The sequence below is a fragment of the Homarus americanus genome, unplaced genomic scaffold (genome assembly GCF_018991925.1).
Source record: "Homarus americanus isolate GMGI-L3 unplaced genomic scaffold, GMGI_Hamer_2.0 scaffold7626, whole genome shotgun sequence".
NCBI classification, from domain to species: Eukaryota; Metazoa; Arthropoda; class Malacostraca; order Decapoda; family Nephropidae; genus Homarus; species Homarus americanus.
This window is the reverse complement of record NW_024718273.1, coordinates 16,531,954-16,601,583: the sequence shown is the minus strand read 5'-3', so window position 1 is coordinate 16,601,583 and position 69,630 is coordinate 16,531,954. Positions and strand designations below refer to the sequence as shown.

Genomic DNA, 69,630 nt, shown 5'->3' with positions numbered 1-69,630 from the left:
TCGTCAATACTTAGATAATTCGGCTCCAGATTCATGATAATATTCCTTATTCTGTGATTTGGGATATTTATTCTTGTATCAGGGTTTGTTTATGAATAAATCTTGAAATGAGTTTAAATATGTATGCTTAGTGTTGGGAATAATCAGTATTATGTGAACAGATTCTGAAATATTTTTGTATTAATGTGATGTTATATTTAGAGGTTAGCCACAGGTGGCATTGCATACTTATGTGTCCTGCTGTACTGTGCCAAATCTTACCTTGCAGTAATTCATGTGAATGGTTACATATGCAATTATTTTATAATCACACCATCACATTTATTTAACATTGATGTTGAGTTTAGAATTCATAGGGATGGTTTAGTAATGCTCTTAAAAAGACACAAACCCTTCTTGCATGTAATATGAAGGTGCAATTTCATAGTGGAAATAATGTGAAATAGTTTTTCATTCTTTCCATTATGTAGCTGGAAGGAAAAATCTCTTGTATTCATTCTTATATAGATTGTTAGGTACAAGATAAGGAAGTAAAACCAAAACACTGCCATTGTGTGTTTGTATATTGTTGGGCACTTGTGACATTTGCTTCAGTATTGGCAGCTACTGGTGGTGACTGACGTATGCACTTGTGCTGAATAGGTTAATCCTCTACTTGGAGCACTTACAATATGTATGACAGAAGGTTTGAGTCGTACCTCAGAGCTGAATAGTACTGTACAGTATTTATCCTGTCACTTTGGATGGTTTCTTAGGTCAGTATGATTGCCAAAAATAAATAAATGAAATAAGTAGAAAGAACCCAGCGTGAAAATATCCATCACGCCTACCTTCATATGAGGTATAGTTATGAGATAATGTAAAATGGCTGGTAAATGTCTTGAGCTCTTGAGTCTTTATGTTCTTCCATTGAGGAGATGAGGAAGTACAAAATATATAGTTAAAGTCTTAATAATTATTTTTTCATATTTACTATTTGGGCTCTGCCAAATTATCATTTAACTGAAAGAATCCCACATCTTACCTCATGCACTCAGCCAAGCTTCACTAGAGAACACCACCACCTTCTCTTCTTCTAAACTATAGAATGAGACAATTATTACCTTTCATGTTATGAAAAAAAAATAAAAGCTATTTTGTTATTTCCTCTCCTTGTAAACTTTATATAAGATACTTATTTTATAAATATGGCAGAGATTTACAATTGAAAATTAATGATCATCCCATATGATAAAGTGCAAACACTTGTAACATTCAAATATGAAAATTTTTAAGGCCTGACGCCTTCGTCCAATATACTCGATTGAATCAATTAGTCACCAGTTTCTTGAATTTCAATGTTTAAGTTCAGCTTATATATAGGAAATTCAAGAAAAGGACATATCGACCACTGGATTTGTGGCCAGATATACCTGTCTCAGGCAAACTTTAGTTGTTAACCTCACTATAATTGTAAGTTTATCATGATCAAAGTCTGTGGTCAACCTCACATGAAGGTAACCCCTTTTGTGATGCTCTTCTTCCTTCAATGAAGTCACATGGAAAAATATTGTTTGTAAACTAACATCCTCCTCCCTCCCCTCCTCTCTTGAAAAAAAAAAGAAAAAAATGCAACCCGGGTTTGTGTGTATGTTACAAAAATTACTTCATAAGGTTAAAATTATTGGTCATTACTAATAGTAATTTATCCCCCATGTACCAGATTACTTCTGATAAGGGATTCGGAACTTTAAAAGGCATTTTATTATGGTTTGTTTTCATCTCTGCACATAAGAATAATAAGCCTTACTAAAAGCCAATTCTGAAGGTCATATTATTTGGTGGTGATTCTTAAGAGTGCAGTTTGTTGGCAGATATTTCCTAGCATTTAAGAATGATGGAGTTACGTGATTGTTTCCACTTCACAATATTCAGTCAAGTAGTAAGTAGTTGGTTGTTTAATGGAAATAATTATTTGACCTAGGATTTTTGTTGTAAAAAATCTGTTCACATTTTGGCACTTTGCAAAAATGATGTTGTAAGTTGAGAAACAAAAGGCATTGATTTGTGTTATTCAGGTGAATCTACATTGGCCAAGATCATAACCTAGGATGAGGTTTTGGGTGTAGAGTAAATGTATGCTTTGAAGTTTAGCATTACATATGAAACACCGACTGCTACAAAGCTAACATCTTCTGCAATTTCCGTCATAACTTTCCATTGGGTGGCATCCCCAGCGTTTAATCCAGGGCATTAACATTACACAAGACTGAGTGTGTTCATACCTAGAATGTAATGCCCTGTCAACCTTGCCTGCCCTGGTATTGAAACACTCTCATAGGTTGTAAATGCATACCCCATCCCATACCTTGGTACTCTTATAGTAAAATACAAAGCATAATAACAAAAATAAAATTTTTATTTATTGAATTACAGTACAGTATTTGCAATAGTTCTTTGTGTAAAAAAAAAGAAAGAAAAAAAGAAATGTATTGTGCATAGGAATGTTAAGTGCAAGAATTATGGTTTATTTTCCTCACATCACATGACAACACAGTTTGGTTTTGATGAGTACAATGTTCTCTCTATGTGACACTTGTTGGTGTTTCTCAAGCAAAGTCCAAGTCCAAGGTCAAACATGATACTGTATTCTTATTGTATCATAAAATTGACTTGTGTAGAAAATTGTTTATCAGATGTCTGTATAACCCATCATTTGACATTTGCATGGATAATCTTCCAGTTGACTGCAGATGCCAGAGATCCCTGCTAGCTAGGCAGTTGGAGCAACTCTGATGGTTAACAAGAATTCTGGCAAAACTTAAGTCATGATCAAAATTTGGCATTCTGAGCTTGTCCTGTGTTTATTGACTAAAAATGTAGGATAAATTTAGAAATGATCGAATGTGGCAACATGGCTGGTTTAGAGAAACTATCTTTAGAGTGAAAGAATGTACAGTTAATTGCTGGAATAACTGGGCCTTCCATTGCTAAGATGGTTCCTTGAGTAAGGCTGCATGTGCATTAAGTTCACTGTCCTGTGCCGCAGGAGTCTCAATACAGGTGCCTCCCAGCCTGGGGACCCTCGGCAACTCCACAAACATTACTGCCTCAAGCCCTCGAGTAAATGTTCAAAACTCTTAAAGTAGTTTGACGAGCAAATAAGAGACAATGTTAGATGTAAATCTTTTAAGTAAATTTTGTACAAGAATGGGAAGTCCAATTACTTGTAAAGAATTCATATCTTCCTATGAGGAATATTGTTCTGTTTCTGAGTAGTCCTGTTATTGTAGAGTAGCAGAAACTGTGAAGAGGTTGGCCATTACAAGCCTGAAATGGTACTTCAATAAGGGTAATTTTCAAGTTTTGCAACAAGTAGTTAACATGCCTTAATAAGACCGTTATCTTGGCTTATAATGGCTGATTCTGTCACATAAAGTATCATAAGTGAGTCATGTGTGTGATACAAGTACTACTGCAGTTACTCATCTTTCTCAGAAGTAGACGTCATCATTTTACACTCCTTCGGTTTCAGATATGCAACTACTGTTCATAATTTCCTTCATTTGAGCAAAAAGACTGCAATATTTATGCCAATGATATTGTTATTATTTTAATAAAGGAAAATTATCATGTTTTATTAGTAATTTGGGATGGTCAGTACTTGTGTTTATACAGGATGCAAGTGAGAGTTTTGTTCAGTTGTTGTATGTCTGGTATGATTGTGCATTATTTTTAAGTGAATGTTGTATGGAGTAAAAACTTTTGCATTTTATATAGAACATATAGTATACATTTCACAGGTAGAAACAGTTACTGTAATTCACTTATAGAATCTCCATTGAAAATGAAATAAACCCCTTTTTCACTATGTGTTGTACTTATTTCAAATTATTCCATTCGATGACCAGTCATTCTACGGCTTTTTTACATGTGGTAAAGAGAAACCTTGTCTGTTCTTCCATTAGCCTCTGTGTTGTGGCTGGGTGAGCACAATGCAAAACTACAGTAACGCTGGGTCTCCATGTGTATGTGTAACATTGATGTTTCACATGTTTTACATGGTATCTTTCTTCACAGTTGCTGTGGTGAGTGTAGGGTTGTACCTTCAATATGACATAATGATGCAGCACCTCCAGATTAAATGTAACTGTGCTTATCAACTTTATATACTAAAGTAGTGCAGTATCAATTTGTTGATACTTGAAGTTCACTTTCATGTGATCCTGATTCATTTGCAGCAAGTCAAGAGATCAGTCAATGAATATTAATGCAATACTGTAGAGTAATTCCAAATAAAATTGTGGCATTGCTGTCATCATTGTCACTTGTTAATGGCAACCAAATTAGTATTATCATTGTAGGACCAATTCATCCATTCAGATTATGACAACTGAAAAATAAAGAAGATAAGTAGTACTAGCTAGCTGTCATTATATAATGCACTGGTCCAGCTTCTGATGTATATTATTGTTTAGGGAGGCCTCTTGGGGCATATTTCCTCTCTGAAGATTAATTTATTTTATAATACTGTATCTCATCAGTTATGCTCTCTGACTTTTCTGAAGGATGACAACTTTTGACCAGCTCCAGTGAGAGATTATCTTAATCTAAGACATTGAAAAAGTAACTGTGTACTGTATATCACAACCAAACATACTCATGCGGTGAATATCCTCCGTTTACATGTTAAATTTCTGTATTGTTAAATTTCTGTACCGTATTTCTTTCACTCTGCATATTGTTCAACTCAAGATATTGCTTTCAAGCGCTGCAATTTCATAACTTCTGATTTTGGATCATAAGGAAGTTTAGGCCCCCAGCTTATTTTGCCTGATGATTAAATAATTAGCTGTACTCAAATACAGTACAAACTTCACTTAACCTTATCTAATCTAACCCCTGCCTAAATAGCAATAGGGTGTTTTAATCATCAGGTGAAGTAAGCTGGGGCTACTCAAATTTTCACTTCCTTATATGTCCTTACTCTCCTTTAAAGTAGTGATATCGACTCGACAATTCATGTATACATCCTCAACTTCCATTGGCACCTCCATACACTTTTCATGTACCTGTTTCTTCTCTCCTGCACTATTTTATGATTTACTTAATCTGTTGTTTCATTGGTCAACATATCTACTCCCATATGTCTTGAACATACTTTCCTCCAATTTGTCTCCAGTCAAGCACATATTCATTTTACTTTGCATTATCTTCTAAACCCTTGCACCTTAGCCCAAATTTAGCCATTTGGGCAGTTTTCTATTATACACTGTTGGTGAGTACAGGGCATGTACAGGCTCTTTGTTACACACTGTTGGCAAGTACTGACATGTACAGGCTAATACTGTATAGGAAATACAATTCGTTTCATGGCCAACAGGTCATTTGACAAGTGCCCTCAGAAGACTCCACCACCAGAACACTTGTGAGACAACCATATCTGAGGTATTTTAAAGCTGCAACGCCATCTTATTTATTTATTTTATTTTTTCACTACTTAACAGCTTACTAGCCATTCAGGCAGTCAGGTTTTTCTTTAATGTTTTGTTATGACCTTCTATTGTTTAGTGTTAGTACAGGAGGAAACTGTAGTACTGTACCTGAAAACCTGCCATGTTTGGTAGGTTACACTGTCTTGTTGGGTCAGTGTAACTGCCATTTAACTTATACTCCCTCAAATCAGGTCATGTAAAACAAAGCTCTGGCCTCTAATCTAGATACTTCAAGACCCATTAAGTTAGAGGTCACTGGTGCTGGTTCACTTGATCTGAAGCTGTCGGTTCTGAACTTGTTATAAATATAATTCTTTACAGTTTTACCCATACAGTACCTGCCTCTGGCTTATTGGCAAGTGGCTGTCCATGGTGTCCTGCATTACATCTTTGGTTTCTATGGGAAAAAGATGACTTCATTCTGCCCTTAATTGGCATTTGAGATTCACCACACAATCCCTTATAAGTGTTTCTGTTTGAGGTTCATACTATTTGGTGGGTGATTTGCCATCTTGTTATTTAGAAAGTAAATGTTAATTTTCATTTAACTGTAGTAGATAAATAATGGTGTGTCAGTTGTGATGTTGACACTTTACAAGTGTTTGCATAAAGCCATGTATTGCTTGACCATTCAGGTTCATTGAAAAAATTTTTTGTACAATAGTTTTATCATTCTCAGTAAGACAAAAAAACATTTTTGGTACAGTGGTAGCAATCTTGCCTTTCACAAATGTAGTCACAGATTCAAATCCTAGAAGTCACAAGTGTAAAGGGTTGTTATCCAGATGTGATCATACCAAACATGGCAGGTTTTCTCCAGGTACAGGTATCCTTCACTATACAAATGTTTGAGTTACAAAAATTGCTTATATGATTTTCCTAAATTAATACCTCTTTTTCATGTTACAAAACCTTCGGCCCTGCTTATACGATTTGGGTCCGGCAAAAATTTAAAGCACATGCCCCGAAGTCAACTGAGGCGACCGTCTTGGAGAGATGTGCAGAAACATATTCTTGTCCACACACCCTCTCCCCCACATCTCCCACAAGCCTGCCTTTCCTTGTCATTTTTGTGTGAAGTGCCTTTGTATCCATGCGTACTATATTTGTATCATCCTTTTGTCATGGCATCCAAGCATTCTCCAAATCTTTGGTGACCCGCATTACACCAAAGAAAATATGAAAGGCTGTGACCCTTGAAACAGCAGTGATGAGGTGGACAGCCTCTTCATGGTGCTGACCCATCCTCACCCCCTTGTGGTGAGCCCAGACAGTCCTCCCATAAGGTAATGTACCAGAGTTATACATTATTTTATTTATGTTTTTAATGTGTTAGGTAGTAAATAACAGGTGTTGTGTACTATTTATCATTAGTTAGGTAGGTATATTTTTGGGGACCGATTTCATGTTTTGGGGTATCATATTGGAGATGAGTGATTCATGGATTAAGAATGTGGAGGTATGAGGTAGGTAGGGGATCAAGATTTGTCTCCACAAATTTTGTCTCATAAATGTTAGAATCCTAAATGGTGTTTGTTCACTGTGAAGAACAGTTATTGCAAATTTCTAAGGTAAAATTATACAGAATTTAGATGAGGAGATGGACCTGGGACCCTGGTATCTCCTCCTGCAGTATCTTGGTTTAGATATGGAAGGAGGACTTTTTAGCTAAGAATCATTTATTCAGAAGTTTAGGTTTATACAGTATGTCCTCTGTGACACAACTGTGGTATCTTCTTTACTTGGACAGTTTGAGTGTATTGGAATCTGCCATAACAGTCCAATATTAATGGGAAGGTCCCACAGAGTGGACTTGCAGCTGGTACTGTTACCATGGTTACTTTTTCTTTGACTTGGCCAGACCAGGTCTCTGTTTTGTACTGTTCTCCTATCCCTAATATATAGGAAACTTTACTGGTTTCCTTGTTTGGTCCAAAGTATATGGATAAACTGGATACTACATTATTGGTCAGGTAAAAGGAGTAATAGCCACAGAAAGTAACACAATACTAACATCTGTCCTCCTTTAGGTCAAGCACTAAGTCTCAGGGCCATCCCTTCACATTTAATCTGGGATAAAGTTGCAACCCACTTCTCCTCCCCAGAATTCTCATTATTTTATGAAGGAAGTCAAAAGGTTGAAAGCCCTCACTGGAGAGAATTCTCTGACAGCTAAACGGTGAAGGTGAAAGCCTCAAAGTGAGTGATTTTCTTCCTTGTCCGACATTCACCCAACCTGTTTTTCTCCAGTGATTGAAGTTAAGACTAAAGAGACAATCCTTTTGTGGTAGGGGACAGGTGTCTTCCTCCTAGGATTAGATGCTTCAGCCACCTTCTCATTTTCCAGTGTCATCAAAATCTAAGGGAAGAGGAAAGAGTTTTTCTGCCAGAGTCTAAAATTCTGCAGAACTTTAGAATGAGGAATGTGTTCTTAGTTATACACCACAAGTCTAACTTACTTTATCCTTTTTGTCACTGCTCAGCTCCCGAGTTGGTCATATCTCTGTTATACACCATTGGTACCTTAGGCATGTACTGGTTCCAGAATGTATCTGAACTGTATAGGATCTTGCGTATAGAAAGCAAGATCCCCTATACCTGCCCCAGTGTTGATCAAGTCTGGTCTTGAATGAGCTCACACTTGGTGCCGTTACAATACTCTCTGGCAGATGGTTCCAAGAGTTCACAACTCTCACTTCAAAAAGTTTGCCCCTACAATTTTTCTGAGCTTGTGGCTTCTTCAACCTGAAATTGTGATTCCAAGTGGGGTGGGCATCTGCTAGCTCCAGATAGGAATACTTGACTGAATAATGCCCTCTAGGTACTTATAAGCTTCTATTAAATCACCCCTTGCCCTTCTATAAGCTATGCAACTGCAGGCATTCTATTCTCTCTCGATATCTGAAGTGCCATAGTGCAGACATTGCGTGGCCTTCCTTGGACTTTTCAATCAGCTGACAGTCTCTAGTATGTCTCAGGGACCAGATGGGATGACAATATAAACCAAGCGAGATGCCCCTACACTTTTGAAAAGTGTTATGAGGGCTGGCCCATCTAGGTACAGGTATGTACAATCTTTGTAAATTGTAAGTTCTATTAGTTTATTAATTGATTTACCATCTCACAATGGTCCAGAAATTCAGTTCCTTGTTAACGTAATCTGAATTCTAAATAAAATTGTCTATCAAACTGAGGTATAATGGTAACATTCATCTTTTTCTTCTAGTTAAATTATTTTAATTTCCATCCCTTATAAGCTTACTAGCCATTTGGGCAGTCAGTCTGCTCAGTGTTATTTTGTTATGACCTTCATTTCAGTGTTAGTACAGGAGGAAACCAGAGTACCATACCTTGAGAAAACCTGTGATGTTTGAGAATGAGGCCATCCTCGGCAGATCAGTGTTAGTACAGTACAGGAAGAAACCAGAGTACTGTAATCGCACCCTGAGAAAACCTGTAATTTTTGGGTAGGAGCACAATGGATAACACCCTTCTCACATCTGACCTAGCCCATGGATTGAGCCCTGGACCCAATGGTGAGAAGTGCAGTACATGTATTTTCAGTTATTATTCTGTATAGTTTTATGCAATTTATTCATCCATGCTGGGGAGGAATATTAAAATGGGATAACATGAAAATCATAATTTTTGGGATATGAAAACATTAAAATTCCAAACCTTAAATAGTTTCCTATTAATCTAAGTGTTAACAAATAAAGCACAGTAACATCACCATCACTTTCTAGGTGTCAAAGATCATTTCTGGAAAGTATCACATCAAAACCTAAATAGGAACATGGAGAGAATGTGAGATCATAAATAATAAGAAAATATAATAACCTTACGACCACTGTAATGTACTCAGGTTTGTGTGGCTCCTTAAGATGTACAATGCTGAAGTACAGTGAGTGCACATGTAGTTACTGGAAGGAGAACTTGAGCATGTATCTGATGCAGCTTGACTCTCCTTGTAGACTAGATATTCACTCTGGTGAAATCCACTAGTGGCCCACTTTTTCTGAGGAACTGGTTTGCCAACAGGTACTATGACCTCTTTGTTCTCGATGGTCAGTTTCTTATCTTTCTTAGGGTCTGCAGCAAAGAGTATAAATTAATGATACAATATTAGAACTTTGTAAATACAGGTACTTGATAAAAGTACCATACCTAAAATTCTAAGTAATAAATACAGACATTAATGTCTTGTTAAACACAAATTTCCAATTTAAAGAGAAAACATGTCTTTTAGCCAAAAGAATACCAAAGGGTTATCCTTGCAGTTTGTGCTGTAAAATTTAATACAGGGTATTGTTAAAAATCTCATTACAGTGTAGTACCTGTACATTGTTTGAATACCTACACTGTCTATACACAGTTTGTATACTTTACACTGACTATACCCACTGTTTGTATACCTACACTGACCATACCCATTGTTTGTATACTTACACTGACTATACCCATTGTTTGTATACCTACACTGTCTATACCCATTGTTTGTATACCTGCACTGTTAAAACACATTGTTTGTATACAGGCATTGTTTGTATATCTGCACTGTCTATGTACATTGTATATCAATACTGGCTATGTAAATTGTATACCTGCATTCTCTATAAACAAGTTGAATCCATATACGGTAAACTTGTTATGCCAATTTTACAGAATATTGTAGATGTCTACCGTATCTATCGCCGTACAGTATCGGGGTAAATACAGTTTGTGTCAGTACTGTACTTCCCCAGCTTAAAATCCTACTGTATAAACAAACAGTACAATATAACAATAACAAGAAATATGATTAATATATTATACAGTAATTCCTGTGTCAACAAAATGGGCATCTGAATACCAGTAACTTGACAGTCGTTTGACAGTTATAGCATAGTCATTGAATCTCATGAAGATTAGGATCCCCACTTATCTAATCCAGTCCAATCTAGCTCCCCTAGTGTTAAGGTACTCTGTATGTAATCATCAAGTGTTTATAAGCAGGATACCTACCTAATCTTCATGACATCCCATTCATTTAATGCAGGATACCTAATCTTCATGAGAATCCCAATCCTTTAATAAAGTCACACAAGAAATCACCTGGTTCGTTCCTCCCTCTGGCTACAATACTGTCGCACTCGCCAGGTGCTTTGGTGAGGCTGCCGTCACACTGAGTTATGCTGCTCTCTCGTCCCAGGGCCACCTCCACCAGGAACATGAAGCCCACCATATCCTCACCTCAAATTTACCAAAGTAAGGACCAACTGTTGAAGAGATCATGAATAACATTATCAGACATGATAACAATGTCTTCACTTTCCATCACTTCATTTGAGGCCACCGTAGTAAGGGGAACCACCGCGAGTTACCACCACAGCAAGTTTCAACAAGGTTTCCCTATCACAAAGTGTATTGTATGTGGATGACTCATCACCTGTTGTGAGTGAAAGTGAGGCGAGTGAACCCGAGGTTGGCCGTAAACGAACGTGCAGGCCTCACACGTGGAAGAGTAATGTTGCAAAAAGGCCAGAATGAAGGCAAGGCATACACCAGTCATATGACCAAATAATTACTACCAGCAAGGCAGGTAGGCACCCCCATGTGCCAATGGGTGTTTCACAAAGTCGCTTTTTCTCGATTTTAAAAATGTTACTTGTGCCCTTACTACTGAGGTGGCCTCATTTGATGTCTTAATGTTCACTGTGTTAAATGAAAATATAAAGTTATCAATGTGTTCTGAAGCTGCTTCTATAAAAGCTTACAATTAATTCTGAAGACATCAAATTTAGTTAAAGTCTTTAACCTAAGACTGAATAACCAATTATTTCTTAAGCCCATCTAATTACAGTGCCCCAGAGTGTTATAGACAACATGCTGGGGCAGACTTTATGACACATTCATTATCTTGAGAGGATGGAAGAAGTTTTTGATTAAGTCATTCACCACCAACACAAGAGGATGCAACTTCAAGCTCAGCAAAGTGTCATGCCACATAAATACAGCACAGTATAAGGGATAATATTGTTATGTAGAGGGTGGTAGACCTATGAAACAGTCTGCCAACTGAAGCTGTGCTAACAAAAACAACACTGGGCTTCAAAATAGCCCTGATAAGACAATCATGAACAATGGGGAACCTACACAGACCATTTGATTTCCTTCCCTGCCTTAGTCACCTCTTGATGAGAACCAGATGAAGATGTGGATAAATATGAGGCTTTATCTAGAACACAGGTAAGCAAGTAAGATCAACTATACTCTGGTTAATGATAAATTGATTTATTAAAGCTTTAATTTCTTTAACCTAAAATGTCATAATTCTGTTACTATATACAAGATTTTTGTTTATCGATGAGAATATTGCCTTCATAGAGTATGCTAGTACACCTTTTCACATATCCGTTGAGACATTGTAACATAACTATTTGACAAATTTCATACCGAATGACAGACAGAACACATTTCGAATGACAATAAAAATAACTGTTCGTTCATGCTAACGGAAATGATTGACATAAGTTATGAAGCTGACAGACATAAACTGACGGTCTACATATAGTTTGAGAATGTAACAATTGGAGAATGACATAGCACCAACAGTTATTTTTGATTGTCATTCAATATGTGTTCTGTCTGTCATTCGTAATGAAATTTGTCAAGTAGTTATGTAACAATGTCTCAACGGATATGTGAAAAGGTGTATTTCTTAACATTCTGCTTTATATGACGAGAATTTGTTTAAAAATTACAATTGACATTTCAATAAGATAACCCATAAGGCTGGGAAGCAATTACATTTTCAGATTGAGGTTGATAGAAATTTTTTAAGTTATCATTTCTACCACTTATCAGATTACTAGCCATTTGGGAGTTGGTCTGTTCTTGTTACAACTTTCATTGTCTAGTGTTAGTACAGGAGGAAAAAACAGTACCCAGAGAAAACTTGTGATATTTGATAGTGTCACACTGGATAATATACTCTTCCCACACCTGACCTGGGGGAGAGATCAAACCTAGGACACAATAGTGAGAGGCATACCAAGACCCTGATTTCAGATGTTTTGTTGAACTAGAACATGTGTGGCTGCATACTGTACATCCTAACACTTGAGTGAATTATACTAACTGCATACATCCTAACACCTCTCTGAGTGAATTATACTAACTGCATACATCCTAACACTTCTGAGTGAATTATACTAACTCTGCATACATCCTAACACTTCTGAGTGACTGTGATCCTAACTCTGCTTACATCATAAGTGACTGTGATCCTTATTTATCCTGTCAGATTCTAATATAGTACTGTACTGTACTTTAAATCCTGAAGCTTTCAACTTGGTTATGGATCTGTGTGATAAGTTGAGTAAAGGTCCTTCCTCATATCCTTCCCTTCCACCCAACTTTAATTCCTTATCCCATGTGTATGGGGTCCTCTCTGCTGAATAAAATCGTCTGGCATTAGCCAAACAAAAACATTGAAAGTGGCATCCCCATAATGAAGGGGTTAAATAAAGTAACTGTTTTCATTTATTGATCTTGGACTAAGTCATTCATTAAATTTGTTTTTGTGGTTTTGGCCTTTCACTCGCCATCCTCATCATTAAACTGTATACCAAGCTTTCTGAGGAAGACAAAGAAATACCATTAGCTGTAGATCCTCAGTTCACTTTGCTCTGTCTTCTGGCCATATGTTTTCTAATGCTGATGAAGATGTTGACCTGCTTGCTAACAGAGAATCTTGGGAGTTCATCCCAGAGCCAGTACTGTACTTCCAACAGTGTGTAACAGATAACAGACTGATTGCCCAACTGGCTAGTGACCTGACCAGGGGTAGTAAAAGTTATGTTAAATCCAAGATATTATTTGGATCTCTTCTTCAGGAGGATACAATAGGTAGAGTATTAGCAGAGATGGTCTCTGGAGGTACAAGGAGAATGTAGATTATCCATAATCACCGAGTCACTTTGAATGTGGTTATTCTAGTTGTGAATTCAGCATCTATTGTCAGACTTGGTCCAGGTATTAAGTTACTAATAAAGGGTCATGACCTTTATCCTCAATAGACCACAACATTTGCTGAACCATAGAGATGTATCACTCATTGCTTCTAATTGTTGATTACTAGTGTACTTACCGGTACTAACCTTGAATACATGCTCAAGGACTTAAATTGTTGGTGTTGTAATACATTATTATGTCAACAACAATTGCTTTAAAAATTGACTGCCTGTTCCATAATAATAGTCAATAAATCACCTAATACTTACCAGACCAACAACCTCTGGCATGTTCAGAGGCAAAGTAAATGCCACGGCCCACTAGTCCACCTGAGTGAGGCATGATTCTCAGTCCAGCCTTCAATATGGCTGCCACTACTGCCACCTCGGTCCTGCATCACAGCAACTTACGATGTTTGATGTCATCATGAGAGGCAAATCTGTAACATACAAGGATAGATTTAAGTTCTCAAAATTACAGTGGAAATATGCATCGAATGGCTTTATTGGTTATCCTTAGTCGAATTGACTAACTGTTTACCGTAGATTATATACCTGTACTGTCTAGGTACATTGTTTTTATACTGCAGTGTGTGTTATTGTATCCCTGCATTGTCTATGCACATGCTAAATTGTATACAGTACCTGCATTTACCAACCTTATTTACCTAATGGCCACCATTAGAGGTGGCCATACTGAAGGAAGAAGGCCAGTGGCCTGTAGGAACCCTCCATTGTTTCTTTATAGAGTTGTCAAGGGCTATTTTGATGCCCAATACTGTTTTTGTTAGCATGGCTTCAGGTGATAGACTGTTCCATTGGTCTACCACCCCTCTGTGAAGATTTCCTTATATTTGTCCTGAATGACATCTTGTTGTGCTGCCATCAGTGAATGATCTACCACAATATCTAAATTTTTCCATTTCAACAGCGTCCAGAAAAGTGGTATTAACAGAATAGTTGTGACTACGGTTGTTGTATCCTAAGTACAGAGTCCTACATTTTATTTACAAGCTGTTTTGGCGGTTGGTCTATCCAATGTTAGTCCTGGAGGAAACTGGAGTGCCCAGGAGAAATCTGTGATGTTTGGTAGGGTCATACTGATAACACCTTTCTAATGTGCATCCGGGCCAAGCAGGACTCAAACCCATATTGGTGAGAGATAACCCGCATTATCGCCTACAGTACCACCAACACTCGGGAATGTTTAAAAGCATTTGCCAGTCTTGTGACCATTTGAACACCTAGTGCAGCTCTTTTTGCATGGTTGCAACATTGTCTCGATGTACTACCTTCCCAAATATCTTCATGTTGTCCACAAATTTTCATTTATATCATAAATGTAGATCACAAACAGGTGCGTCCAAGGACAGAGCTTTGTAGTACATCACTAAGAACCTTTTTTCAATCATAATATACTCCATTTACTACCACTCTGTGTTGCTTGTCTTTAAGCCAGTTGTTAATCCACTTCAAAATCTTGCCTGTGATGTCATGTGCCTCATCTGAGGCTAGTCGGCAAGTAGGACTTCGCCAAATGCCTTGGAGAATCTATGTACAATACAACACATCCACTGTTAAGCCTTGGTCCATGTAGTGTGTCATCATTTCAAGGAGTGTGAGTAAGTTTGTCAGACTGGATTTTCTTCCCATGAAACTGTGTTGTGATGCTTTGATAAGACTGTGCTAGGTCAGGTGTTGGATGATGGCATCCCTCCTCAGAATTTTCTCAAGAGATTGATCGGCTTGTAATTTTCTGCAGCACTTTTTCTACACTTCTTGTTTACTGTGGTAATATTGACTGTTTCCAATCCCTAAGCACTTTAGTACTTTGATCCAGAGATGCTAATTCCAATAATATCTGGTTGTTCTGTGTCTGCATGTGTGTGCCAACACTTGATTGGTACCCGTTTCTAATACATGTGTTATCCTCTTGAAGGCTGTGAGTCTTGAGGGTTAGTAGAATCACTGCTTCCCTTGGGTTTTGTTCTCTCTGGGTTAGTAATACAGTATTACTTAAAGCTACATCATGCACTATGTTAACACTATTTACAGGTAGGTCACCTCTTGGCCCTACAGGAGGGAGGGCTGGAACAATACAGTATGTTGACCTCCCATCTTCCTGTACCCTGACTGCTTAGCCTCTTCTGATCTTTAGTTAACCATTCCATTGTCTACATACAGTACTGTACATGGTGAATCAACTAATGTCAACCTATATGATGATGTTAGTGAATAAACTGAATCTGAATTATTTAAATATTTTAAAACCATAATGTAATGTGAAAACTATAATTTGTCACTTCTTTTAGGCATCTGACACTTTCCCACGTCAACTCGCCACAAATCCAACAACGGTCCTTGTCTGGAGTCGGGGCAGCTTATGTATTCTTGAATGATCTGCAAAATTATACACATTTCTGAGGTACTGTTGAAGTAACAGACAATCTCCCACTAACACAGTAATGTAAAATAATTTGTAATGTAAATTATGCATGCTGCTGGTCAGACCTACAATCACAATAAATAGACCATTAGTGCAGTATTGTTCACTCACTGCTAGCCCCAAAAAACACTAATACTGTGCTGTATACAGTATCCAGTATTTATGATATACAGGGTATGTACAACTGCATTAGTGTTTGGAATTTTCTGTAAAAAAATATATATATATTTTATATTCTCAATTGTTTTGTCTCTCAATCTCTTGTATTGTCTCATAAATAACGGTTATACTGTATTTGTAAAAGTCTGGGGTACCTGCAAGTGTCTCACCCTGTATAAGAACAAAACTTATTCTTCAAAGTAATTCAACAAGACGAACACCGAAAATCTAGACAGTGTGGGTGAGAGCAGTAAACGTCTCTAACATAGATATGATGGGTGATGTGGCCTTATGAGTGTACAGCACTGTAATATTAAAAGATAATGTTACCTTGAATTCTGGTTCCTTCTTGTTAACTAATTCAAGAACACAGTCCAGCATCTCATATTTCTCCATTAAGGGATGAATGCCCTTGTTGGCCTGTAAAACAGTGTATTATTTCAAGAGTATGACCAGGTTAATTACATGTTAGGTCATGAATGAAAATAGTCTTAATTTCTTCTGATTCTTCTCAAAGATTAACTTAACTCACATTCATAAATATAAAACAGATAAAAATCTTTTGTAGAATATTTTAACATTTTTAAAGAGATTAAGATGATGTTGTTACAATGGAACATTACCATATCCTTCTGAAGGCTCTGTGTCAGCTCAATGTCACTGAGAGTAAACATGTCTTCCTTCTTGCTCTGCACCATACTGTCTTTGTACATGACTGGTGGGACGGAGCGGCCAAGGCATGAGGGACGAGGGTGTAGAACTTGGATGACAATTCTGACAGCACTCGAGGCTGTAAGGAATATTGACACTCAGTACCCTAGGGCAGTTACAACCTTGATAAAAATATATGATAAATTTCTACTTGTTAAGCTGCCATATTATGATACTATACACATATTCCTTACCTTATTGGTCTTGATGGCCTCTTCTATGTCTAAGAGAGTCTCAAGACCTTTTGTTATCTGTAGTTTACTCAGCTTTCCCAGAGGCATCTTTTCGGACATCTGTGATACACTAGCAAATTGCATTTCACACTAATTCATATCATGTCATTTCTAAAAAGTCAATACAGTACAGTACTTCAAGTTACATTGGATGATGGGTTTATAATATACCCTGAGTGAGGGAAAGTAAGAACAAAAATAAACAAGCCAACACTTTACACTGTCCACTATGCAAAACAAAAACTTATGTATTTTCAATTATGTAATAATAAATACAGGGCAGCATACATAGAATATATCGAACAATAAATTTACCCACTATCAATTTCCACTACCTTTTACAGCTATAATATACTTTCTCCAAAAGCTTTTTACATTAATTTTATTATAAAAAAGTGTGTTTACCTAGTGTCTGCAGTGTACGGTTCCATGACAAAACCCAACGGACAAAATCCCAGCGGGTTGTCATTTGTCAACACTAACCTAACCTAAACATAAAAGTTATATTTTATATACCGGTACTGTATGAGACTGGGGTTTTGTCTGTGCACGTGCTGTACTGTGGTCCCCTGAGTGACTGTGGTTCTTACAGTGATGGTTCACACTATCCTCAGATATAATCAAGATCATAATTTTGCTCCACAACTTCAAGAGAGTGAGTAAAACTGCCAGTGACCAGCCTCTCATCAAAATTGGAGCATTGATGACATATTAAAATCTGTTTGCAGGAATCTATAATAGAGTATTTCAATTAAGAATAAAGATACATTACTGTACCTGTGCTATGAAAACTCTGTACAGTACTGTAGTGTTAAAATACTTGAACATAAATATCATAGTATGATTTCTCTAATGTTTATTTATACAAATACAATCACAATCTAAACTTAGATAATGTACTTTCTTACCAAGCTTCATAGTTGACATTTGGTCTACGAACATTTCATCAGAGAAGATGAGTTTAATCATGACCTGAGTCTGTGTGGTAGTGAACAAGATCCAGAGAAGGGCACCAACTCTTTCTTCAGCTGCCCAGAGTCAACAGTGTCTACCCTCATCCTCATCTTCATCTTCATCTGTTAAAATAAAAACGAATCAGAAGCAATGGTCAATACTATCAAACCTCTTTCAACGATAAAGTTCGCCGCCATCTTTGTTGTTTACATTACCTAAGTCAATCAGCAATCATCTCAAAATGTATACAGTAGCCCCCCCCAAGTAGGTCTCTTCATATTTCCGTTATCTATGTGTGTTTGTTGAACATTTTATGGCCATTATGTCTTTGAAACAGCCTGCAAGTGCATGTGTTGGTAAACCATCCAAGATGCCCAGGAAAGTCATAGGACATGAAAATGATTTGAAAGGTTGAGGCAGGCCAACATCAGGAGGAGTATATGTGCAGTAGGGTGAGGCAGCGGCAGTAAACCACAGCAAGCTCCAAAATAATTTAACTGGTGAGTGTCATTAAATTTAGTTTCATGTATTATTAATATAAACAAAGTCTTCATTTGAAAGTAAAAGTTAAGCATTGCATTATCATCTGGCAGCCAGACTTACTGTGTTATGTTATTCTCGATTATAACTCACCGATCTCAATTAAGTGTATTTTCCTGGACGTGGTGAATTTTCTCTGTCATCCCAATTATTTTTTGACTTGTCTTTAAACTTCTTCTTGAAGGCATTTATTGCTCCATCAACATCTGCATGCACATCAGAGTTGGACTGGCCTTCTTCTCCACAGCAAATTAACATTACTACAGTATAGATAAGGTGAACACTTAGGAGATGTAGAACTATCACATGACAATTAAATCAAATCAAACTGAGTTATGTGCATGAAGAAGTATCATTACTGAAATGCTAGAAGGGGTCCTCCAGTGACTAGCCATAAATTATTGTAGGACGTCATATATTTTATTTCAATTCTTCTAGAAACCCCCCACAAAAAAAAAAAAAAACTACTGCATTACTAGAAAACCCAATAAAAAACTACTGTATTAGGTATAAGGTACAGTACAGTAGGCTGATTATCAATCTATACTGGAGGTCCAGTGAAGGCCATCTCCTATGGGTCCAGTGTTAGTATAAGAAACTGCAGCACCCAGAAAAAGCCTGCAGAGTTTGGTAATATCACTCTGAACAAAATACTTCTCTTGTCAGATCTAAATAGGTATTGACCAAGTCACACTTCAGAAATATGGCAGATTTGAAGTCTATACAAGAATAAACACTGGCAGTCACATGGAGAAGTACAAGAGTGCTAAACAAATGTACAAACATCTCAGAGGCACTACTCAGTTGAGTGTCCATACTTGAACTGGCAGATGCCTGCCCCACAGGGGTCACAGCTCAAGGTTGAAGAAGCCACAACTCCAGAAAACTGTGAGGGTAAACTTTTTGGAGTGAGAATTGTGAACTCATGGAACAACCTGCCAGAGAGTGTTGTGACAGCACAGTGTGAGCTCTTTCAAGACCAGACTTGACCAACACTGGAGCAGGTTCAGATACATTCAGGGGCCATTCCATGCCCAGTACTTGCCAACAGTGCATAACAGAGACGTGACCAACTGCCCAAGCAGCTAATGAGCTGATCAGTAGTGAAGAGGATAAGAGTAAAAAGTAAAAAGTACAGTAATGAAGGACATCAGATATACAGAAAAATATTATGAGGGAAATAAGTTACCCAAAGAAGTTATAGAATATGCCAAGATGTTTTGAAGGTTTCAAACATAAGTGTAACAACAAATAAAATATATTTACAGTATACATAAAGTCTTGCAATGTACTGTATTCTTGTTGTTTTGTGAATTAAGAGAGAAAGCAATTACAGAAGATAAGAAGATATCATCAAAAAAAAATAGCAAGCTTGAAAGAATTCAAAACTCCCGGAGTAGATGGAGCACAGACTAAGGTGACTGAGGAGGTGGAACGAGATTTGCACTCCACTAAGAATTAATCAAGAAATCTTTTGGATCAAAGTAAAGTGCCTAGGGACTGGAAAACTCCAATGTCACCCGGTAAGCAAGAAGGGTAAAAAAGAGCAGCAGAAAACTACAGGCCAATAAGCCTGAAGTTCCATATACAGCATACAAGCTCTTTGAAAAAATTCTGAGGATGCCATCATCCAACACCTGACCGACACAGTCTTATCAAAGCATCACAACACAATTTCATGGAAAGAAAATCCTGCTTGACAAATTTACTCCTCTCCATGAAACAGTTACAGACTCAACAAACTAAGGATTTCTCAAAGGCATTGACTAGTGCCCCATATATGCACAACACTCCAAGACAGGCACATGGCATTGGCAAGATTTTGACGTGGATTAACAAATGGCTCAAAGACAGGCAACAAAGAGAGTATTAAATAGAGTACATTGTGAATTGGAAAAGGTTCTCTTAAGAGCACCACAAAACTATCTGGACCCACCCTGTTTGTGATCAACATAAACAAAATAGATGAAAACATATCGAGCCACAGTGTCAAGTTTGCAGACGACACAAAGATATTTGGGAAGGTTGCAAGTCAGGTATATACCAGCCATTTTTGTGATGTTACACCACCAACATGAAGGACATAACTATAAGCTCACCAAGTTATCATGCAAAACAAACACAAAATATTTCTTCACACAGAGGGTGGTAGACCCTACGGAACAGTGCACCAGCCCAAGCTGTGGAATCAAGAACAGTACTGTGCTTCAAAATACACCTGTAGCCCTTGACAAATTTTCAAGAACAATGGAGGACACCTCGCAGGCCACTGGCCTCCTTCACTCGGCATTACCACTTCTAGTGGTGACCATTAGGTAAACAAGATAAATGTTGAATAGCAGTAGCATGCACCTCTCACACCAGTGTCCAGGGCTTAATTGCAGGCCTGCGGCAGATGTGAAAGGTGTCATCCAGTGTGATCCTTCCAAACATGGCAGTGTTTCCCTGGTACTGTAATCCAATTTTACTCCTCTACTAACACTGGGCAATGAAAGTTATAAAAGGCCAACTGCTCAAATAGCTATTAAGCTGATAAATGATGGAAATGATAAATTGAAAAACAACAAACTTACCGTCCCCAGCGAGTGAAACATATGAAACTTTTCTTGTCTTTATTCACTTGAATGATGTAGAACTTGTTGTTGTTTGGCCAATGTTGGTTTGGTTCAGCATACATGAATAATCTTCATGTATAGTTGCCTGATTTATGAACAACAATAAGAATCTACTACTGTTATTATATAACACAGACAGTGCTGTATTAATTTCACAATCTATTTATATAATTTTGAACTTTTCTACCCTAATATATGAGAGAGATAGAGATGTTAAAGATGTATGAAAAAAAACACAAATAACTGGCAGACAACACAACCAATACATGGTCACCTTTACCTTAGGATATGTTCTAAGAAGAATTTCATCAGGTTTATATTTCTTCTTTTGTCATTCTGTGGCTCAGATTCCTTGGCCTCATATGGCTCGTCTCAACTGAGTATTTTCACTCTCTCTTCCTCTTGAGCTTCAGCTGGCACTTCACTGGGTATAACAAACGATATATAATTATTCTTTACAGGTTGAAATACAATATAGAAGATAAAATAACTCAACTTTTGGATTTTCAAAAGTATTCAATTAAGAGATAGGAAAAAGTGGTGGTATAAGTACAGTACTGTATAATATAACTCGTCTACAGTGCATCAATAGGACTTCTCACAACTTCTGAATGCTAACACGATTTGGGGTTTACTCATCCTTATCATCATTGCCGTTTTACAGACATATTCCATGGTTGTGCAGGCTAGCCATGGCTATTTGATGGCAGTTCTCCATGTTCTCTTGTTAGGGTTCTTGTTTTGATATTGTTTCTTAAACTTCTCCCCATGACATTGTTGGTCTCCTAGCTCTCCTCCCCTCCACATTGTTGGTCTACTCTAGCTCTCCTCCCTCCACATTGTTGGTCTACTCCCTAGCTCTCCTCTCCTCCACATTGTTGGCCTCTCCTAGCTCTCCTCTCCTCACATTGTTGGTCTACTCCCTCTCCTCTCCTCATTGTTGGCCCTCCTAGCTCTCTCCTCCCACATTTGCTTCTCCAGCTCTCCCCTCACATTGTTGCTTCTCCTAGCTCTCTCCCTCCACATTCTTGTCCTCCCTAGCTCTCCTCCCCTCCACATTGTTGGCCTACTCCTAGCTCTCCTCTCCTCCATTTTTCTCCTAGCTCTCTCCCATTGTTGCTCTCCTACTTGTCCCCTCCCATTGTTGGTCTACTCTAGCTCTCCTCCCCTCCCACATTGTTGGCCTACTCCTAGCTCTCCTCCCTCACATTGTTGGTCTACTCCCTAGCTCTCCTCCCCTCCCACATTGTTGGTCTACTCCTAGCTCTCCTCCCCTCCCACATTGTTGGCCTACTCCTAGCTCTCCTCCCCTCCACATTGTTGGTTTACTCCTAGCTCTCCCCTCTCCTCCCATTGTTGCCTACTCCTAGCTCTCCCCTCTCCTCCACATTGTTGGCCTCTAGCTCCTCTCCTCCCACATTGTTGGCCTACTCTAGCTCTCCTCCCCCTCCCTTCTTTAGCCTCCTAGCTCTCTCTCCTCCCATTGTTGGCCTCTAGCTCTCCTCCTCCCATTGTTGGTCTCTCTGTCTCCTCCCCTCCCATTGTTGGCCTACTCTGCGCTCTCCCCTCCCCATTCTTGGCCTCCCTAGCTCTCCTCCCCTCATTGTTGGCCTCCTAGCTCTCCTCCCCTCCCATTGTTGGTCTCCCCTAGCTCTCCTCCCCTCCACATTGTTGGCCCACTCTAGCTCTCCTCCCCCTCACATTCTTGCCCTCTAGCTCTCCTCCCCTCCCATTGTTGGTCTCTCCCAGCTCTCCTCCCCTCCCATTGTTGGTCTACTCCTGCTCTCCCTCCCCTCCACATTGTTGGCCTCTAGCTCTCCTCCCCTCCCACATTGTTGGTCTACTCCTGCTCTCCTCCTCCCACATTGTTGGCCCACTCTAGCTCTCCTCCCCCACATTGTTGCTTCTCCTAGCTCTCCTCCCCTCCACATTGTTGGTCTCTCCTAGCTCTCCCCCTCCACATTGTTGGTCTACTCTAGCTCTCCTCCCTCCACATTGTTGGCCTCTCGCCTCCTCCCCTCATTGTTGGTCTCTCCTAGCTCTCCTCCCTCCCACATTGTTGGTCTACTCCTAGCTCTCCCTCCCCTCCCACATTGTTGGTCTACTCTAGCTCTCCTCCCCTCATTGTTGGTCTCTCCTAGCTCTCCTCCTCCCACATTGTTGGTCTCTCCCTAGCTCTCCTCCCCTCACATTGTTGGCCTCTCCTAGCTCTCCTCCCCTCCACATTGTTGGCCTCTCCTAGCTCTCTCCCCTCCACATTGTTGGCCCCTCTGCTCTCCTCCCCTCCACATTGTTGGTCTACTCCTCTCCTCCCTCCCACATTGTTTGGTCTACTCTAGCTCTCCTCCCCTCCACATTGTTGGTCTACTCTACCTCTCTCCCCCCTCCCATTGTTGGCCTCTAGCTCTCCTCCCCTCCCACATTGTTGGCCCCTCTAGCTCTCTCCCCTCCACATTGGTCTCTAGCTCTCCTCCCCTCCCACATTGTTGCTTCTCTAGCTCTCCTCCCCTCCCACATTGTTGGTCTACTCCTAGCTCTCCTCCCCTCCCATTGTTGGTCTCTCCTAGCTCTCCTCCCCTCCCATTGTTGCTCCCTCCTAGCTCTCCTCCCTCCCATTGTTGGTCTCTCTCCTAGCTCTCCTCCCCTCCCATTGTTGGCTTCTCCTACTCTCCTCCCCTCCCACATTGTTGCCCTCCTAGCTCTCCTCCTCCACATTCTTGGCCCCTCCTAGCTCTCCTCACTTCCACATTGTTGGCCCCTCTAGCTCTCCTCCCCTCCCACATTCTTGGCCTACTCCTAGCTCTCCTCCCCTCCCATTGTTGCCTCCTAGCTCTCCTCCCCTCCCACATTGTTGGCCCCTCCTAGCTCTCTCCCCTCATTCTTGGCCTACACCTAGCTCTCCTCTCTCCCCTCCCACATTCTTGGCCCTCCCTAGCTCTCCTCCCCTCCCACATTGTGCCCTCCCTAGCTCTCCTCCCCTCCACATTCTTGGCCTACACCTGCTTCTCCTCCTCCCCTCCACATTCTTGGCCCCTCCTAGCTCTCCTCCCTCCCACATTCTTGCCCCTCCTAGCTCTCCTCCCCTCCACATTGTTGGCCTCTGCTCTCCTCCCCTCCCACATTCTTGGCCTACACCTAGCTCTCCTCTCCTCCCCTCCACATTCTTGGCCTCCTAGCTCTCCTCCCCTCCACATTCTTGGCTCCCCACCTAGCTCCTCTCCTCCCTCCACATTGGCCCTCCTAGCTCTCCTCCCCTCCACATTGTTGGTCTACTCCCTAGCTCTCCTCCCCTCCCACATTGTTGGTCTACTCCTAGCTCTCCTCCCTCCCACATTGTTGGTCTCTCCTAGCTCTCCTCCCCTCCCATTGTTGGTCTCCCTAGCTCTCCTCCCCTCACATTGTTGCTTCTCCCTAGCTCTCCTCCCCTCCACATTGTTGCTACTCTCTCTCTCCTCCCCTCCCACATTGTGCCTACTCCTAGCTCTCCTCCCCTCCCACATTGTGTCTCTCCTAGCTCTCCTCCCCTCCCACATTGTTGGCCTACTCCCTGCTCTCCTCCCCTCCCACATTGTTGGTCTCCCTAGCTCTCTCCTCCCCTCCCACATTGTTATTTCTCCCTAGCTCTCCCTCCCACATTGTTGCTTCTCCTAGCTCTCCTCCCCTCCCATTGTTGGTCTACTCCCTGCTCTCCTCCCCTCCCATTGTTGGTCTACTCCTAGCTCCTCCCCTCCCATTGTTGGTCTACTCTAGCTCTCCTCCCTCCACATTGTTGGTCTACTCCTAGCTCTCCTCCTCCACATTGTTGGTCTACTCTGCGCTCTCCTCCCCTCCCATTCTTGGTCTACTAGCTCCCTCCCCTCCACATTCTTGTCCCTACTAGCTCTCCTCCCCCATTCTTGGTCTACTGTCTCTTCCCCCCACATTCTTGTCCTACTAGCTCTCCCCCCACATTCTTGGTCTACTAGCTCTCCTTCCCTCCACATTCTTGTCCTACTAACTCTCCTCCCCACATTCTTGGTCTACTAGCCTCCTCCCCCCCCACATTCTTGGTCTACTAGCTCTCCTCCCCCACATTCTTGGTCCACTAGCTCTCCTCCCCCTCCACATTGTTGTACTACAGCTCTCCTCCCCTCCACATTCTGGTCTACTAGCTCTCCTCCCTCCACATTGTTGTACTACTAGCTCTCCTCCCCTCCACATTCTTGGTCTACTAGCTCTCCTCCCCTCCACATTGTTGTACTACTAGCTCTCCTCCCCCCACATTCTTGGTCTACTAGCTCTCCTCCCCTCCACATTGTTGTACTACTAGCTCTCCTCCCTCCACATTCTTGGTCTACTAGCTCTCCTCCCCTCCACATTGTTGTACTACTAGCTCTCCTCCCTCCACATTCTTGGTCTACTAGCTCTCCTCCCCTTCCCATTGAAACTCATGCAACTCTTCACCCAGTTGGTTTCCCCCATTCTCTCCATATGACCAAACCATCTCAGCCTTCCTTCTCTACCAATACTCTAAGCTCTGAATATTTTTTCCAATCTTTCAATTTAACATTTCACATCCACCTCTCCATTTCAGCTCACTCAAGCCTCAATTACTGCCCTTGTTTCACTATCGTATAACATCACACTTTTGACGCTTGACAAGTTATTAAGTCAATAATTTACCCACCGAGTACAAACAATAATGATAACTTACTCGTCCTCGGTAGTCTTGCGCTTGGTGGCTCCTCTCCGCCCTCTTCCTCGCCCACGAGCCATCTGAAATACCGTATACTGTACATATAGTGGACCCGAGTCACTAGTTATGGTATATAGTACAGTAACAGATTAACTAGATACAGTATAACTTTAATAAATACAGTACAACAATTTAACTAGATACAAACAATTTAATCAAGTACCTTAGCAAACTTAATCTGACCTGACCTAACCTAACCCACAGGTAGCATTAAGGTGTTTAATCATCCTGTGGTAGGGGATAATCTGCAGGTGATCCATAACCACTAGAGTTACTGCACCCAAGTTTATTAATATTATGTTTATGAACTATTTCCCCCCCATTTATTGAGTACCGCTTACCTACTGATGATTGACTCTCCACATATCAATATTCAGAATCCAATGAAACACGCAGACACACAACTCGTAGATAACTCGTGTTCATTTCCTTGCCTATCTCCTTTTTGTACTATAGTTACCCCGAAATTCCTTGTTAAAGAACCCCCCCCCCCCTCCCTCATGTAATTAAATGTTATGATTATTTATACTTTATACACTATCTAAGGGCGGATCCACGAATATAAAAGGGGGGGGGCACTGTAAACCATTCCAGAATTATTTTTTGGGGTTGTTAAATCTGACCAATATTATGGACATTTTGAGGCCATTTTGAAGCCATGTGCACTTGATATTAGGAAATATTATGAGGCCAGTAGTAATTACATTTTACTATACAAAAATACCCGAGTACAATACTTGTACTTTTTTACTTTTATCCTCTTCACCACTGATCGACTCGTTAGCCGCTTGGGTGATCGGTCACGTCTCTGTTACGCACTGTTGGCAAGTGCTGGGCATGCACCGGCTCCTGAATGTACCTGAACCCGCTCCAGTGTTGGTCAAGTCTGGTCTTGAAAGAGTTCACACTTGGTGCCGTCACAACACTCTCTGGCAGATTGTTCCAAGAGTTCACAACTCTCACTCCGAAAAAGTTACCCTCACAGGTTTATTTATTTAATTTTTTTTTTTATTGGGCACTCCCCTACATCCTTGTGTAAGGTGAAGCGCAGAAGCGTTTACAGCGCCCAACAGGGAAGCATGCTAAGTTCATGAGTTAAGGGCGTAGAAGCCTGTAGAGTCAAGGCTTGCCTGGCAAGCGAGATGTCACGGGTTCGATTCCCGGCCCGGTGGAAGTTGTTGGGACTTACTTCCTAGCCCCCATTAGTCCCTGTTCACCTAGCAGTACAGTAGGTACCTGTTGTAAGTCGAAAGTTGCGAATTCGTATTCAGGGAGTTGTTGGAGCTTCCAAAAACTTGATGACATAAACCACTGACCCCCTCACAGTTTTCTGGACTTGTGGCTTCTTCAACCTTGAGCTGTGACCCCTTGTGGGGTGAGCGTCCGCCAGCTCAAGGTAAGGACACTCGACTGAGTAGTGCCCGTCCAGATGTTTATACACCTCAATTAGGTTCCCCCTTGGGCCCCTTGCCCGTCTGTAGTATAAGCGAGGCAATTGCATTAAAGAAAAAGTATTGCAATTTTCTGGCGAAAAGGGGGTCCGCACCCCCAGGACCCCCTAGATCTACCTCTGCTATCATCTACATTCTACGCCATGATGCACTGTACTGTGCCACTTGTGGACAACACACACGCCTCAGGTTCGGACCGAAGCTGATATACAACCTGATTTAATAAGTCAAGTGGTGAGAGGCAAACACGATACTGCTTTGTGTGAACTTCATACAACCTAACTGACTCAGACTTACAGGATGTAACCCAAGGATGGCTGTTGTGGAGGGAGACGGGACACACACACACACACACACCGCTCAGCGCATTCCATCGTCAAGCAAGAGTGGCGTAAAATCATGCAATGGATCAACACCGCTCTCTCTTCTCTCACACGACTGAACAATTCCATCTTGGAAATACCCTGGGATATCAAGTCATCCTGTATTGCGTACCCTGGGAAATAAAACCTCTCTGTATTGTGTACCCTGGGAAATAAAATCAAACTATATTGTGTACCCTGGGAAATAAAGCGACCCTGTATTGCGTACCCTGGGAAATAATGCCACCCTGTATTGCGTACCCTGGGAAATAAAACCTCTCTGTATTGTGTACCCTGGGAAATAAAATCAAACTATATTGTGTACCCTGGGAAACAAAGTCAAACTATATTGTGTACCCTGGGAAATAAAGCCACCCTGTATTGCGTACCCTGGGAAATAAAACCTCTCTGTATTGTGTACCCTGGGAAATAAAATCAAACTATATTGTGTACCCTGGGAAACAAAGTCAAACTATATTGTGTACCCTGGGAAATAAAGCCACCTGAAATGTGTACATTTTCAGGGTGCCTTTTCATATATATATATATATATATATATATATATATATATATATATATATATATATATATATATATATATATATATATATATATTATATATATATATATATGCAAATAAATCACTGTAGGTGCGCGTGATCCAGGTATATGCTGATAACCACAAGGAAAAAGAAAACACGAAGTTCCCAAGCGCTTTCGTGTACATAACATAAGAACATAAGAAAATAAGGAGTCTGCAATAGGCCGGTTGGCCTGTGCATGGCAGCTCCTGTCGAGAGTTACTACCACACTCTATCATCCATGAATCTATCCAGCCTCCCTTTGAAACTTTCCAGCGTTCCAGCACTTACTACAAGGTTGCTAAGCTTGTTCCACTCGTCTACCACCCTATTTGTAACCCAGTTTCTTCCTATCTCCCTCCTAAACCTAAACTTATCCAACTTGAATCCGTTGTTCCGAGTCCTATCCTGCTCGGATATTAAAAGAACTTTATCTATATCACCTTTATTGATTCCTTTCACCCACTTGAATACTTCTATCATATCTACCCGCACTCTTCGTCTTTCTAGGGCAGTGGTTCTCAACCTTGTTTGCCCCATGCACCCCTTTCACCATATGTCAGAATGTCATTCCCCCCTTCTTTCCAAGATTGTCTGCCTCAAAAAGTGCATTCCAAATAATATGCATATAATACTGAAAATCCTTTATTTTTTCCATATTAGTATCAGTTCCCCTGAAAACCTGAGGGGGGAAAATTCCCCCCTGGTTGAGAACCCCTGTTCTAGGGAATGCAAGTTTAGTTTCTTTAACCTATCCTGATATGGAAGGTTTCTAAGTCCCGGAATCATTTTCGTCATTCTTCGCTGCACCGACTCTAGTGAATTGATATCCATTCTATAATAGGGGCACCAGAACTTAACCGCATAATCGAGGTGCGGCCTGACTAGCGCAAGATATAGTTGCAATAAGACTTCTGCACTCTCATTACTTACACTTCTAGATATAAAACCCAATACTCTGTTTGCCTTATTTCGAACATTAACGCACTGTTTTCTAGGCTGTAGGTCCGGGCTTACAAGTACCCCTAGGTCTTTTTCAGAAGTCGACTTCTCTAGGTTGATGTTGTTAAGGCTGTATACATTGACAGTATTTGTTCTTCCAATATTAAGTACACTGCTCTTGCTGGTGTTGAATTTCATTTGCCATTTTTCAGACCACCCCTGCAGTTTATTTAGATCCTCCTGTAATGCATTTGCATCCTGCCCTGAATTAATCTGCCGCCCTATTTTGGTGTCATTCGCAAACTTGCTTATGTCACTGCTGATCCCAGTATCTAGATCGTTTATGTAGATTATGAATAAGAGTGGGCCTAGTACTGACCCCTGGGGAACCCCACTGGTTACACGACCCCACTCAGATTTAACACCATCTACGCTGACCCTCTGCGTTCTATCGGCGAGCCATGATTTTATCCAATTTAAAACTTTCCCCTCGATACCATGAGCCTTAATTTTTCTCAGAAGCCTCTGATGCGGTACTCTGTCAAATGCTTTGCTAAAGTCTAAGTAAATAACATCGTAATTTTCGTCATTATCTACTACCTCGAAGACTTTCCTAAAAAATGTCAGCAGATTTGTTAGACAAGATTTTCCCTTTGTAAACCCATGTTGAGAGTCGTAAATTAATTTGCTTTTCTCTAAATGCGATCGGATGTTATCTGCTATAATTGATTCAAGAAATTTCCCCACTACTGACGTCAAACTGATTGGCCGGTAATTTGACGCTGATGCTCTGTCTCCCTTTTTGAATATGGGTACTACATTTGCCTGTTAACACAAGTCTGGCACAACTCTGGTGTCTAATGATTTTGTAAATAAGTTTACGAGGGGTCCGCTAATCTGTTCCCTACACTCTTTCAAGACTCGAGGGAAAATTTCATCCGGCCCTGGGGATTTTGTCTTCTTTAGTTTATTTATCTTCTTAAGAACATCCTCTTTTCTGATAGTGATATTCTTTAATTTCTCTTCCTTTCCCTTAAATATGAGTTCCACCTCTGGAATTTCATCGCGAATTTCCTCTGTGAAAACTGATAAGAAGTAGCTGTTCAATGCTTTGCTCATGTCATCACTGCCATTTATCACTTCTCCCCTCCCTGACTTTAAAGGCCCAACTTTGTCCTTGACCTTTGTTCTATATACCTGGAAAAATCCCTTGGGATTCGCCTTGGATTCTCTTGCTATTTTGATTTCATAGTCTCTCTTTGCTTTCTTTACATTTTTCTTAACATTCCTAGATAGTTCACTATACCTATTTCTGAGCTGCTCCTCCCCTTCCTTTAATTTCTTATATATTCCTTTCTTTATTCCTATGTCATGTTTAAGTTTTCTGGTCATCCACTTTGGCTCATTCTTATTTGACCTAATTTTTCTGTATGGTATATTTTGTTCTTGTGCTTTATGTAGTATACTAGTGAATATATTATAGTCATGATCAATTGTTGTGTCACCTATGACCTCACCCCTTCCTACTGGTGACTGACGTGACTGTTCCCAGGTGACCTCACCTAGGTACCTTCTTAACCCCTGATAATCCGCCAACCGAAAGTTTGGAACTCTGACCATATTGTCATTGTTTTTCGTGTCCCAATTTAGGGTGAACCTGATTTCTCTGTGATCACTGTTACCTAGTTCTTCCCCTACTGTGATATCTCTGATAATATTTTCTTTATTTGTTAATACTAGGTCTAATATATTGTCACCTCTAGTAGGTTCTGTAATTAGTTGTTTCAAAAAATTATCCTGTACTGCGTCTAGGAAGTCTTCAGATTCATAGTCACCTACAATGTTGTCCCAGTCAATATTTCTGAAGTTGAAATCCCCCATAATGCACAGGTTGTTATATTTTACTGCCCTACTCATTTCCTGAGCTGCTTCCTTCCCAAGACTTGGAGGCCTGTAAATCACTCCCATAATTAGTTTTTCTCTTCCTTCCGTGATTTCTACCCATACAGACTCCGTTCCTATTTCACCCTTTATTGAATTATTAATACAACATTTTAATGTATCCTTGACGAAGAGTGCGACCCCTCACCCCCTTCCCTGTCCTTGTGAAAAAGGTTGTACCCTTCTATGTGGTACTCTGATAAAAAAAATTTGCTCGCCAGATTCATCCAAGTTTCGGTGATTGCTATGACGTCTACATTCTCGGTACATACAACCGCTCTCAGCAAGTCTATTTTATTTCGAACGCTCCTACTGTTTGTATAGTATACATTTAAACCTACTCTTCCCTGGTCCTGTTTTACCCCTTGTCCTGAGTAACCAATTTTACTTCCCAGGACCAGCTTGTTTTTTGACTCCCACTTACCCCGATCTCTCTCCACTGGCGATATCCCTCCTCCTAGTCACAGGCCTGGCATTTGACATTATTAGGGACCTGCCACTCTTTGCCATAAACAGATAAAATGTACCGGGAACTTTCCCCCCACACACTCATCATTCTCTCACTTTATGTAACTTGACAAAACCTATGACCCTTCAGGCTTTTACGCCCTTAATGTACGAGTCATAAAGGCAAGCATGAACTTTTCATACTTCCCTGTTGGGCGCTGTAAACGCTTCTGCGCTTCACCTTGCACAGGATGTAAGGGGGTGCCCAATAAACTAGCCCCCTCGGGGGCAAATCTGAATCTGAATCTCTACTGGCGAAACACCCCCCCCCCCTTTTGGAGTAACAATTTCACGCTCCAGGGATGCAGACAACGTCTTTACCCCCGCACGAGACAAGTGTACTCCGTCACGACTGTACAGGTAGTCGTTGCCATAGAATCGTTGCCAGTTATCAATGAATGCCCAACCATTGTTTGCACAATGTTTTTCCAGTCGGCAATTTATAGCAATTGCCCTGGACAGCCATTCACGACCAACTCCTCTTCTAGGCAAGACACCACATACTATCGGGATCCCTCCCCTATCTCTAATCTTCCCCAGCGCCTCCCTATACCTCTTGAAAAGTTCCTCACTCCTAACCTTTCCTATGTCGTTTCCTCCTACACTAAGGCACACTACTGGATTGGTACCCTCCCCTGACAAAACCCTGTCTAACCTCTCAGCTACATGCCCTATCCCAGCCCCAAGAAAACACACCCTAGTCCAGGGTGGCATTTTACTTATAATATTTCAGTGTGGTTTTGTCTATGGGTTTCTTTTCGACGGGTTTGTTATTAGTCTAAACAAACGTGTGTGTGTGTGTGTGTGTGTGTGTATATGTATGACCTGTAATGGTCAGCATGCTCGCCTGGCAAGCGAGCTGACCCGGGTTCGATCCCCGGGCAGAGTGAAACTATGGGCAAGTTTCTTTACGCCATTTGCCTCTGTCTAATTGGGAACCAGCTGGATGTTAATCTATTTGCGGATCATATTCCAGGGTAATGGTTAGCGAGTGCAGGTGACGAGTTGTCCGGTCTTCTCGGACTACTCCTTGATACTGGGTCAAGCAGCTCGTTAACTTAGGGTGCAGCTGTTGTATTGGCGACAGCTTCTACATCTTAAACAAATTCACGCCTTTGGGCCGGCTATCGTTACGTGATGGGCAACCATTGTTGTGTTGTCAGTTTAAGTTATTTTCGATATAGTATCCAATTGACTTTTAAGAACAGAGACTATCTATCTACTATATCCATTTAACATATATATCGAACCAAATCGCTAATTAACTAACTAGCCATTAACTATATTTAATGTACTGTATTACAAAAAAAATTGCTTCAAGTCCTTGTGTTTGTAGGTGGGGGAAGAGCAGCGTCTGGCAGCTTTGTGTTTTGGAAACGTTGCCAGGAGTTTCATTGATCTGCCAGCGACTATGTGGCGCTGTTAGATGGATATTTATTCAATAAAATCGTCATACAAGTTACATTGATTCAGCATGAATAAATGGCACGCAGAAGATAAACAATATACATACACTGTACGTATACCATGTTTACGTGTGCAGGTATACAAACAATGTACTGCACAGAGACAGTGCAGGTACACAATGATAGAGAAGGAATGTGTCTATGAAGGTTAATCTTCAGGAAAATAAGTTGGGGTGGAAATTCCTCAGGTGATCCTACGCCTCAATGGTCCCATAATTTTAATAGGTAGGGATAGCGTTTGTTGGTGCTCCCTGACTCGTAAAGATTTAAATTTACTGTTTTTTACGATACCTGATGAACCAATGTGAAGTTTGTGTGAAACTTTACTGAATAAATAATTATATATGGTGGTGTCAACACGTCGCTCGAGAACCTGGGAGACCCGCCCCCTTCCTCTATACTGAACTTACCTTTCCTAGGACGAACGAGATCGTGCGGAACACATTTCAAATTAATTCCTTGAATCTAATTGACCCACCAGACTTTTTCCAATATAAATTATTATAAAAATTTCATCTTTTCTATTTACAAATGCACACCCCACTAAACTGTCGAATCTCAATCTTTTAGCTAAACTTGACCTTCAATTAGTTATGTTCCGTAATGAATTTTGTTTTTAAATATCACGTAGTAATACTGGTGTTTAGCTAAAATGTGTTGTTGCACTTCGAGGCATGTAAGCGTGTACCTTGGTTAGTAATTACAATTGCTACCAGTCTTTAAAAATTGAGTGAGATACAGCTTTATCATGTTAACTCAGACTGCCCTTCACTGTACTAGGAATAATATTTCCTCCGTGGCACCGGGCCGTCGCCATGGTTCTGTCAATACAACATTAACTCCGTAATACAGACGTGTTCCCAGCTACAACTTGTAAGACCTCACCGGTGTAGTTCAGGTATTTTTACATGGCAGTATGAAACTTATGTATGACATTTAACAAAAAATAATAATTTCTCAGGGTCACGCGGTACAATAACAGCACATGGTCAAAAAACTTATCATCACAGTCCAAAAAGAATAATCAGAAATGCCAAATACTGCACCGACATGAAGCTGGACCCATGGTGTGAGGTATTAGCACATACCTTTTACAGCAGCAGAAGACACAGCACACAGAGCTATCTTACTCACACAACCCTGAGCCGGGTGGAACTAGTCTTCCCAGTGGCTCGCCACAGCCGCCGCCTGCAGCTTGTTGAGGGAGTTGTAACTTGTGCTGCGCTGCTATCAATTGCTACACATACACAGCACACCACACCCTCCCTACAGTATCAGTTCATAGTGAAAATAAATAAATTCCGAATGTTCTATTATATAAGAAAATTTCGTGAATAATAAAATTACACTAGCTATTCAGTAAAGGGTACATTGGCACCTCAATATGAAGGTTGAGTCATGCTACTCGCTGCCATGGCCCCTGTAAAATCCTGCTCCAGCTTGTTGGGCGCTACGAAAGTCAACACGTTATCTGGTAGTGAAGATATATAAGATAAAAATGATAACATCTTTGATTAAGACGTCTGAATATGGCTTAAAATTATTTTGATGGCTTAGTTTGATCAGATACGTTCACTCAACAACAGTCAAAACAGTGACATATTCAACAAGTAATAACAACCTATTAATCATCCTTGTCACTCAGCATAGAAGCGTTTGGAAAATAGTCACTAGTTCAGTTTGATCTTGAGTTTGTTAATAAATAAGTGTCTGTAAATTTGATGTCATATTTTCAGATTGTTTTTAAAGCAAGTTGTTTCTATATATCTTATCATATTTAGCAGTACTGTACTTAGTTATTTACTGTTACCATTGTTTATATACTTACGCTGTCTATCTATAGTGTTTAGCGGCACTTTATGTATATGCTGTATCAATGTGAACTTCTATGATAATATCTATCTATGTACACGTGTATGAGCGGTTTCCTACATGATAATTTCCAACCTAACCAAAAAACCTACCTAACTTTCTAGGCGGGGGGCGGCATATTAAACAGAATGAACTTACTTTGATATCTTGTACCAATGAAAGCAACTTTCTAGAAGCGGCATGGTGTAATTTTACGTTTTTTTGTGGACGTGAGAGTACGCTCCGACCAATCTGAAACACACGAAGAGCACACGACAACAGACACAACACGTGCGAACACTGCAAATATTACGACTTAATATTTAGGGTATACTATTATTTTTTTTTTCGCTTGAAAAGCACGTCGATGCATTATTTTATGGTCATGTGATCAGTTTTGGTCGTGTTTTATCCCGCAATTTTCCTCTCCCTTTATATCCTGCCCACTTAAGGTGATTTATGATCGTAGATAGAAAAAACTAAAAAAAAGGCTCATAAATAATATAAAGAGCTGTAGCATTTTTATTACTTACTATCATCTAAAGAATTTTGTGAAAAAAAAAAGAAATCGAACAACTCCTGGCGTTAGCCGTCTGCCGTACTATATCCTGGCAAATGCACATCATTATAGCACATAACTACTTGAGTAACATGATTTAATTAACTTTCGAATACGACGACTTAACCCATTCAGTACGAATACTTAGTTAACCCCTTGAGCACCATGACCAAATTAACCCCTTGAGTACAATGACCTAACACCTTGAGTACCATGACTTAATTAACCCCTTAAGTATGATGACTTAATTATTCCCTTGAGTCCCATGACTAAATTAGCTCATTGAATGCGATAAATTAACTCCGAGTACAATGACTTTGTAGTGTACAGTATGTGGCCAGTTGTCAAATTCTCTTTAGTTGTCTATTACCTCTTCGTATGGGCTCACAAACGTACGTACATGTAAGATATCTCACACTCAGGGTTGAGGTAGAATAGAAACTCACAATGCGTTTTCTGTATATATATTGTTGTACAGTGCAGTGCTAGGGAGTTACTAGGTGATGAGAAGCTTTCTCAGAGGTCCTGTTGGGCGAGGAGCTTACTGAGGGAGCTGGTTGGTGAGGCGCTGTAGAGAGTTGTTGCTGGTCCAGTCGATGCGAGTAGAATGATGTCCACGGTTCCAAGTTTAGAAGCTCCAAAAGTTGTTGGTAGTGAAAGGCAGGGCGGGGAAGATGACAGAGGAAGGAGCAGGAGGTTAGGAAGGGAATTGTAGTGGGAGAGATAGTGCCGTGGCTTTACACGACTGCGTTTATTTGGTTAGCGCATAGCGCACGTATTGGGTTTTTGTCTGTGGTTGGTGTGTGATCCTCGGGTCACAACTCCTCGGATTGTGTCAGTTCCAAGTTTAGAAGCTCCAACAACTTTCCCTGAATACGAATTCGCAACCTTTCGATTTACACCAGGTACCTACTTTACTGCTAGGTGAACAGGGACCAAGGGGGCTAGGAAGAGTGTCCAAACAACTTCCGCCTGCCCGGGAATCGAACCCGTGACATAGCCTGCCGTGTATTTATACGATTCTTCAGGATCAGGAATCAAGGTGCGCGGGAGCCAATCACGGAGGAGAACGCGAAAGGTGTGAAACTCCCTGATCCTGGCAAGCTGTGGAAGCCTGGACCCCTCCAGGTGTTGCTATATGTCTGTCCGCATCCGAGAGTAAGTCGGTGGACATCACTGGCTGTATGCTGATTGGCCGGTAAGCAGACGGCGGGATCAGTCGGCACTTGTAGGGGAGAGTATCCACTACAACTTAACCCCTTGAATACGATGATTACACCCCGAGTCCCATAACTAAATTAACCCCTTGAGAATTTCAATGACTTGGTGAAGCCCTTGAGTACAATGCTTTAATTGCTTGAGTATACTGTAAGGTTGCCAGGCGACCGATATAGAGGATTGTTGGATTGTGCCTATTTCACTGCCTCGCCTTGTTATCCCCGAAAAGCTGTATGGCTCACCCACCATAGAAAACGGAACCTCTCGGACTTTCAGAGTTCGCAACGTCACTTCTGCCGCACAAATTCAACAGCAGCAATCATGCCGAGCACTTCCTCAGTTTTTGGGTGTTTATCACAAATTAAAAACAAGGATGATATAACTTTCCATCTCTTTCCGAAGGATAAAGATCTGAGAAGATGGATTCACTTGTGCAAGAGGAGAAAGACTTTATAAATGCTGAAAACAGGGCCGGATTCAGGAGTGGGCAAAGTGGGCAGCTGTCCAGGGGCCTCCACATATTTTTTTTTTTTATTGGGCACTCCCCTACATCCTTGTGTAAGGTGAAGCGCAGAAGCGTTTACAGCGCCCAACAGGGAAGCATGCTAAGTTCATGCTTGCCTTTATGTCTCACGAGTTAAGGGCGTAGAAGCCTGAAGAGTCAGTGGTAGTCATCAAGTTATTGGAAGCTCCAACAACTCCCTGAATACGAATTCGCAACTTTCAACAGGTACCTACTTTACTGCTAGGTGAACAGGGACTAATGGGGGCTACGAAGTAAGTCCAAACAACTTCCACCGGGCCGAGAATCGAACCTGTGACATCTCGCTTGCGAGGCAAGAACGGTACCGCTTCTACCACCGGTCCCCCCTCCACATATTACAATATTTTATTAATTTGTTTATTCATTTGGATTATTTTTATTTTCATTCTTTAAAATTCATGTTTATCTACTCTATCACGTAAAACTATATTCAGCAAGAAGCGTGATAGTGTAGTGGATTCCTCCCCTACTAACGCTGTTTGTCCTGAGTAGCCGACCCAGCGAATTCCCGAGTGTATGCCTCGTGGTCTAGGTCAACCAGCGCCGCCTGACATGACGGAGGTCAACTATTAAGCCATGCCTACCTCCGCTATATAAGACCTGACCTCGTGGTGACCTATCTCTCTTTCTTCCTACTGCCGCATCAAGTAACACCACCTCCTCCGCTCCTGCCTGGCAGCCCTCGCTCCCGCCGGCGAGCATGGCGACCCACAAGCTGGTCCTCCTCTGAGCACCCTCCCCAACCAGCTCTCTCTACATCACGCTTGTAACCACGCTGCCACTTCCCAGCACCAAGCTGCATTGTACAATGTACATCCAATACAACATTGTGAGTTTCCTTTCTCCATCCCATCCTGAGTGTGAACCAAATATCACATAACCCCACAAATGGTGACCCCCGGAGTGACCACTTACACAGGATGGAGGAGAAACATGAACCAAACATCTCGTACCCCACAATAGAAATTAGGCTAGCTACTCCTTGAAATTCATGAATACCTGGTTTTCCTATGAACCGTATATTTTTAATGAATGGTATTGTTTGTGTTGCTAATAATATATTTAGAATTCCACAAACATATATTGATTAAAAATGAACTACATGGAATAACGAAATTGAGATTAAAAAAAACAAATAAAATATTTTTTTCATTATCACTTCCATTACGAATGCCACCAGGGCGCTGTGTTTGTTGACAGTCGGTCTGAGGGGGTTGGGTCGTGTAGTATCTGCACATCGGTTGTCATGTGTACACTATCAATAAGTATACAGTTAATTAAAAATTTCTCAATGTTCTAATTTCCTCAATATAACTGCATATAGCTTCAAAATTCTCCAAAGAAGTGTTCAAATTTCAAAAATTTCCCGGGGGGCTTACAGAGCCCCCCGGAACTCCCAGATGTTTAGGCTCGCTTCACAAAGAGGCTGCCCATGGGGCTCCACAGGTCTAAATCCGGCACTGGCTGAAAATGTCTTAATGTGCAGTTTGCATATTGAGAATTTGAAATAAAAAGTGCTTGGACTACCAGTACCATGAACACTTATAAGGATTAAGAATGAAGCAATGTCAATAATACAACTGCCATGCTCAAAAGGTATGCCTAAATTATTTCAGCCTAGACTTGACCAACACGAGCAGGTTCAGATACATTCAGGAGCCGGTGTATGGCTGCATGCCCAGTACTTGCCAACAGTGCGTAACAGAGACATGACCGATCGCCCAAGTCGGTTAACGAGCCGATCAGTGGTGAAGAAGATAAAAGTAAAAGTACAACGTTAAAATATGAGTTATAACACAAGGTAGTTTGCGGCTTATCCGAAATTAAACGTACTCCAAAACAATTTAGAATAGCTTTTATATATTTCAAAGAAGCAGCAAAATATTATACACAGCTTCTTTAGAAGTAGGATCAGTTTTACTTTCTTCATTCACAAGTTTGCAAATGACCGTTATCATTAGATAAGAACACTTTGTAGTTGAATGCTGAAGGGAGGTGTAAGTTACCACGCGGGAAAGCAACAAATATCACGTCTGCATTCATAATTTTCATGTGCTTATTTTCACATCACTTGGTTAAGTTGAAAAGCAATACTGTACTTGTATACGTACCAGTACCACATGTTCGTGGTCCTCCATCCTAATAAGATGATAAAGGGTGAAATGTTAAATGATTTGAATAAAAAAAAAATATATATATATTCACAGACTGCGATAACGTGTGTAGGGGTATCGAGATATTAATGTTGTCTAGCACTCAGGATGGAAGGAAACTCTAATGTGGTTTTCTTGTATAATATATAAGTTATATGATAGACAGTCTGGTGCTGGAGGTGCCGTGTGGTGGGGCTGCTCAGTAGAAGATGTTCGGTGAGTAGCGTGTTGAAGGAGGTAGATGTGCAGGAGCTTCGTTAGGGAAGATGTTGCCTGTTGCTGGCCTCCTGGTTGAATGAAATGTTAACAGCGTGGAGCTTGCTGGAGATGTTGCTTGTTCAGGAAAATGGGCAGAATGAATCTCAATGGAGAGACAGAGCTTATATACACCCAGCAGCAGCCGCCAGTCCTCTATGAGTCATGTTGGGAAAACCCGAGAAGTAGCCGGTGACTAGTTCCGTTGCTAAGATACGGTAACATCTGGGGACAGCTCTCGCTTGGTTGCTAGGGGAGGCGGCACATTGGAATGCGATACGCAGTTTGTAGGGGAGACGTCCACTACAATACTCCCCCTCCCCTCCAGGCGCGGCGGGAGGCTGGATGTTGTCCGGGTTGTGTCCCACACATAACACATACCGGGCAGGTGTATGTACGACTCGACCGCTACGTGTAACAACTCCGTCCAGTGACACAAAACCTGTGGGAGAATTAGGAGGAGAAAGAGGGTTTGGGATTAGAGGAGGTTGTACAAGCAATGGTTGTTGTGCTGGGGGTTGGCTGCTGTGTGTCGGAACTTGTAGGGCGTAGTGTGTGAGTCAGGAACCGGCGCAGCAGCGGGTATGGAGGAGCAGAACTGCTCAATGGTGTCCATCCTGCGGTTCAAAATTTGCAACAGGTCCTTGATGTCTTGTGAGGTATTGCTCGGCTGAGGGGTGTTGACCCGGCTTACAAGTTCGATGGTAGGTACTGGTGTGACCGTGGCGGCAAGGGGTGCAGCAGCGCACTCGTTAAAAATTCTATCTGCCGCGGTTGCATATAGTTCCGGTGTCGTAGAGTAATCTACTGCGGACAGGATGTTGCGTACTTCTGTGGGTAGCTTTTGTGCGTGAAGCTGGCGCAGGATAGAGTCGGGGAGTCTGTCTGTGTGACGGGAGTTCAGCCGACACATCTCCTCCCAGAGACGTCCCGGGGTTGAGTTCCCGAGGGAGGTAGAGGATAGATCTTGCAGGAGATTGGGGCTGGTCTGTTGATAACACGTCTTCAAGGCAGCCCGCAGGGTAGCGAATTTGTTGTGATCTGGAGGGTTGGAAATGGTTTGTGAGACCCGCGTGGCCACTTCCGTGGGTAAGGCACAGAGCAGGGCGCAATACTTTTGCCCGTCGGTCGCTCGTGAACCGGCGAGGGCTGCTTCCACATGGTCAAGCCAGTCCTCGACGTTGTGGTTGAAAATCGGCAGAGAGATCCGTCCGTCCTCCATCCTGTGTGAGTGCTTATCTCCGGGAGTCACCATTGTAGGGGTATCGAGATATTAATGTTGTCTAGCACTCAGGATGGAAGGAAACTCTAATGTGGTTTTCTTGTATAATATATAAGTTATATGATAGACAGTCTGGTGCTGGAGGTGCCGTGTGGTGGGGCTGCTCAGTAGAAGACGTTCGGTGAGTAGCGTGTTGAAGGAGGTAGATGTGCAGGAGCTTCGTTAGGGAAGATGTTGCCTGTTGCTGGCCTCCTGGTTGAATGAAATGTTAACAGCGTGGAGCTTGCTGGAGGAGATGTTGCTTGTTCAGGAAAATGGGCAGAATGAATCTCAATTGAGAGACAGAGCTTATATACACCCAGCAGCAGCCGCCAGTCCTCTATGAGTCATGTTGGGAAAACCCGAGAAGTAGCCGGTGACTAGTTCCGTTGCGAAGATACGGTAACATCTGGGGACAGCTCTCGCTTGGTTGCTAGGCAACGGCACGTTGGAATGTGATAGCAGGTGGTGGCTGCTACGCAGTTTGTAGGGGAGACGTCCACTACACGTGCTTATACATGCACCTTAAAACTGGAAATTAGGAACTGTAATCTGAGTTTAAAGTTTCGTTGAGTATTATTTATATTATTAGATTGCTAATTTTTCTTTTGTTCAGATTCATTACTCCCTAAAGCTGTGCTGAACCGCTCCATAATTATTAAATACCACATTAAATCTTTCTTCACGGGTCTCATACCATTTTCTGTTGATATGTCACTGTTGGTGATTAAGAATTTAATGTTGTCATACACCATTATTAGAGACTAATATATGTGGTAAAAGATTTGATAAGGAGGTTTTGTAATATTAAAGATATGATTTATTTCATTGTACTGTAGTGTGAGAGCTTGAGTCCTGAGAGTTGAGTTGAGGATAAGGAATATGTCAGCCGTGAGCCGTCTGCTCCAGCACCACTTAATTAAGAGATCACATGTACAGCACCCTGTATCAGCCCCTACATGCAACAATAAGGTGAAATTTTATATTGCTCCCGTGGTAAATAATTGCTTATGTGGTTTGCTCTTATTCTCTTATTTGTGGATTTTCAACAACAGGACTCTTTGGAATTGCACCAAATTTTCAGGAGATGCTGTTTGGATGATACTAAGTAAGAAAATCGAAACGACAATGCACAGAAGCTATTATAAGAACCTTACCTAACCCAAAAAGTTAGGTAAAGATGGGTAGGTTTTAATGGTTAGGTCAGGTTCTGTTAGATTCTGTGCGTTCTAGTTTTCATTTGGTTAATATGGTATTCATTTCATGGGCAAATGCTTCATTTGGTAGAACTATACCTCTAGGCTCTTTCTTAGCGGTGCAATGGTATGGCAGCCTGATCAATGCTTGATGTTGTTTTCCCTCTTTATTTATTTCAGTGCAACAACCGAGCCGCTTGGTTCAAGTGTACTCTCATGTCCACAAAAAAATTTAAATTACAACACATAATAAGTTCTTTCTGTTTAATAAGCCTGGGTGGTGAAGACCCCTGGCTGGAAAGTTAGGTAAGGTTAAGTCGGTTTCTGTGGTTAGGTTGGGGTAGTCTTCTAACAACACATCGGCCAATTGTGTTTCTTATCAGTTAAGGTTCGGTTCAGTTTAATTTAGAAATAACCTTGTTTTAACTCATTTTACCAAACTATTATAATGTAATGAGGGGGATTGAAGTGTAAGTATAGATATAATATTTAGTTGTAGGATTGGAAAGTGAGGAAGTTTGGTAGCGTGGCCGGTTAATTATTTAACTGTTTATACTTTCTTAGGAGAAATTTTTCTAAACACCAATTCTAAGTACAGCTATTTATTATTTACTCAATGACACAGACACAATACTGTAATAGAACATTATATCGAAGTTACTAGAACATTATATTTACGTTAATAGACACCGACTCTCGGACACAAACATAAAATGAAGACACTTCTCACCGTAAGTAACTTACCCTATGGATAGCTCTGTCAATGACTCACGTGTGACCTGAGGGAGGCCCAGCGGGTGCTGCTGGACTATGTCTCCTATGGGAGACTCTGCTAGCTGGAGACGCGGTGCTGGGATGGGAAGTCTCCCTCCCGACCTCGACTAGTGAAGAGCGTGACTCTGTCTTCAGTGATGTGAAGGTAATGCACATGGAATGAGCTGCAGGGCCTTTATATTAGAGGAGAGCCGGCAGATGACCTCTCCCAATTAACACTAGACTGGGTGTGTCTAGACAGGTGTACTGGCTGGAGGAGTTGCTTCTTGAGTCACACGGTCATGTCGCAGGGTTAAGCTAATCGCGTGGCAGTGAGAACTCTGGGTTAATGTGACTGACCTCTCCTGACAGCTGTGTTTGCCCAGGTGTGGTTGTAACACGGTCATATCGCAGGGTTAACTCAAGTACCTTGTCTGTGACCTCTCCTGGGTCAGGTCTTACTGTCACTGTAGGGTGTGTTAACCTATGTGGGTTACGTGGGCACCTACTTACTGTTATATGTGTTGTTCTTCTCTGGGCTGTAAGCTGTGGTCTGACAAACAATCATTACAATAATGTCCACTGCAAAACTGAAAATTGCTGCTTTTTAAATTATTTTTCTTTGAAAATTCGGTGACTGGTATGTCGTGAATAATTACCTCCCCTTTTTGTGTTTAGCATCATTCAAATAGTATCTCAAGAAATTTTGGTTTAATTCCATAAGTTATTTTTACTGTGAACCATGTTCTCCACCTTTACCAAGGCTTGCTTTAGGAGCCAAAATATATTACTTTGCTTACTTTTACTTTTATCCACTGATCGGTTCGTAGCCACTTGGGCAGTCATTCAATTCTCTGTTACGCACTGTTGGCAAGTACTGGGCATGCTCTGGCTCCTGAATGTATCTGAACCTGCTCCAGTGTTGGTTAAGTTTGGTCTTGAAAGAGCTCACACTTGGTGCCGTCACAACACACTGGCAGGTTGTTCCAAGAGTTCATAACTCTCACTCTGTAAAACTTTACCCTCACAGTTTTCAGGACTGTTGTACTGGTGGCTTCTTCAACCTTGAGCTGTGACCCCTTGTTGGGTGGCGCTTCTGCCAGCTCCAGGTATGGACACTCGACTGAGTAGTGCCCGTCGAGATGTTTATACACCTCAACTAGGTCACCCCTTGCCGGTCTGTAATATAAGCTAGGTTTTAATGTCCCAAGACCCCCTTCTTATTGTAAAACTATTACCTTCAGGAACTATTGTATGGAAACATTGACCAGACCATGATTGATCAGGAAGTTGATCATTCTTTGAACTGAGTCAACTCCTCTGAGATGCTTAAATTGCGTAATGATGTCTTCCAGTCAATTTCAGACTGTTATTGTCCAGAGGTCGTGAAGTGAATTCCAGTACAATATGACTCTTTGGTATGATGACTTCTATAAGCCTCCTTCGTAGGGATTGTAGAAGTGCTAAATGAGATTAGTGCAGGTGGTAAACAGACCGTACTAGATCAGAGTACTGTACTGTATATGACTACACGCAATGCTGTTGTTTGTTCACTGAAGACACGCAAAGTTGAATACTACAGAAGTCAAGAAGCCTCTTGTGGTAGTGATAAGAAAAATTGTATGCAGTTATGAATGGGCTGTTGGGTCTGAGGTCTGGAACTACTGTGCCTTCTTCCACTTCCTTGTTTTTTATGAAAAAGATATCACATATAAGAAGTTACTTTGATCTTGTTTCTGTAAATGAGGAATTTTCAGTTGAGTTTCAACCGAGATACACCAAAGACATCACTCTTTCATTGTTTTGTCCTGTAGGGCTGAACAACATTCTGGGCTATATCAGAGTTTTGAAAAAGACTATTTGTCGCCTTGATCCTATTAATGTATTTGAAGGTGGCGGCACACTGGGCACTTTCCTCTAAACATGTTTGGCAAATACGGTCCGGCCAGCAAAACAAAAGAGATGTTTTGCGTCACACTGGGATATTTTGTTGGTGCGTCTGCCCAACGCAACGAAAACAACAAAAAAACGTCTAGACGAGGTTCGCCATGGATCCCGTTAGTACAGTTGAGGCCTTGCAGGATTGTACTATACTGTAGTTCTTCAATTGCTGAAGCAAGTGAGGTGTCTGCAAAAGCTAAAGAAAAAACAATGGGTGCATTGTAAAGTTTCTGTAAAAGTGCCAGCGTCTGGCTGGTCAAAGAAGGCCCTGAACAATGATTTAATACTGTAATACTAAAGAAGTTTTACAGTGACCAATAAATAGAAATATGTCACTGTTTGTGTGTTATATTTTTAATTATTGTTTCATGATTTATCTAAATTTTTACTTGAAATTATATGAAGCTCATTTGAGCACTAATCTGGCCAGCAAAGATCCCCACCAAACCATTGTCCATTTCTAGCAACAGCAGAAATCCTGCTGCCTGCTGGACCATCAGGCCAACGGCCAGCAAACGGGTAACATGTTTAGAGGAAAGTGCCCAGTGTGCCGCCGCCTTTAGGAATCGCTCGCTTATGGACATGCGGTAGACTTTATTTGCACAATCATAAATACCTGTACTTGTATTGTAAATGTTTTGCAGAGGGTAATTTTATGTGATCTGAGAAACAGGCTTCATTGCGTCCACTTTTTAAGAAACTTGGTCTTAATACTGAAAATGTAAAATTTTCATCCGGTCTCTAATCTCTCATTCTTATCAGATCATAGAGCGTGCTATGCTGGATCAGTTACTTCCTCTGTTAAAGAGATATGGAGTGATCCCTCTGGTCCAGTCAGCCTATAGGAAGCATCATTCAACTGAAACTGTTTGTGAAATTCATAATGATTTGGTAATAAACACGTGCACAGGAAGTCCTCCCTCCTGGTCTTGCTGGATCCCTCTGCAGCCTTTGACACTGTGGATCATCATTTATTGCTTCAGGATCTTTGGTCGTTTGGTGTCCGTGATGATGCACTCTCACTGTTTGAGTCTTATTTATCAGAGTGATCTCAGTGTGTGATAGTTGGTAGAACCATTTCAAACCTGGTTCCTTTGCAGTTTGGAGTCTCACAGGGATCAGTTTTGGGACCATTTGTGTCTATAGTTTATACCAGTAGTCTTGCATCTTTGTTGGATGCTTGTGGTGTTGCCTTCCATTTTTAAGCTGATGATACTGTACACAACTCTATGTACACAAATGATAATGCTCAAGGATACTAAGGAGGTAATGAAATCCTTGATGTCTGAGCTTAAAATTTGGATGGCTAAGAGAAAACTTAAACTGATGATGGCAAAACCGAGATCATCGTCATCTGAAGAAATAGGAGGGATGACAGCATACTGTAGATGATTTTGGCTCTTTAAACTTTGGGGAAGAACTCAGTCCTGTCAGTTCTGTTCATAATCTTGGAATGTACATTGACTCAAAATTGAATTTAAGAGCATATAAATTCAGTAGTTAAGAGTTGCAACTTTCATATTTTAAATCTATACAATATGCTGTGAAACAGTTTTTGGATAGAGTGTCTTGGTCTTATGACACTTTTACATTCACTTATTTTGTCTCAGGTTGACTATTGTAACTCATTATGGGTCTGCCTACCTAATTATCTCCTGAAGAAACTAAAGACAGTGTTGAACAGGGTAAACAGGCTTATTTTTGCTCTCCCACCTCCCCATTCTTGATCGAATTGCACTGGCTTCCGATTAAAGCTAGGATCGAGTTCAAACTCTGCCTAATGACTTTTAAGGCACTTATGCTTGATGATCCAAGTATTTGTCCAACCTACTAAATCCTCTGACCACAAGTTGTGAAATGATTTTGCATGATAGAGAGAATCCCTCACTCCTTTAAGGAGCCCAGAGCAGTATGGGAATGTTCTTTTACTGCCTGATCCTTTTCCTATACAGCACCCAGATTATACAATTGGTTGCCTGCATCCATGAAGCAGATGACTTTTGTGTAGGTCTTTAAGACACAACTCAGGACCTTTCTTTTTTTGGAAGCTTATGATCATGAACAAGGTACTGTACTGTGATGGAGAATTACATGGTTTAGGAAGTATCAAGGCTACATACAGTATATGAATGATAGAAGTCGAACTGTCACCATTTGTGGTCTTTTATTGTAGTCTAGTATTTATTTTTATTCTCAAGTCTTTGGCTTTGTAGTGTTTTGAGTACTAGTGAATTCTTTAGAAGAACTGGCACTTTTGAGAAGCAAAAGCAGCTATTATTATTATTATTATTATTATTATTATTATTATTATTATTATTATTATTATTATTATTATAATAGAACACACATTATATTATACTTGACAAATGACTTCTGAGTTTTCCTTCAGTTTGTAAATTACAATAACACCAACATATTTTATCTAATGTTTTAAACATTATTATGTTTCAAAATGAGTCAGATAATCTGGCTTCATAACATCCTGGACATTCCAATCATTGCTGTCCCCTAAAGGAGTGAGGCATTACAGATAAGATAAGAAGCTTGTGTTTGGCCCCTTCACTATGGGGAGCCACTTTAATATTTTGTTTGGCTGAAGATAATGATTTTATTCAGCAGAGAGAGAGAGAAAGAGAGAGAACACACAAGGGTTTAATTCAAATATTATTGTAGTACTGCAGTAATGTTGGATGCTTGACACACAGCAGAGAGTGTTACACAGGGATATGTTTTCAGATGCTAGGTACAGTATACTGAATTGCTGTACATGTGAGGAAAGCCGTGCATAAAGTACAAAAAAAAAGTTCTTGAAAACATATAAAATAATTACACGGTACTGCAACATAAAGTACTTTTCCAATAAACAGGTGTGAAAATCCCGGCTAGTTAAAGAACTTAAATAAAAATAATAAAAATAAAAGCAGTTCCAAAACAGAACAGGATATAATGTAGGATAATTATACAATACTGATTATTTTACAAAATATATACAATAATACGACATGAATACCATCTGGCTCTTGTAACCCATCAACAAAAATTACTACAATGAAAACAAGTCATAAGTCTTGAGTTCTATTTAATTTCCAATCACAAACACTACATACTTACAAGAGAGAGAAGGAACACAGTAATGGACACACAGCTAAGCTCTACCACGGTCGATTTATTGACTGTGTCGCGTGAGACAATATCCAAGTGTTTTTTTCAGACTTCTGCATGGCCATTTGTTTGTGGCGAGGTTTGGTTTTACAAAAGATGTAGAGCCGTCCTTTACGCATAACAAAGTAGCAGTCTTCACAGCGTCGTTTGAGTCGACCCTTTTGCTTCATCCCGCATACTGGCATGAGTGATGGGGTGACCGGCTGCTCTCAAAAGAAGGGACAAAAAAATATCACTATCACACACTATTACAGTTTTTTTCATCATACATTTTCCAATATATGCAGCCTAAGTTTATGAGTTCTCTAAAAGTCCAGCAATGATCTAACTCTGGGAATACTGTATAATGAATATATATACTGTAGTACAGGTTGATGTGGTATTTATTGGAGCTTTAGAAGGTCTGACCAAATCTTTAAGTCTGGTAACAATGGGATACATTACAAACTCTAGGAATAATGAGCTGATATATAAGGACATCCAAGAGAAGCAAGGATAAGTGTATCAATAAATACGGATCATAACTGAAGTACCGCTCCAAACACAGTATTGTACTATATAGGTATCCCTCGCTATACGAACATTCACTTACAGGGGGTCCCCGGGTTATGGACGAGTTTCGTTCCTGAGGACGTTCTCAAGTCAGAAATGTACGTAAGTTGGAACATATACCCCATGTGCACTATATCATCGCATAAGTCCTTTTAAACATCTAGATTCACTTAATTTAAGAGAAAAGAAGAAATTGAATGGCAAAATACAGTAAAGGAAAGTAAAAATTAAAATTTAACACTTACATTGAAACCTTAGGGCTGAGTGATCTTCCACCCATATCACCAACAATCTTTCCATTTTAATTAACAATCCACTTCTTTGTTTTGTTATTACAGTTGAGTGCATTGGTTCAGATCCTTTTACTTGCTCAAGAATTTTGTGTTTGTCTTTCAAAATTGTTCCGATCGTTGACCGACTGAATCCTAATACTTTACCAATGACTGAGGGTGTTCTGTCTTTTTCAGAACGTTTAATTACATCAACTTTCACTTCCGTTGTAATTGTTTTCCTTTTCTTGGATCCATTACTCTCACTTGCATCAGGTTTGTATTTGGGAGCCATGATGAGGGCAGACAAATAGTTAATAAGCTAAAAACAACAGTTTGCACCTATCATACAGGTTACTGAGGTGAGGGTAAAGTGTACTGATGCTCCCTCAAGGCACGTGGCTGGGTGATGCATTACTCCCCACCCACCGTTCCGCTACTGCATACAAACTAGTTTTTGTACGTTAATTCTATGAATCAGTTGTACCCATGTCAGGTTCTTAAAATAATTCACCTTATGGGACCTCTTTCTTATTGGCAGATGTTCGTAACTCGGGGATCCCCTGTACATATTATGAATTTCCCAAATCACCACATCTTTTTCGTGTTATGAAAGCTTAAACAAATTTGGGTCCTGGCAAAAATTCAAATCACGCGCCTCCTACCCGGGTGAGGTGTGAGTTATGTTATGGTTATTTTTCAAACTCATAATTTCAGGTAAATAAACATAACTTTCTTCGTATGTTTTTTTATTTAGTTACATGCACACACAATCCTACATACAGAATGTGCATATTTTCATCTAGATAGTATTTATTTATCTTTTTAAAGTGCTAAGGTAGTAGTAAATTACAGTACTGTAGTTGTGTACTATTTATCATTAGTTAGGGAGGTTTTTCTGTTGTTTGGAAATTGATTTCCTGTTTTTGGGTATGATATTGGAATTTCCTTATCATTGGGGAACCGAACTCTATTTTTGACACATGTTCTTTTATTTGTTGTATTAAAATTCACTTAACGAATAATTTTTCAGGAACCAAACCCATTGGTAAAGTGAGAGTTACCAGTATTTGATTTATGGATAACATGGCTGCTGCTGGAAGGCATGGCAAACAGCTGACAGGATGTACCCCCTCCCCCCCCCAAAGGCTTCGAGTACAATAAGAGGTAAGGATGAGGTATTGTTGTGCAGCATTTGTGATTTGTGGTAATACATTACAGAAAATTAATAGAGGCACTTGTCTGAGAAAAATAATGAAATGCATGAAATTCAAATTATTGAGTAAAAAACAGTTTGGATTTTTACTGAGGAGGTCTGAGAAATGAGACTCTTGAGAAGCTACAACACTAGTGACAAATATGTTGAATGGATAAGCTCATTTTTCTCAATACAGTAATAGAAATCAAAGGTGTAGTAAATGGGTCGACATCAAAATGGAGTGAATTTATCAGTAGTGTGCCACAGGGCTTGGTGATTGGGTTGCTGCTATAAATATATGATAAGATGGAAGAAGTTCTATCCGAGAAAGACATAGGTGTTGTAATTGACATTAGTTTAAGTTTCTCTGATCACCTTGCAGAAAAGATAAATTAGGTAAACCAAATTACAGGACATTCATAAGCCTGGGTGAAGTATTAAGTCTTTATAAGAGGTACTTGTAAGACCTCATCTGGAAAACATAAACCAGGTTTGGGAACCATATTCAATTACAGATATTGAATCAGCAGAAAACATCTGACAGTAGGCAATTAAGTGTGTGCCCTCCTTAAAGAACTTGAATTACAAAGAGAGATTAAAGAAGTTAAACCAACTGACATACAGAAGATCAAAAGGTGATGTGATAGAAACTTTCAACATATTAAGTGAAGTATGGAACAGTGAGATGTGTCATGATATATTTGATTTTAAGAGAAAGTCAACTACCATAGGACACTGTAAGCAGATATTGAAGTACAGAACAAGGTTAAATCTATGAAAAATTCCCTTTGTAACAAAGCTGTCAACTACTGGATCAGCCTACTACTATAGGTTATAGGATCAGAGACTAATTACATCTGAAACTAATTTAGACCAGGCATGGAAGGATCGGGCAGGAAAAATGATTATGGAGCACCTATCAGTGACTTATAAGAGTTTCTTATCTGCCACCACCACAAGTCATTACCACATCATCTGTGAGTATATAAATAGAAGCAAATAGGAGCAGGGTTAAGGTTAATAGGGGATTAGGAAATACACTAATTTATTCATTTATTGTTCTGAGAATTCTCTTTTTTCATTAACCTGGTCAATTCTAACACAAACCCTAACACCCTTTATAAATAAATAATTGATCTTATTCCTTATCCTAACTAACCCTTTATCCTACCCAGTGTAATTCAGTTTACTACATGTAACACCCTGTGGAATGTAAAACCACAGTATCCATTATAATTTTCTTTTATGGTTGAAAGAATGAGTGCATATAAGATGCTGAAAATGACCATCAGTTGTTTACCTGTAGAAGGGACTTGTGTGCAGTAACTGTTGCCTCAATTGGTCTAAGAATATGGAGTGGTCTTACTAGTGGTGGCACGACCCTCATGATGCTCCGGGGGACTGCACGACACAGCACAGATATATAATTCATATCAGTAATCGGTGTTGTCTGGAAAATAAATGTTCCGTTAGCTTAATGACACTGGACATGAGATGGAGAATTAGAATGATTAACACTGTGTACCATTATATGCTGTACAGGGTGTGTCATAGGTTGTGTACCTATCCAAACACTAACCTAATCTAAAATAACCTACCAGTACTTACCCTAAACTACTTCACCTAACAGATATTAAATAATGTAATAAGGTGGGAATAGAGACTGGATTTTTAAGATCTTTTCTAATAATAGAATAGAAGAAAGTATTTGTGATGTTATTAAGCAATGACTCAAACAGAAAAGCATTTTAGTGTAAAAAACAAAACAAAAAACCCCATAATTTTAAACATCTTAAAAAACTTTAACCTTAACTTACAGTATTATCCCTAACCTATAAATTTATCTTACCTTGAGAAGTGGATGAGTTCACCTTGTTTACTACACTTTATAACATCCATCTTAATATCGGGTGTAATACTCATATACTGTCTCTTCCCTTCACCAACTGCACTAATGTGTAGCGTAAGAGATTCAACTTTGTTTATCTAAGTTAATTGAATTGAAAATGACGTCAGTGTGGGAAATTCTTAAATCACATTCCTCAATTATTAAATGATGTCAATGCAAAACAATGTATAACTCGACAATGTAATGTATAGTGGAGACCCCCTGTACATTACTATTAGGTGAGGTTAATCTTGTATTAATGATATAAAGAAGCAGTAACCGGAAACATTCACATGGAAAGGCCACTGGAACCATTCAGTCACTGATACGTGTTTGCATGATGACAACATTTCAAGCCGAAAATGGGGTATTATTATCGTTTCAGCCATCCGGCGAGTTTTAGGATTTTACGTTACCACTGGTTTTTTGGTTAGGTTACATTTGAGAAGCATTGCTGTGACTGATTTCTACCAGTTAGGTTTAGGTTAGTTTAAAATTATGTTTTTCCTATAGTTTTTATTGTGTTTTGAACAATTCTGAAAATTTATTTCTATTGCAAATTACAACTTTTTGTGATTTTCCCCAACCAAAACCCCAGGTTCCCACTGGGGTCCCCCATTATCGATGGAGAAGGGGGGTAGCTCAATAAGTAGTGATTTCCGGTAGAAATTAAGTCAGAATCGTTAAAAACCCATCGGAAAAACATAATTTCAACTTCCAAATAGGTGGATGACCGAAACGATAATTTTAACTCAGAAATGTTTGGGAAAAACACAAACATGACAATTCATACTCTTTGATTTGTGGTGCTCTCAAAGTAAAAAAAAAAAAAAAAAAGATCACCTGAAGAATCATCGTCCCAGCTTATTTCACCTGAAGATTAACTACCTTAATGCTAACTTAACCTAACCTAAACCTATTCTATCCTAACCTAAATCTAACCTAACATATCCTAACCTAAACTCATCCTCCCACAATGGTTTAGGGTGGTTTAATCTTTAGGTGAAATAAGCTGGGGCGATTATTCTTCAGGTGATCCAAAAAAAGAAAGTTGTTTTCTATGGTATATGTCGACTTGCACAATCCACGAGGGGCACTTCAGTTCTAAACCCTCATTAATGGACTAACACTCCTTACATTACACACCCTAAGCCACCCAAGAAGAAAAAAAAACATTTACTCATATCATCCTCTTAGCCATTCTACTTGAATTAAGGTATAATACTCACCTGTTGGTAAAATAAATGATAAAGTACCTGAACATCCAAGTGTAGGTGTCGGTGTTGTTGTTGTTGTGGGACCGTTCGTGAGTCGTGTATGATGGATCCGGATTCGTTCTGACGTCATGAGAATCCTGAACGCTTGTCTTCAGGTATGGTTAAAGCAAAAATAAATATATATATATACGTAAACCTGTATGATATCGAGTACTATGTTATATATAAGGAAAATCCGGGGATTATTTAAATAGGGTATTTGCTCCCGGCCATACTCAGGCCTTTACTATAACCTGAAGCTAAATATGCCATAAATGTGTGTGGATATGTACTTCCAAATGACTGGTGCAATTGCAGTTTAAGACCCAATGAGAAACCCCCCTTTTTATAATTTATTCTAGGGTACTTTTATCTCCTCTTTCCAAATATGCAATACAAGTTTGTCGAAAACGAATAGGAAAAAAAATTGGCGTTCCAATTTTACATTTTGCCTCAAACCGGTGGTCTGTGACACACGGACCACGAGAGACGCCCACAGAGAGGAGGGGGAGGAGAGTCGCTCATTGGGGGAGGAAGAGGAGGAGGAGTATCACTCCCAGGAATTGGAGGGGCGCCTACAGGGAGATGAGGTGGAGGGGCGGGGGGAGGAGGAGCGCCCACAGGGAGAAGAGGGGAGGAGGAGGAGGGACGCCCATAAGAGGAGGAGGGACGCCCACAGGGAGTGGAGGAGGGACGCCCGCAGGGGGAAGGAGAAGGATTCTAGGCCAGGTGTTGGTACCCATATGTTTCTGTTTTCAAATATTTTCCCAGGAATCACCTGAAGATTATCCCCCTACTGTTACCTGGGGTGGTAAATTTAGGTTAGGTTAGTGAGGTTGAGTTAGGTTAAGGTCAGGTCAGGTTAGGTTAGGTTAGGTTAGGTTAGGTTAGGTTAGATTAGATTAGGTTAGGTTAGGTTAGGTTAGGTTAGGTTAGATTAGCTGGTTTGACCTAACGGACCCTATTGATTCACATCGCGTATCTTTCTAGTTATAACCGCTCGACCAATCATCATCTTCCCTGAGCAGTAAATCACCTAGAATCCAATAAGTTTCTTGCCAGTTAGAATTGTGTGTTGTCCTTTATAAATATACCTTCCGTAGTCACACCGGGAACAGAGAGAGTTCTATCTAGCTTAAATTTTGTTATTATTGTTGGACTACTAACCTTGTTACCCGCTTAAAGAACAACAACAACACACCTGGCGACTCACATCAGCACCTCCCACATTTATTACTTGGGTTGACTCTTCTCGCTACAGGACCTTATATATATTGCTAATTATCCCGCCGTCTTTGTCTCTCTCTCTCTCTTACACCAGGGAAGGTAAAGTTCCTACGTGCCGAACAGTAAATACTTCTCCTCCCTGGGCGCTTGTGGTGACTCCCGGGTTTTTTTTTTTCATATTTATGTTTGTGTAACCTTTATTCTGAGGTAGTTTACTTTATAGCTATACGAGTATTATTCTTCATGTTAACTATTTGTGTAACTATTTTTAGGTGTTGGTTTTGTGTGTTGTTGTTTTAGAGTTAAGTGTAATGAGTTATAAGTTAGTTATAGGTACTGTTTTGTCTTGCTAGTTTGCTTCACCATTTCTGCCCTTGTTGGGAAGAGTAGACATTTGGGAATGGTAGTTTACTTTTATGTATTAAGTGAGATAAGGTTAGGTTAGGTTTGATAAGGTCATGGTAGGTTAGATAAGGTCATGAAAGGTTAGGTTAGGTTTGATAAAGTCATGGTAGGTTAGATAAAGTCATGAAAGGTTAGGTTAGATAAAGTCATGAAAGGTTAGGTTAGATTAGGTTATGTTTTATTAAGTAAGGGCTAGTTAAGGTTGGGTTAGGTTACAGTTTGGTTAAGTAAGGTTAAGCAGCGGAGAGGATAATTTAACAAGGAGTCTCAGTATTTGTTTCAGTCAGATTGTATTCCCTTGTTTTCTTCCTTCCAGTTTTGTTTACCTTTATCATATCCAGTTTTCCTACTTCTTGTTGCCGCTGTTATCGACGATGTATGATGTCACAGGTAATATGGCGCCAATTGAATGTTAAAAAAAAAAGTATTATTTCCCGCCCAAAACAAGCTGGCGGACGCACCCACTCCATTTTTTGGCGCATTTCCACGACTTAATTGCAACTTCATCAGGGTGGAGGACATCCGAGAGTCCATCACGTAGAGGAGGAGCATCCGATCCTTCTGGTCTAGAGGAATGTGTGTTGGAGGAGGATGACAGCGGCCGATCATGAGTTAAGGAGCAAAAAATATGGGCCACGAGAGTGTGAACTAGCGAGAAGCCACTGAAAATTCTAAGTCCAGGTCTAGATTATCAAGGTTTCTTATGGTGAAATTGACACAGTTTAAAAATATAAATTGAGTTAATGATATGAGACAAAAAAAAATCCAATATTGCTGTATTTTGGGGAAGTGTGGTTCATTGTGATTGAAAAATGACTGATATGAAAAATAAAATAAACTGCTGCCTTGGCTATTTACAATGAACTGAGCGTTGATGTTTGTTCTAATTGAATATTATTGATTCTTATTACCATGTAGGCAGGCGGTAGTCGTAATGTTTGTCTATAGTGATAAATAATAAGCTTTAGCCGTCTCAATTACATATGGACAACGACTGCCATTGGCGAGAAGAAATTTGGGCGGGAAATTTCCTCATTTGTAACTGGATTAATCTGTATTATTTATTCAAGGGAAAAAATATATATTTTTTCTCTATAAGCACAAACGAAAAAAAAAAAATTTCACTCCAAAGAGGAAAAATATGACCCCATCAACATCACCAATCATTTATTTTCATTTTTTTCCTTAGGGAGACAAAGTTGCTCGTTATAAATTCTGGCTCAAAAATTTATTCCAATGATATATGAGATAAAGTTTAAGAATTTATCAGAAGAATTGATATAAAAAAACCCAACTTGTACTGTATATAAATAATTTAAATAGCGTAATTGTGTCCAGGTAGTTTAATGGTGTCATATAGTGTAGTTAGTGTTGTCTAGATGGTGTGGTTAATGGTGTCGATATGGTGTGGTTAATGGTGTCCAGGTAGTGTGGTTAATGGTATCGAGATGGTGTGGTTAATGGTGTCCAGGTAGTGTGGTTAATGGTATCGAGATGGTGTGGTTAATGGTGTCGATATGGTGTGGTTAATGGTATCGATATGGTGTGGTTAATGGTGTCCAGGTAGTGTGGTTAATGGTATCGAGATGGTGTGGTTAGTGGTGTGACAAGATAATGGCGCGGTGAGTTATAGCCGGGTGGTAGGTGGTGAGAAGGACGAATGGGCTCGTTATAATTCAGTAATGTTCACGTCATGTGGTGGGGTGTGGTGTGGTGGTGTGTGGTGTGGTGGTGTATGTGGTGGTGTGTGGTGTGGTGGGGTGTATGTGGTGGGGTGTGGTGTGTATGTGGTGGGGTGTGGTGTGGTGGTGTGTGGTGTGGTGGTGTATGTGGTTGTGTGTGTGGTGGTGTGTGTGGGGGTTTAGTGGTGTTTGATGGTGGTTGGTTATAGGGGTAGTGGTAGTAGTGGTTGTGTGGTGGTGGAGTCTAGGTACTACTACTACTACTACTACTAATAATAATAATAATAAAGGTAGAAGAAGGAAGGAGGAGAGAGAGAGAGAGAGAGAGAGAGAGAGAGAGAGAGAGAGAGAGAGAGAGAGCATGAGCATGGATCTTACTGACATAAATCCAGGTTATGTTATATATGACCTAACTTTTCTCTTGAAGGTCATTCACTGAAGAAAAAATATGACCCCCTTTTGAAATTGGGTCAACAATATCTCCTTCTCTGTATCTTTCTATGTCTGTCTGTCTGTCTGTTTGTCTTTGTCTATGTCTGTCTGTCTGTCTGTTCATCTGTCTCCTTCTCTAGCACAATATGTCTTACTTTCACCTTATCTCATTTTCTCTCTTGCACACTACATCTCCACCATTCTCTCTCTCTCTCGGCCAGACATCCATTAAATACGATATTGAAAATCATTTGCTTGAATGCTGTTTATGAGGTCAGGGGCTGGGAAGAAAATTAGGATCACCTGAAGATTAATGAACCTCCGCAGCACTAACCTAACCTAACCTAACCTAACCTAACCTAACCTAACGCTAACCTAACCTAGCGCTAACCTAACCAAACCTAACCTAACCTAACCTAACCTAACCAAACCAGAATAAAGCCTTTTTTTTTTAGAATTTAGTTTTTATTCTCACAAATCCTTCCTGTCACCACCAGTTTAACACAGTCACTCCTAAACTGTCACTCGGTCATAGAAAACGATGTTGTTATTGATCCAGGCTTGTGTAATAAACAATAATAACACACAATACTTAATAAACTCTCTATGTTATTCTATTTATTCGTTATTATTAGTTTTTTTATATTCTCTTGACAGCCAATCGTCAACTCAAACCTGAATTAATGAAGTGATAGGTATTTAATCTATGCCTGTTAATGTGTTTTTTAAAGTTAGGATCACCTGAAGATTGACCACCCTGATGACGAGAGAGGGAGAGAGAGAGAGAGAGAGAGAGAGAGTGAGAGAGAGAGAGAAAGTGAGAGATAGAGAGACTTGGACATTATATAATCACTTTATATTGGCGTTTATCAAAAGCCTTTCAACACTTACACAAATTATTAACATCATTTCCTGTTCGTTTTCTATGTGCTTCTCTCTCCTTTCCTCCCCCTCCTTCCTCCCCCTCTCTCCTTCTCTCCTCCTCTCCACCTCTCTCCCTCCCTCCACCCTCTCTCTCCTCCCTCCCTCTCCATCTCCCTCTCTCTCCTCCTCTTCCTCTCACATTAACGGACCATTTATATCACATTATTTACACGATCAGAATGGGAACCAAACTCTGAGTAATGGTGGTAGTGGTGGTGGTGGTAGTGGTGGTGGTGGTGGTGGTGGTGGTGTGGTGGTGGTGGGTAGTGGTGGTGGTAGTGGTGGTAGTGGTGGTGGTGGTGGGTAGTGGTGGTGGTGGTGGTGTAGTGGTGGTGGTGGTGGTGGTGGTGGTGGTGGTAGTGGTGGTGATGGTAGTAGTGGTGATGGTGGTAATGGTGGTAGGTGGTAGGAGTGGTAGTGGTGTTGGTGGTAGTGGTGTGGTAGTGGTAGTGGTGGTGGTAGTAGTGGTAGTGGTGGTGGTAGTGGTGGTGGTGGTGGTGGTGGTGGTGGTAGTGGTGGTGGTGTGATGGTGGGGATGATGGTGGAATGGTGGTAGGAGTGGTGGTGGTAGTGATGGTAGGAGTGGTAGTGGTAGTGATGGTGGTGGTGGTGATGGTGGTGGTGGTGGTGGTAGCGGTAGTGATGATGATGATAATATAAATGAACACACACACACACACACACACGTCAGGCCTTTTGCTGCTCATGGTAAAGTAATATTATTTTGGGTCACGTTTTCTGAGGTACTGATAAGGAGAGAGACAGAGAGAGAGAGAGAGAGAGTTCTGGGACACATCTTTTTTTTCTCTCTCCTTATCAACAAATCCAAACGTCTATCCTCACCTTTCTTTCCCCTCCTTCCTCCCTTCCTCTCTTCCTTCCTTCCCTACTTTCCTCCTCTAAACAGTATCCATGTGTTTCCTCCTACTCCTCTTTCTCTTCTCTTCCTCTCTATTCTCCCCTTCTTCCTCTTCTACCCTTTCTTTCCCTTTCACTATTTCCTCTCTCTCTCTCGCCTCTCTCTCTCTCTCCTTCTTCCCTTCCCCTTCCACCATCCTCCTTCCTCCTCCCCATTTTACCTTCCTCTCCCCTTCTCCCATTTTCCTTCCTCCTCCTCCTCCTCCTCTATCCCCCTCTCCTCTATTCTCCTCCTTTTTCCCTTCCCCCTCCCTCCACCTTATTTAGGGTCGGGGTAATACCAACTTTTATTCCTTCGATAGACGGAGATGTGGAGAGGGAGGAGGTGGGTTAGAGGAGGAGGGTGGGGTTAGGAGGGAGGGTGGGTGGTTAGGAGGGAGGGTGGGTGGGTTAGGAGGGAGGGTGGGTTAGAGGGAGGGGTGGGGTTAGGGGAGGGTGGGTGGAGGGGTGGGGGTTAGAGGGGAGGGGTTGGGTTAGGAGGAGGGGCGGGTGGGTTAGGAGGGGGGGAGATGGCAGGAGGATATGGTTTGGAGGAGTAAGGAATAGTGAAAGAGAGAGAGGGAAGATCTAACTGTATGTAGAGTATGTATGTAGGGCGACCTGTGGTGTACTGTAGTGGTCAGCATGCTCACCTCGCAAGCTAGCGGACCCGGGTTCGATCCTCTCGGCAGAGTGAAACTATGGGCAAGTTTCTTTACGCCATTTGCCTCTGTCTATCCAGCAGTAATTGGGGACCTGGATGTTAATCGATTTGTGGATAATGTTCCGGGGTAATGGTTAGCCAATGCAGTTGGCGAGTTGTCCGGTCTTCTCGGACTACTCCTTGACACTGGGTCAGGCAGCTCGTTAACATAGGGTGTGGTTGTTGTGTTGGCGACAGCTTCTACACCTTAAACAAATTCATGCCTAGGTGGCCCTCGGGCCGGCCATCCTCGTGACACGAGGGGCAACCATTATTATGTATGTGTGTATCCTTACTTACGAGAACAGTTAGATAGTTAGATAGATAGATAGATAGATGAACAGATAGATAGATAGATAAATGAATATTCAGCAAAGAAGCCTTGTAGACTGTCAGCTGCTGTGTGTATGTATGTAAGTTTTACCGTCAGTTTTATCAGCAGCCTCATGTTAAGTGTCAGCCACCTGATGTTAGATGTCAGCCGTAGTGTGTTTTAAATCCCCATGATACAATAATTTATATGACACACACACACACACACAGTCACACACACCAAAACAGACCCCCTCCCACACACACACACACACACACAAAACAGACCCCCCTCCCACACACACACACAGTCACACACACACACAAAAACAGACCCCCCACCCACACACACACACACACACACAAAACAGACCCCTCCCACACACACACACACACACAAAACAGACCCCTCTCCCACACACACACACACAAAACAGACCCCTCCACACACACACACACAAAAACAGACCCCCCTCCCACACACACACAGTCCACACCCAAAACAGACCCCACTCCCACACACACAAAACAAGCCCCCTCCCACACACACACACACACACACAAAACAGACCCCCCTCCCACACACACACAAAACAGACCCCCCTCCCGACACACACACACAAACAGACCCCCTCCCACACACACACACACACACAAAACAGACCCCCCTCACACACACACACACACACACAGTCCACACACACACACAGACACCCCTCCCCACACACAAAACAACCCCCCTCCCACACACACACACAAAACAGGCCCCCCCCACACACACACACAGTCACACACACACAAAACAGACCCCCCCCTCTCACACACACACACACACACACAAAACAGACCCCTCCCACACACACACACACAGTCACACACACAAAACAGACCCCCTCCCACACACACACACACAGTCACACAAACACAAAACAGACCCCCTCCCATACACACACCACACAGTCACACACACAAAACAGACCCCCTCACACACACACACACACACAGTCACACACACAAAACAGACCCCCCTCCACACACACACACACACACACAAAACAGACCCCCCCCCACACACACACACACACACAAAACAGACCCCTCACACACACACACACACACACACACACACACACACACACACACACACACACACACTTTGATATTAATTTTTCTCAGTCTTTCTGGTAAAAGTATTATTATGTAACTTATAATATTTATCTAAATTATATTATACTGGTATAGAGTTTGATGGTAGCTATATTAAGTCGTAGGAAAAATAGGATTAAAAATAGCTCGTGAACAATGACATTAATATTACAGTGTGTGTGTGTGTGTTGTGTGTGTGTGTGTGTGTGTGTGTGTGTGTGTGTGTGTGTAATAATAAATAATTAACTTTTATTGAAAGTTCTCCAGCCCGAAGGCTGAAAATAATTACACAAAAATGACTTATTATATACAAAGACATGGGGTGGGTGGGTCGTTTAACAAAAGCTTTCATTACGAGAGAGAAGGAACATGAATTGAACATACAAATTATTAAAGTTTGCGCTTCTGCGGGCTGGTCTCTTGCCATACTGTGAGTCACATAAGGTTCAGTAACTCGTCCATGGGTGTTGACATGAAGGAACCTCACGTGGTCACCGGGAACGCTGGGTGGTGGGGTCAGATCCTGCTCGCTAGATGGTGTTGTGTTGTCTCGTAGTCAGGTGTCAAGCCGACCCACTGTTGTTCCCATGGTGGACGGATTAACACCTCCTGGTCAGAAGATGGTGGTCAGTTCCCAGGGGTGCTTATCTCAGTGGTGGGTCACTGCTCTCACTGGTACTGTCTGGTGCTGAATTCACTGGCTTAAACACTGTTCATCACTGTTCTGATCCAACTTTTCCGAAACGAAATTGTCACTTTTGATTATGTTGATATCCGGTGGGAGGATGGGTCGGGGAGAGGACTTGGGGAATGGATCGAACACTGGCAAGGGGGGCGGCTGCACAGCAGGAGCAGTGCCTGATAGGTCTTGACCCTCCGGTGTTCAGGATGTGAGGTGTGTGTGTGTGTGTGTGTGTGTGTGTGTGTGTGTGTGTGTGTGTGTGTTTTGTTCGTTCCCTTCTTTCTATATATTTTATCTCACTTCTCATAACTTAGGAAGCATGACCAGCAGTACCAGCATATGGTCAGGGGAGGAGTGGAGTAAGGGAGTAAGGGGAGGGAGGGAAGGAGGGAGTGGGGGAGGGACTATCACTATGCCTGGGGTCAACTCCTAAATGAAGGTTGGTGGACCGTGTGTGGAAGAACCATTCATGCGTGTAGCTGTTGAGGGGGGGGTGGGGGAGAGTGAGGGAAGGTGAGAGAAGGAGGGAGAGGGAAGGTGTAAGAGTGTGGGAGAGGGTGAGGGAAGGTGAGAGAAGGAGGAGAGGGAAGGTGTAAGAGTGTGGGAGAGGGTGAGGGAAGGTGAGAGAAGGAGGGAGAGGGAAGGTGTAAGAGTGTGGGAGAGGGTGAGGGAAGGTGAGAGGAGATGGAAGAGTGTATGAATGTGTGGGAGTGAAAGTGAAGGTGAGAGAGTTATGGAGTGGTGGGAGTTATCATACTCATGGGATAAAAATCATCATACTGAAGGGGTTAAATCATCGTACACAAGGGTTTAAATCATCATACTGAAGGGGTTAAATCATCGTACTCAAAGGTTTAAATCATCATACTGAAGGGGTTAAATCATCGTACTCAAGGGTTTAAATCATCATACTGAAGGGGTTAAATCATCGTACTCAAAGGTTTAAATCATCATACTCAAAGGGGTTAAATCATTGTACTTAAAGACTAATACATTTAAGACTATCTAAACCACGATAGTCTCAATTGAATAGTGACGCCATTCTAGACAAGACCAGTGTGTGTATAATCTTTCCACGTTTTCTGTTTTGAAGAGAAAATGGAGACGTTTAAGTAGCGTTTGTATCACTTGTGTAAACACTTAACTCAACTTGTAAATAAAACATTACTTCGTGTTTGCATTTTTCACTACTCTGTTTAAGTTTGTTTACACAGTTTGGGGAGCCAGGAATATAAAGTTTATAGTCGGAAGGGAAGACTCAGTGGGGGTCCGTCTCATTCAAGGGATCGTTTATATAATGTCAGTCGGTAATGGCGGGTATTTAGTGACTGGACGAGCTGCAGGGGAGACCGTATGTTTGTCTTTTTAACTCGTGAGAAGGAAAATATTGTTTCGTTATTGTCCTGATTATGATAAGAGAGATATTGAGTGTTTTAGGAAAATATGAATGTTATAAATGCACTGTGTGGGACTGTCTACTACTCAGTGTTTCACTTTATCATAATAGAACAACCTTCATCAGTATAGTTATTGGTGTACAGACTGTATATAGTTAATGGTGCACAGACAGTATAGTTATTGGTGCACAGATAGTAGTTAATGGTGCACAGACTGTAGTTATTGGTGCACAGACAGTATGGTTATTGGTGCACAAATAGTAGTTAATGGTGCACAGACTGTAGTTATTGGTGCACAGACAGTTAATGGTGACCAGATAGTATAGATAGTGGTGCACAGACAGTATAGTTATTGGTGCACAGATAGTAGTTATTGGTGCACAGACTGTAGTTATTGGTGCACAGACAGTATAGTTATTGGTGCACAAATAGTAGTTAATGGTGCACAGACTGTAGTTATTGGTGCACAGACAGTATAGTTATTGGTGCACAAATAGTAGTTAATGGTGCACAGACTGTAGTTATTGGTGCACAGACAGTATAGTTAATGGTGCACAGACTGTAGTTATTGGTGCACAGACAGTATAGTTATTGGTGCACAAATAGTAGTTAATGGTGCACAGACTTTAGTTATTGGTGTACAGACAGTATAGTTATTGGCGCACAGACAGTTAATGGTGACCAGATAGTATAGATAGTGGTGCACAGACAGTATAGTTATTGGTGCACAAATAGTAGTTATTGGTGCACAGACTATGGTTATTGGTGCACAGACAATTTAGTTATTGGTGTACAGACAGTATAGTTATTGGTGCACAGACAGTTAATGGTGACCAGATAGTATAGATAGTGGTGCACAGACAGTAGTTAATGGTGCACAGACAGTAGTTATTGGTGCACAGACAGTAGTTAATGGTGGAAAGAGTATATAGTTAATGGCCACAGTAGAGCGAGGCGCAGCTGGTCATCGTTCAGTGAGGATGACAGATGGTTTTGCATAGAGAATGAGACCATCTTTGGATTAAATATTCATGCAATGTTTGGTTACGAGGTGTTATCAGTGCAGGCAGATGCTGGTAGGTTGATTGGGTGGTAGGTTGGTGAGCTGGTGGGCTGGTGGGCTGGTAGGCTGGTAGGTTGGTGGGTTGGGGAGATGGTAGGCTGGTAGGTTGGTAGGTTGGTGGGTTGGTAGGCTGGTTGGCTGGGAGGTTGGTGGGTTGGGGAGATGGTAGGCTGGTGGGTTGGTTGGTTGGTGGGTTGGGAGATGGTAGGTTGGTGGGTTGGTAGGCTGGTTGGCTGGGAGGTTGGTGGGTTGGGGGTTTGGTGGTTGGGGTTTGGTGGGTTGGAGGGTTGGTTGATTTGGTGGGTTGGGGAGATGGTGGAGTTGGTAGGCTGGTAGGTTGGTGGGCTAGTAGGCCAGTTGGCTGGTGGGTTGGGAGCTGGTAGGTTGGTGGGCTAAGAGGCGGATGGTTGGTGGGTTGGGCAGGTGGGTTGGTGGGCTGGTATAGGTTTATCACTGCCACTACCTGCTCACACCCACCACCACCAGGTCCACCACCACTCCCACCACCACCACCACCCTCCTACCACCACCACCACCACCACCACCACCACTCCCACCACCACCACCACTCCTACCACCACCACCACCACCACTCCTACCACCACCATTACCACCAGTCCACCACCACCAAAATCCTATTTAACTTCTCAAAAGAAAAATTACTGAAAATTGTTTTAAATCACTCTAGTGTGTCCAGGGGAATAATGGTCGTGGTCGTAATGTTCCGTCAGAGTGAAGGTGTGTTAGAGTGAAGGTGTGTTAGAGTGAAGGTGTGTTAGAGTGAAGGTGTGTTAGAGTGAAGGTGTGTTAGAGTGAAGGTTGTGTTAGAGTGAAGGAGTGTTAGAGTGAAGTTGTGTTAGAGTGAAGGTGTGTTAGAGTGAAGGTGTGTTAGAGTGAAGGTGTGTTAGAGTGAAGGTGTGTTAGAGTGAAGGTGTGTTAGAGTGAAAGGTAAGAGTAAAAAATAATGAGAAAAAAATCGTCTAAACCAATGAAACGATGCAAAAAAATAAAATAATAAATACAAAATAATTCTTGTTCCATAATGTCTGCTGCTGTGGCTTTGATTATTATTATTCAACACCACCACCGACACTGCTGTTATTGACGAGAGGAGAGATTAATGCACCACCTCGTCTTCCTACAAGTTCTCAGAGTTTGATGAGTTTGAACGAGAAGGAGAATGTAAGTTTTCAGACAGCGGCCAGAGTTAACCCCCCCAGTAACCTGACCTACGGATGGTAAACACAGTCATGAACGTTGTAAATATGGAGGAATGATGTATTGGTCAACTCTTAATATATACTACTTTTACTCCTTTCATATATTACTACTTTTACTCCATTCATATATTACTACTTTTACTCCATTCGTATATTACTACTTTTACTCCATTCATATATTACTACTATTACTCCATTCATATATTTCTACTCTTATTCCATTCATATATTACTACTTTTACTCCATTCATATATTACTACTTTTACTCTATTCATATATTACTACTTTTACTCCATTCATATATTACTACTTTTACTCCATTCATATATTACTACTTTTACTCCATTCATATATTACTACTTTTACTCCATTCATATATTACTACTTTTACTCCATTCATATATTACTACTTTTACTCCATTCATATATTACTACTTTTACTCCATTTATATATTACTACTTTTACTCCATTCATATATTACTACTTTTACTCCATTCATATATTACTACTTTTACTCCATTCATATATTACTACTTTTACTCCATTCATATATTACTACTTTTACTACCATTCATATATTACTACTTTTACTCCATTCATATATTGCTACTTTTACTCCATTCATATATTACTACTTTTACTCTATTCATATATTACTACTTTTACTCCATTCATATATTACTACTTTTACTCCATTCATATATTACTACTTTTACTCCATTCATATATTACTACTTTTACTCCATTCATATATTGCTACTCTTACTCCATTCATATATTACTACTTTTACTCCATTCATATATTGCTACTCTTACTCCATTCATATATTACTACTTTTACTCCATTCATATATTACTAATCTTACTCCATTCATATATTACTACTTTTACTCCATTCATATATTACTACTTTTACTCCATTCATATATTACTACTTTTACTCCATTCATATATTACTACTTTTACTCCATTCAAATATAACTACTTTTACTCTATTCATATAATACTACTTTTACTCCATTCATATATTACTACTCTTACTCCATTCATATATTGCTACTCTTACTCCATTCATATATTACTACTCTTACTCCATTCATATATTACTACTCTTACTCCATTCATATATTGCTACTTTTACTCCATTCATATATTACTACTTTTACTCCATTCATATATTACTACTTTTACTCCATTCATATATTACTACTCTTACTCCATTCATATATTGCTACTTTTACTCCATTCATATATTGCTACTCTTACTCCATTCATATATTACTACTCTTACTCCATTCATATATTGCTACTTTTACTCCATTCATATATTACTACTCTTACTCCATTCATATATTGCTACTCTTACTCCATTCATATATTACTACTCTTACTCCATTCATATATTACTACTTTTACTCCATTTATATATTACTACTTTTACTCCATTCATATATTACTACTTTTACTCCATTCATATATTACTACTTTTACTCCATTCATATATTGCTACTTTTACTCCATTCATATATTACTACTTTTACTCCATTCATATATTACTACTCTTACTCCATTCATATATTGCTACTTTTACTCCATTTATATATTACTACTTTTACTCCATTCATATATTACTACTTTTACTCCATTCTTATATTGCTACTCTTACTCCATTCATATATTACTACTCTTACTCCATTCATATATTGCTACTTTTACTCCATTCATATATTACTACTCTTACTCCATTCATATATTGCTACTCTTACTCCATTCATATATTACTACTCTTACTCCATTCATATATTACTACTTTTACTCCATTCATATATTACTACTTTTACTCCATTCATATATTGCTACTTTTACTCCATTCATATATTGCTACTTTTACTCCATTCATATATTACTACTCCTACTCCATTCATATATTACTACTTTTACTCCATTTATATATTACTACTTTTACTCCATTCATATATTACTACTTTTACTCCATTCATATATTACTACTTTTACTCCATTCATATATTGCTACTTTTACTCCATTCATATATTACTACTTTTACTCCATTCATATATTACTACTCTTACTCCATTCATATATTGCTACTTTTACTCCATTCATATATTGCTACTCTTACTCCATTCATATATTACTACTATTACTCCATTCATATATTGCTACTTTTACTCCATTCATATATTACTGCTCTTACTCCATTCATATATTGCTACTCTTACTCCATTCATATATTACTACTCTTACTCCATTCATATATTACTACTTTTACTCCATTTATATATTACTACTTTTACTCCATTCATATATTACTACTTTTACTCCATTCATATATTACTACTTTTACTCCATTCATATATTGCTACTTTTACTCCATTCATATATTGCTACTTTTACTCCATTCATATATTACTACTTTTACTCCATTCATATATTACTATTTTTACTCCATTCATATATTACTACTCTTACTCCATTCATATATTACTACTTTTACTCCATTCATATATTACTACTCTTACTCCATTCATATATTACTACTCTTACGCCATTCATATATTGCTACTCTTACTCCATTCATATATTACTACTTTTACTCCATTCATATATTACTACTCTTACTCCATTCATATATTACTACTCTTACGCCATTCATATATTGCTACTCTTACTCCATTCATATATTACTACTTTTACTCCATTCATATATTACTACTCTTACGCCATTCATATATTGCTACTCTTACTCCATTCATATATTACTACTTTTACTCCATTCATATATTACTACTCTTACTCCATTCATATATTACTACTTTTACTCCATTCATATATTACTACTCTTACTCCATTCATATATTACCACTTTTACTCCATTCATATATTACTACTCTTACACCATTCATATATTGCTACTCTTACTCCATTCATATATTACTACTTTTACTCCATTCATATATTACTACTCTTACTCCATTCATATATTACTACTCTTACGCCATTCATATATTGCTACTCTTACTCCATTCATATATTACTACTTTTACTCCATTTATATATTACTACTCTTACTCCATTCATATATTACTACTCTTACTCCATTCATATATTACCACTTTTACTCCATTCATATATTACTACTCTTACGCCATTCATATATTGCTACTCTTACTCCATTCATATATTACTACTTTTACTCCATTCATATATTACTACTCTTACTCCATTCATATATCTTTTACTTCTCGGATACAAATTCATAAGACCGTTTGGTTATATTCATTCATTAACGGAAAGGATCCGTCAAATACCGAAACTGTTGATCAATTCTGTACACGCGCGTAAACAGTCAAACAGAATGTATAAACGGAAGGATGATTTATTAAACAGATCCTAACAGTGATTTGGCGCCACATTCATTATTCCCCCCCTTCATTCATACATTACTATTCTCCAAGGTACAAATTAAAACGTTTTCTCGTTAATTTCTTCATTACAGACAAAAATTCGTAAATTCTGTATCCATTACATAATTCTCTATGGGTTATCGATCATAGAAAATGTATTTGATGGAGGGGGGGACTTTGATGATGAGTTTTATTGTTATATTGTTGATAATATTCTTTCTCTCTCCTCCACAACTCCCTATCTTTCCCACCACACCTCCCTAGTTTGCTTTCCTTTCCCTCTCACTCTTTCTATCTCTGTCACTATCTTTGTCTTTCTCTTTCTCTAACAACCGACGTTAATGAGAGTATATTTTACCACAGAATAAAATAAATAAATTATACCGCTCGCTGGCAGTGTCATGTCCTGAGAGCGTTTACTGTGCTCTCCTGCGTTCACTGTTATGGTAGGTTTATTTCTCCTGCGTTCACTGTTATGGTAGGTTTATTTCTCCTGCGTTCACTGTTATGGTAGGTTTATTTCTCCTGCGTTCACTGTTATGGTAGGTTTATTTCTCCTGCGTTCACTGTTATGGTAGGTTTATTTCTCCTGCGTTCACTGTTATGGTAGGTTTATTTTCTCCTGCGTTCACTATTGTTATTGTTAATTTATTGGCTCCTGCATTCATTATTGACTTTGCATGAGAACTGTTTTTGTTCTGCGCTCACTCTTCCATTTTGCATTCACTGTTGATTTTGGGGGTTAACTCTCCTGTTCTGTGTTCAGTATTCATTTTCTCAACACAAAAACACGCCTTCCAAAACATACATAACAATTTCCATTGCCTTAATTCTAGTAATTTACTCAGTACGTGTCTTATATAATTTGTATGTACCGTTACTTTTAAATAAATGTTGTTGCCTGATTTTGGGCATTTTTTTTTCCGTGTGGGGTATCGCTGGAAC

The 69,630-nt window shown here is 40.3% G+C and overlaps 1 protein-coding gene, 1 long non-coding RNA gene and 1 pseudogene across 2 annotated transcripts; all 3 read right to left on the bottom strand.

Moving 5' to 3' along the window:
• Positions 1-9,144: 9,144 nt before the first annotated feature.
• LOC121859468 lies at positions 9,145-13,931 on the bottom strand (annotated as a pseudogene).
• A 1,826-nt stretch (positions 13,932-15,757) lies between these two features.
• LOC121859593 (protein mono-ADP-ribosyltransferase PARP3-like) lies at positions 15,758-16,881 on the bottom strand. Its single transcript, XM_042356531.1, has 3 exons — positions 16,697-16,881; positions 16,404-16,493; positions 15,758-15,868 (listed from the first exon to the last, which is right to left on the bottom strand). Exons 1-3 carry the CDS (start codon positions 16,784-16,786, stop codon positions 15,758-15,760), a joined length of 291 nt encoding a protein of 96 aa, XP_042212465.1. The 5' UTR covers positions 16,787-16,881.
• Positions 16,882-21,122: 4,241 nt separating this feature from the next.
• LOC121859469 lies at positions 21,123-34,335 on the bottom strand. Its single transcript, XR_006087646.1, has 4 exons — positions 34,200-34,335; positions 25,820-25,881; positions 21,407-21,550; positions 21,123-21,211 (listed from the first exon to the last, which is right to left on the bottom strand). It is a non-coding gene; the product is annotated as an uncharacterized LOC121859469 (long non-coding RNA).
• Between the last annotated feature and the right edge of the window lie 35,295 nt (positions 34,336-69,630).

Coding starts and splice junctions, on each gene's coding strand:
- LOC121859593 (XM_042356531.1), bottom strand. CDS start 16,786: ATGTACAAAGACAGTATGGTGCAGAGCAAGAAGGAAGACATGTTTACT. Junction 16,494..16,696: donor AGAGCCTTCAGAAGGATATG/GTAATGTTCCAT, acceptor ACTGTTTTACAG/GCCAACAAGGGCATTCATCC. Junction 15,869..16,403: donor AGAAGGAACCAGAATTCAAG/GTAACATTATCT, acceptor ATAATTTTGCAG/ATCATTCAAGAATACATAAG.